The 72089-nt window shown below is 39.2% G+C and overlaps 1 protein-coding gene across 1 annotated transcript; it reads left to right on the top strand.

Moving 5' to 3' along the window:
• The first annotated feature begins 29738 nt into the window (after positions 1 to 29738).
• Positions 29739 to 41099, top strand: LOC149497579 (uncharacterized). Its single transcript, XM_089719216.1, has 3 exons — positions 29739 to 30006; positions 30112 to 30309; positions 41011 to 41099. Exons 1-3 carry the CDS (start codon positions 29739 to 29741, stop codon positions 41097 to 41099), a joined length of 555 nt encoding a protein of 184 aa, XP_089575342.1.
• Positions 41100 to 72089: the final 30990 nt, after the last annotated feature.

Raw genomic sequence — 72089 nt, 5'->3', positions numbered from 1 at the left:
CTTTCGCTACCTGTTTCTGTGAAGTACCCGTTTCGATTTTTCTTTTCTTGGTTTTCTCTTCTGCCTTTTTCTCCTTCAACTCCTTCTATTCATACTTCTTTGAGAGCTTCCTCAAAAGTTGAAGCTCTTGCTCGGTAAGTGAGTCAGATGAAGAATTTGAACTGGATTCGGCCATTGTTGCAGGTTTCGAAACTCACAAACAACTTAGGGTTTCAGTTAGCAAAGAGACAATAGAGAGAGTAATAAGCAGTTAATAGAGAATAGAGACGCTTAAGTGGCGGAAGAAAGAAATAAAGAGCAGTTTTTAAATGGAATTCAAAACGACGAATAAGACAAAAGAAACAAAATAAATAAAGGAAATAAAACAAAAAAAAATAAAACCCTAAAACCACCAAAGCACTAAAGACAAAAACATAATAAAACAAACACAATAAAATAACTGTTTTGGTCTAAAGTAAGATTCTCCTAATGACTTTAGAAAGTCATATCAGAAAAATGTGCGTTTTTAGACACAAATCAGTTTTCACACAGAATAAAAATTAGAACATAGCAAATCTTCTATTTTCAAAATTAGAAAGCAGTTTAGAACATACTTACAGAGTTCTAAAATTACGAGTTTAGAACTAACATACCAAGCTCTCTTCTAATTGAGCAGAATTGATTTTCATTCAAAGGTTTTGTAAAGATATTTGCCAATTGCTTTTCTATGGGAATGAACTCAATCACGATATCACCTTTTTGTACATGATCACGTATGAAGTGATGTCTGAGTTCTATATGCTTGGTTCTAGAATGCTGAATTGGATTCTTGGATAAATTGATGGCGCTTATGTTATCACATTTGATAGGCACTGTTTCTAATTTCAGTCCATAATCTGCCAATTGTTGTTTGATCCATAGAACTTGTGCAACGCAACTTCCAGCAGCAACATATTTTGCTTCTGCAGTAGAAAGAGCAACAGATGTCTGTTTCTTGCTAAACCATGATACAAGGGCGCTACCCAGAAATTGACAAGTCATAGACGTGCTTTTTCTATCTACTCTGCTACCTGCAAAATCAGAATCACTATACCCAACAAGATCAAATGTATCATCTTTAGAATACCACAGACCCAGATTAGAAGTTCCACAAAGATATCTTAGTATTCTTTTCACAGCAATTAAATGCGATTCTTTGGGATACGATTGAAATCTAGCACATAGACAAACACTAAAGTGTATGTCTGGCCTGCTTGCCGTTAGATATAGCAAAGAACCAATCATACTTCTAAACAGCTTGATATCCACGTCCTTGCCTTTTTCATCTTTTTCTAATTTTGACGATGGACTCATTGGTGTACTACATACCTTGGCGTTTTCCATTTTGAATCGTTTCAACAATTCTCTAGTATATTTTTCTTGATTAATGAAACTTCCATTCTCACATTGTTTGATTTGAAGTCCAAGGAAGAAGTTTAATTCTCCCATCATGCTCATTTCGAACTCACCCTGCATAATCTTAGAAAATTCCTTACAAAGAAGGTCGTTAGTAGAACCAAAGATTATGTCATCAATATAGATTTGTACAACTAGAATGTCATGTGCTTTGTTTTTAATAAATAGTGTTGTATCAACCTTTCCTCTTGAAAAACCATTTTCTAATAGAAACTTACTCAATCTTTCATACCAAGCTCTAGGAGCTTGCTTTAAACCATAAAGAGCTTTAGTAAGTTTGTAAACATGATTAGGTTTATCAAAAATCTCAAAGCCCGGAGGTTGTTCTACATACACCTCTTCATTTAGAAAACCGTTTAGAAAAGCACTTTTCACATCCATTTGATACAACATGAAGTTTTTAAAACATGCAAATGCACAAAGCATTCTAATGGCCTCAAGTCTAGCAACTGGAGCAAAGGTTTCATCAAAATCGATGCCCTCTTCTTGGTTGTACCCTTGAGCCACTAATCTTGCTTTATTTCTCACGACATTACCATGTTCATCAAGCTTATTTCTAAACACCCATTTTGTTCCAATAACAGAATGGCTTTTAGGTCTAGAAACAAGTTTCCAAACTTGGTTTATCTCAAATTGATTTAGCTCTTCTTGCATAGCAAGAATCCAACTTTCATCATTTTGAGCATCTTCTAAATTTTTAGGTTCTAATTGAGAAACGAAAGCAACATTACCAAAATATCTTCTAAGTTGAGCTCTAGTCATCATCCTTTCTGAGGGATTGTCCATAATGTCTTCTTAGGGATGATACTTATGAAATCGCCATTCTTTTGGTAATTGAGATCTTCATTTTCTGTTTCTGGCATTTGGCTTTCAACTATGTTCTGATCTTCATGTTCTAATTCTAGTTCAGCCTGATTATTGATGTTCTGATCGCTTTCTAGCTGTTCTAGTTGTTCTGATTGCTCATTCTGCTTCTCAGGATTAGAATCTACAACATCATCACTTTCTAATGTTCTAGAAGTAGAGTCAGTTTCATCAAACACAACATGAATAGATTCTTCTACAACTAGAGTCTTTTTATTAAATACTCTATATGCTTTACTATTATTAGAATATCCCAGAAAAATCCCTTCATAAGATTTTGCATCAAATTTAGCAAGATGATTTTTCTTGTTATCTAAAATAAAGCATTTGCACCCGAAGATATGAAAATAACCAATATTTGGTTTTCTACCTTTGTATAGCTCATATGGAGTCTTTTTAAGTTCAGATCTTACCAAAGCCCTGTTTAAAATATAACAGGCAGTGTTAACTGCTTCTGCCCATAAATACTTTGGTAGTTTAGAATCACTTAGCATAGTTCTGGCCATCTCTTGAAATGTTCTATTCTTGCGTTCCACCACTCCATTTTGTTGAGGTGTTCTAGGTGCTGAGAAGTTATGGAAGATTCCTGTCTCGTTGCAAAAAGCATTGAATTTCTGATTTTCAAGTTCTCCTCCATGATCACTTCTAATTGCCGTGATGTTGTATCCTTTCTCATTTTGTATTTTCTTGCATAGATGAACAAACATGTCATATGACTCATCCTTATTTCTAAGGAAGAGTGTCCAGGTGAATCTTGAGTAATCATCTACGATAACAAATGCATAGAATTTTCCTCCAAGACTAGAAGGAGTAATTGGACCAAATAAATTAAGGTGTAGTAATTCTAAAGGTCTAGAAGTAGAAACCATGCCCTTGGATTTAAAAGAAGTTCTGGTTTGTTTGCCCATTTAACAAGCATCAAAAATGTGATCTTTTTCAAATTTCAACTTTGGCAAACCACGAACCAAATCTTTCTTAGACAGTTTAGAAATAAGGTGCATGCTTGCATGTCCAAGTCTTCTATGCCATAACCAACTAGAATTATCAATAGAGACTAAACATATATCCTGGTTATGCATATCAGAGAGATCTACTAGGTATATATTTCCAAACCTTTTTCCAACGAATAAGGTTTTATTATCATGCATGTTCTGAACTTCACAATGAGAAGGTTCAAAGATCACTCTTCTATTTTTATCACAAATCTGACTCACACTTAACAAGTTATAATGTAATCCTTCTACTAAGCATACATCTTCTATTGAAGGATTAGAACCTACCACACCAATACCAACGATTTTACCTTTTGCTTTGTCTCCAAAGCTTACTGTACCTCCCTTTTTCTTTTCTAATCTGGTGAACTTCTTTTTGTCACCAGTCATATGCCTAGAGCAAGCGCTGTCCATGTACCACATCTCTGTTTTCAGCTCACTCCTTAGGCACACCTGAAAAGATCAAGCAGATTTAGGTACCCAACTCATATTGGGTCCTGGAGGGTTAGTGGTAACAGGTGCACTATGATTCTTCTTTTTGTTGAAACTTTGATATTCTAAAGTTACAACATTAGAAACAACATTTTTCTGATTAGAAACACGATTCAGTTTAGAAATGCTATTAGAACTTGTCTTCTCTTTAGAAAATGATTCTGAAATTGACTTTAGAATTCTAATCTCAGTTTTCAAAGATTCATTTTCAGAATTCAGATTTTTGCATTTTTCTTCAAGATGTGTCAGATTTTCAGAAAATCGATTATTGCAACTTTTAAGATCTTTGATTTCTATAATAAGATCTTTGCAAGTAACTTCTTGATAAAAAGCATCTTTTAAATGATTACTTTCAGATTTTAATTTTCTGAAATCTTTCTTTAGAACTTTATGCTTTCTAACAAGTTTCTCAAACTCATTGCAAAGATTATTGTAAGTATTTAGAAGATCACTTTCTGATTTGGGTTCAGAAATACTTACAGTGCTTTCATCATTCTCATGGATCGTTGCATTTGTTTCGTTGATTCCAGCTTTCTGTGTTGAAGTCAGAGTACTGATTTCTTTAGATTCAGAGTCGATAGTAGCCATCAGACAGATATTAGCAATTTCTTCTTGATCATCGTGGCTTTCAGGATTAGAATCATCTGAATCACTCCAGGCAGCTACGAAAGCCTGCTTCAGCTTCTCTTTCGTTGACTTCTTTTTCAGTTTAGGACAATTAGGCTTGATATGTCCAGGTTTGTTGCATTCATAACAAACCACTTCAGAAGGTTCTTTCTTAGGCAAGTTACTATTTTTGGATGGAAAGTTCTTTTTGTTAAACTTTTTCTGTGGCCTTCCACCCTTTCTATAGAACTTTTTAAATCTTTAAGCAACAAGTGCTAAATCATCACTATCAAGATCAGAAGAACTTTCTTCACTAGAATCTACCCTCAAAGCCAGTCCTTTCTTTTTCTTATCTTCCGTTGTCAAGGAAGATTTCATTGCTTCTGAAACAAGAGCTCCTATAAGATAATCATAAGTGACGGGAGTCTCTTTGTAATTCATGAAAGTTCCTATAGAATCCCATTTTCTAAGTAGAATTCTAAGGATTTTCTTAACAAGCTCATCTTCTGAAATTTCCTTTCCGAGAGTTCTCAAAGGATTAACTATATTGGTAAATCTAGAATTTAATTCTGCAATAGTTTCCCCTTCTTTCATACTAAACATTTCATATTCTCTCCAAAGGATATTTATTCTGGATTCTTTTACCCTATCTATACCCTCGTAGGTCACTTTAAGTTTTTCCCATACCTCTGTCGCAGATTTACGTCCAGACACTTTGTTGTATTCAGTTGCATCTAAAGCACAATGAAGAATATTAATGGCTTTTGCATTTACATCAATGTCATTCCAATCAGCATCGGTATATTCTTCTTCTGTCTTTCTAACTAGCTCATCTCCTACAGTTTTCATGGGAATACGAGGACCAGTGATAACATTTCTCCAGCAGTTTATATCAACTGATTTCATGAAATTCTCCATTCTAGTTTTCCAGTAAGAGTAATTAGAGCCATTGAACAAAGGAGGTCTAGAAACAGATTGTCCATCCAAAGAAGAAAGAGGAAGTGGGGTTGCTATGGGATCTTATCTCTTAAGCGGTTAAGCTTCGGTAAGTCAAGAGCCAAAGCTCTGATACCAGATTGTGGGTCCCGAATATATATGGCACTACCCAAGAGGGGGGGTGAATTGGGTTTTCTAAAAACTGAAATAAATTTTAGAAATTCTAAACAAGAATTAGAATTCTAAGAACGGCGGAAAACACACAGAACTTTGTGAGAATAGAATATGGATTAGAATATCCTCACAATGTTCTAATTATAAAAGATAGAAAGTCTGTGCGAAGTGCAGCTATTGATTAGAACAGCTTCTCACTGACTTATGCACTATCAGAACTTCTTTATGAAGGAAAGTTATAGAAATTGGAACTTCCTCATAAAGTTTGAGAAAACATATAAAGCTATGTGAAAGACAGTTATTAAATTCAGAACTTCTTCACAGAGCCTTAATCAAATATCAGAACAACTTTATGATGGAGAGCTATCAAGATTAGAACATCCTCATAAAGTTTAGAACATTAAATAGAAACCCAATCAGTGAAATATACTGTGAATAAAACAACAGTTAGAACATGGTATATTCACTTTTTTAGAATACCAGAGTTCTAATGTTCAGAACAGATAAGACTTATTACCATTTTAGAACATCTGAATTATTAACAATTTTAGCGTTTCTAAAAATTAAACAGTAGTGTTATAAAGACAGTATCAAGCAAACTTCAGAAATAAAGAGATCAACACCGAGAATTATAGTGGTTCGGCACTAACACGCCTACATCCACTCCCCAAGACGCATCTTGAGATCCTCAACTAAGTTATCTCTTTTAAAGGGTAAGAGACAAACCAACAGTACAAGACAATAGATCAAAAACCTAGATCTACCCTTTTGTCCCACTAGATTTTCCAAAGGTTCTAGTTAACCTCAACCCTTTCTGTTTTTGGTAGAGTACAGAAAACTCGATTCAAGACATTACTATCCCACACATGGAGAAGGTCGCTTGATAACCTCTATCTCAATAGCTTCTAACTAAGCTATTACACACAAAAGTTTAACAAATAAAGAGCCTGTCTACTATAGATTACACAATCTAAATAGACAGAAAGAAACACCCATATAAGCACAGGAAAAACAATTTTATCAGATTAGAAGATCGATTAGAACACAGAATTGTTTTTCAAAAGTAATTGTAAAAATTCTTTTCACTTTAAATAATGAAAACGTTAAGTGTAGAGATGAAAAGAAAATGGGGGTAGAGAGTAAGTTTTGAGAGATAAAGATTCGTTCAATGAGAGAGTGCTCTTGAAATAAAAACTCTTACTTCACCAATGTTTAAGACGTGAAAGCTTCTTTATATAGAGAGCTAAAAAGCTGTCGCCTTTGGAAAGAGATTTGAAATCAGAATATCTTCTTTCCTTATTTAGAAGATATGAAAATCTTTGTTACCAAAAATTTATTTGATCCTCTTTGGTAAGAGAATAAAACACGATTTTGCTTTCCTTTAAACAAGAGATTTTCGACAGCATTATTTAAAACAAATATTTACGGAAGGATGCTTCTTACTAAAACCGAAAGCGATTCTCCTTCGTTTTTAAGGTAAGAAAATAATTTTAACTATTTTTAGATCTTTCAAAAGATATTTTCGAAAAGAGTATGATTGTATTACCAAAAACATTTAGAGAAGAAATCTCTTTAGTTTTAGGAAAATAAATCTTTTCGATTTAAAGGAATATTTTCGAAAATAAATTATTTTGAAGAAAACTAATTTTCCGAAAAATATTTTTGAGAGAGAAATAGATTTTTGTGCTCATATCTGGATTTTCTCTCTATCCTACAAAAATATCCTAAATACCTAGCTACTAGGATCTTCGAAATCTTCACACTCAATGTAGGACTTGCCTTGTACGATTTCTTTCCAAAGAAATTCTGCATAAAATAAAATTAGCACAAATAACATAATTTAAATTTATTTGTTTTGTATTAATCATCAAAATCCGAGATTTGACCCTTGAGCCAACATTATAAAGTGACGATCAATCTCTATGTGTTTAGTTCGATCATGCTGGACTGGATTGTTCATAATACTGATTGTTGCTTTACTATCACAAAATAAGGATATATTTGTTGTTTCAACCAACTTTAACTCTTCCATTTATCTGTGCAACCATAGACGTTCACAGATTCCCTGTGCCATAGCTCTATATTGAGCTTCTGCACTAAACCTTGCAACAACAGCCTGCTTCTTGCTTCTCCATGTGACCAGGTTTCCTCCAACAAAAACACAATAACCTAAGGTTGATCTCCTGTCATCAAGGGAACCAGCCCAATCCGCATCTGTATAGCCTGTTATTGTTAAATGGCCATGTTTAGAAAATAAAAGTCCTCTACCTGGAGCTGATTTTAAATATCTTAGAATCCGATGCACTGCTTCTAAGTGAGACTCCCGAGGGTCATGCATGTACTGACTCACTAAACTTACAGCATATGCAATATCTGGTCTAGTGTGGGCAAGGTAAATCAACCTCCCGACCAATCTCTGATATCTGCCAACATCAACTGAACTTCCCACTCTAGCTTGAAGCTTATGATTAGCTTCAATAAGTGATTCTGCAGGTTTACATTCCAACATACCAGTTTCTTTAAGGAGATCAAGGATGTACTTTCTCTGAGAAATAAAAATCCTTTTTTCTGACATAGCAACTTCTATCCTAAGGAAATATTTCAACTTTCCCAAATCCTTAATCTCAAACTCCCTAGCTAACAAATTTCTCAAGTGAGTCATTTCTTCTTCATTATTTCCAGTCATCACTATATCATCAACATAAGCAATAAGCAATGTGATCTTACCTTCATGATGTTTAATGAACAAAGTATGATCAGCATCGCTCTGAATATACCCAAAAGAAAGCATAGGTTTACTAAACCTTTCGAACCATGCTCTTGGTGATTGTTTCAGACCATATAATGACTTCTTCAGCTTGCAAACTTTTCCTCTGGTTTTGTCATCATCAAATCCAGGAGGAATCTCCATATACACCTCTTCTTTCAAATCACCATGTAGAAAAGCATTTTTAACATCAAATTGATGTAACTCCCAGTCAAGATTGGCTGCACAAAAAAACAAAATTCTTATTGTGTTCATCTTGGCTACAGGGGCAAATGTTTCCTGATAATCAACTTCATAGGTCTGACTGAATCCTCTGACTAACAATCTAGCCTTGTACCTCTCAATTGAACCATCTGCCCTATGTTTAATTGTGAACACCCATTTACATCCAACTGGCTTCTTTCCTGGTGGAGTTACAATATCCCATGTCTCGTTTTTCGCCAAAGCTCTCATCTTCTCAACCATTACAACCTTCCATTTTGAGTCATGTAATGCGTCTTGCCAATCCTGCGGTATAGAAACAGAAGAAACAGACAAAACAAAGGCTCTATAGGAAGGGGACAAAGCATTATAGGAGATAAAATGGGAGATGGGATGTTTAGTGCATGTTCTAACTCCTTTTCTAAGAGCAATAGGAATATCAAGGTCATTGTCAAAAGGACTGGAATCAAGATTAGGATCAGAATCATCAGGAATTAAAGAGGACTCACCAAGTTCTTATTCTTCTGTATCTTCAGGGACTGAAATTGGAGAGGACGGTTGATCAGAGGTCTCATGCTCCATGGTTGTATCTGTATTAGTCCGCCGTGTGTAGGTTTTCAAATCAGGTCTATCCAATCTTCCTAGAGATTTGGGTGGTTGCTCTCTCTTACTATCTATGTCTATAGGAATCTCCCCCTAGAAATAAATATCATCCATCATCTCTTCCATCTAATATTTCTTGTGACATCTCGACCCGGTAAAGTGATCCTAAGAGCGCGGGTAGAGCCAAGCTCTTGGCTGGCTTCTAGGATGGCAGGCTAGCTAGGCTAGTGGAATGCGAGACACAGGAACGAATCGAATCATATATCGAAAAGGGGAAAACTAATCATTAGAGGCGCCTTTTGGTGGAATGGCTGGAGAGTTGGAAGAACTCCAGGGTTAAGCGTGCTTGCTTAACGGAAATCCTAGGATTGGTGACCTCCTGGGAAGTTTCCCATTTCACCTGCGGGACAAAACCGTGCGGGTCTTGCCAATCTTGTATGGGGGATTTGGCTTGATCCAAAGCGGACAATTCCTCTGGTGATTAGAGTCGGGCGTGACAGTTGGTATCAGAGCCGAACCCCCTCCAGTAGATGTATGGTTTGAGGATGAACCACGCGGAAGCTGGTGGGCCTGTGACATCCCGACCCAACAAAGCGATCCTAAGAGAGCGGGTAGAGCAAAGCTCCTGGCTAGCTTCTAGGATGGCGGGCTAGCTAGGGTAGTGGAATGCGGGACACAGGAATGAATCGAATCATATATTGAAAAGGGGAAAACTAATCATTAGAGGCGCCTTTTGGTGGAATGGCTAGAGAGTTGGAAGAACTCCAGGGTTAAGCGTGCTCGCTTAAAGGAAATCCTAGGATGGGTGACCTCCTGGGAAGTTTCCCATTTCACCTGCGGGACAAAACCGTGTGGGTCTTGCCAATCTTGTATAGGGGATTTGGCTTGATCCAAAGTGGACAATTCCTCTGGTGATTAGAGTTGGGCGTGACATTTCTCCCCCTAAAGAGGTGACTGGGAAGGAAAATAAGATTCAAACTCCTGAAAGGTAACATCCATACTCATAAAGAATTTTCTAGAAGAAGGATGATAACACTTGTATCCTTTTTGAGTAGTAGAGTAACCAACAAACACACACTTCAAGGCTCTAGGACCTAATTTACTTAGACCATTATGATGAACAAAGCAAACACAACCAAAGACTTTAGGAGGTACAATATAAGAGTTTTTTCTTTAAAGAACCTCTAACGGAGTTTTAAAATTTAAAGTACGAAGAGGCATACGATTGATAAGATAAGCAGCAGTCAAAATAGCATCCCCCCAATATGGTTTGGGAAGATTCATAGTGAACATAAGGGACCTAGCTACTTCCAGTAAATGTCTATTTTTCCTTTCCGCTACTCCATTTTGCGCACTAGTATTGACATAACTAGTCTGATGTATAATACCATTAGAATCTAAATAGGTACGAAAAATTACATTCATGTATTCAGTACCATTATCAATTCTTAGGATTTTAACATGCGCATCAAACTGAGTGCAAATCATTTTATGGAAGTTCTGAAAACACGAAAAAACTTCATTTTTTTGTTTTCATCAAATAAACCCAAGTCAATCTAGTGCAAGAATCAATAAAGGTCACAAACCATCTATAACCAGAAAGAGAGACAGTTTTAGTAGGACCCCAAACGTCAAAATGAATAGTAGCAAAAGGAATCAAATTCTTATTATTAATTGGAGAATAAGAATGCCTAGTGTGTTTAGCAAGTTCACAAGTATCACATACTAATGAATTAAAATCACATTTAGCAAACAAAGTGGGAAATAAACGTCCTAAAACAGAGAAAGAGGGATATCCTAATCTCCTGTGCCATTGAATAACTTCATGGGAAGGATTTCTGGAAGTTCCTAACAAAGCTTGACTGGTACCCGAATTTGAAAAATGACAAACGTCATCCAACAGATACAGTCCATCACGCAAGCTACCACTGCCAATTGTTCTCTCCGTGTTCAGTTCCTGAAATATACAATGAGTAGGGTAAAAATTTACTTTGCAATTAAGTGCTTTAGTGATTAAGCTAACAGATAACAGATTAATAGGAAATCTAGGAACATGAAGAACAGGGGAGAGTTTAATATTGGAGGTACAGTCAATAGAACCTGAGTTGGCAATTGGTACTAAGGAGCCATCCGCAATGTGAATTTTGTCTGTGCTTTAATACTTAGAATATGTGAGGAAATGTTTTTTAGAGCCTGTTGTATGTTTATTTGCTCCTGAATCTATAACCCAAGAGGGTTTTGCAATTTTTGCAAGAAAGGTAAGGAAAGCATTACCTGAATTAACAAAATTAGAGGCTGCAGTATGGGTTGAGGATGAATCAAGCTGTGACAACAATCGTTTTAGGGACTGAATCTCCTTATCAGAAAAGCTTCCAGCAGTAGATGGTTCCTCAGATAAAGATCCACTATCAGATATGTGTGCCTGTGGTCTAGAAGAACTGACCCGCTTTCCTCCACGACCCTTAGTTGGGCGTCTATGTAATTTCCAGCAGAACTCCTTAGTGTGCCTGTTCTTACCGCAATAGTCACAAAATAATTGATCTCTATCTGAAGAACTGCTCTTTTCTCTTGCAGAACTAGCAATCAACCCTGCTTTGTCAATGGTAGATCTGTGAACCATAGCATTCCTCCTAGTCTCCTCTTGCTGCACAAATGAGTATGCTTGTCGTAAGGTTGGAAAAGGATCTCGTCCAAGAACTTGGACTCGAATCTGATCATACTTGTTATTCAGGCCAGCCAGAAAATCATACACACGTTCTACTTCAATCAACTTCTGAACTTGAGTCGCATCATCAGTACATTTTGCTTGAAAGTCTTGATAATAATCCAGTTCCTGCCATAACCCACTAAGTTCAGCAAAATACTGAGCGATAATCAGATCTCCCTGCTTGGTTTCATGAACTTTCTGTCGCAATTCATACCTCTGAGCATAGTTTCCAGTTTGTGAATACGTCTGTGAAGCAGCATCCCATATCTTTTTAGTTGTATCAAGACTAAAATATCCTCGGGAAATAGTTGGCTGCATGGAATTTATTAACCAAGACATAATAAGAGAATTCTCGGATTTCCACTTATTAAAAGCCGGATCTGTCGAAACTGGTTTAGTTGCTCCACCATCAAGGTATCCCTACAAACCTTTAGCTTCAATGAGTAATAAACAAGACCGAGACCAAGCCAGGTAGTTTGTTCCATCTAACTTCACCGGACTAATCTGAAGTGAGGGGCTCTCTGAGTGAAAAACCATATCTACCTTCTTTCCGTCAACCATATCTTAAAAAAAATTTAAACGGCAGCAGTGGTAAAAGGCAGCAGCAGTGGTGGAAAGGGAAAAGACTCAAAAAAAGGAAAAAAACTGGTGCTGAAGAACCAGTAGGACTGAGTCGCCACATCGAGTCGAGGTCGCCGGAACAAGAATCGTCAACGGAGCTCGCCGAAAACAGCCGCTGGCGTCGGTCTCAGACCACTTTGTTAACTGAAACTGTTGCCGAAAAAATTCACGGCAATGGCTCTGATACCATGTAGAAATTAAAGGAAAGAATATGTTTTATTTCTTTCAATTGTTATATTTTTCAACCTCTACTTCACTATATATATACAAAAAATTGTTCCAATATAGGAAGCAATCTAAATAGGAATAAACCTAAACTATGAAACATAATCTTTACACTAATTAGGAATAAACCTAAACTAGGAATAAACCTAAACTTGGAAACACAATCTTTACACTAATTAGGAATAAACCTAAACTAGAAAACACAATAATTACTTTAATCACAAAGATTTCAACAAGGTCTGATGTGTAGTATGAAATTAATATTAATATTAATTTCATGTTATAGTTTTGAGAGGAGGGGATTGGAAGATAATTCAATATCTAGAGGAGAACGGCTAGGGGAGACTTCCAATTCAGGTTAGTGCATTACTTCTTTCTTACTTTATTAAAATCAATATATTTCATTTTACATTTAATTTCATAAAGAGGTTTATGAATAAAAAAAGGAAATATTAGAATAAGGTTTTTATGGATTTGAAAGGAAAGAAGCATAACTTGATACCTTGTGTTTTTAATGATTTTTAAAAAAAATTAGATTGAAAGTTGTTTATATGAGAAAGGAGGATGTTGGCCAATTATTATATGTAGTATGAGGGGTGGCCATAAATGAATGTTTTTAATAGTGTTTGTGGAAATTGGAACGTTGTCTAATATGTTTTCAATTATGCTTAATATATGAAAGATCTATAGTCTCACAGCAATTGATAGACATGGTTATTGCTGATATCACTTTATTTGTTGAAGTTGATATTGTGATTGATATTGCAAATGATATCATTCCGTCCTAAATGAGGTTGAGATTGTCCCTCTTTTGTTGATATTTATATCACAGATAGAGGTTGAGATAGCTTTGTCTTAATGAGCTCATGGGACACTGATAGCCCTTCGGATTGAGTCTATTTAGGCTGCTGAGACTAAACTGGATAATGTCAAATTTCTTCAACTAATGTTTTTCCTATAATTTTGATTCCCTATAATCATTTTCCCACAAAGATAGTTATTGATTTTTGAGCAAAGAATTTCTACCAATATTATTGATATACTTTCTTACTAAACTTTTTACTAAGTTGAAAGAAAGATTGATTTTCAAGAAAGATTTAATGAAAAGGATTTTCATATGAAGTTTTAATTACAATTATGGTTAACATAGGAAAGATTTACGCTTGATTTTATATATATATGCACCACTAAGCAATTTGCTTAGCGATAGTGTTTTCTATACTATCGCAGGGAAAGGAAAGGAGAAAGCTGGAGAGTGAGTCCTACTAGTTATGGGGATTCCTTTTTGTTTAATGTAGATAAAAGAACTGTAGCTATTGTGTATATTGTTTCTTTTTGGGATTTTGTATGATGTATAAAAACATTAACAGAATAGTCAAATTTGTTTGAGCAGAAATATGTAATTAAAGTTTATGTAAACTCTCAACGCTAGTATATAGTACAAGCTATATATATATGCCTTTATTATTACCTAAAGTAATTTACTCTTACTATTATTTATATATGAAAATTAGATTGACCCAGTATGTAACTGCATTTCAATTGGGCTTATGGGTTATGGAACCACTTGCGATGAATGGACAAGTATAATTGTAGAAAAAAAAATTGATATTATAATTATAGAAAAATTATGATACTATAATTTATATGTGAAAATTAGATCGACCCAATATGTAACTGCATTTCAATTGGGCTTATGGGTTATGGAACCACTTGCGATGAATGGATATGTATAATTGTAGGAAAAAAAATTATGATATTATAAATATCTTTCCTTATATATATAATGTACATTTTAAAAGTGGAAAGAGCTTTTGACCCTACTTCTAGGTAATGTTTTTGAAAATAATTAGTTAATAAAGAGTATTTTAACAAAAATGTTTTTTTTAAAATCGTTTGTAGTATGTTTACTGAGTTCTTAATTAGAATAAGTACTTAATAAGCATATTACGGGTGGCATGCCACGTCTTACAGCGGGGTAAGGTGGGACATATTTAGTTTGGTATCAAAGAACGATTTAGTTGCATACTAGATTGAGTTTTAAAATTAATAGTGTGTTTTATAAGTCTGCTTAGTTATAAATTGACTATTAATTGTTGGATATCTACATCATACACTATTTTAATAGACGAGTGTTTCCCCTTTGATAGGAGCTTTACAGGAGACATTCCTTAGAATGGTAGTATGGATAGTTTCGAACAGGAAGATCATGTTGATCTTTCTAAGGAGCAGTTAGTTGTGGGGCAAAGAGCTGGTAATGCTCCATGAGGTTCAGATCCATCTAGACCTCCAATTTCTCTGGTCCGAGCTATCGGCCCCACAGAACAGCAGATGGCTGCTTTACTGAGGCAGACGGTAGGTAACTTGCAACAAAAGCCTATAAGACAATACGATAAGCTGATCAAGTATGGAGCTACTGAGTTCTGAGATAGCACGGACCCTACGGTAGCAGAGCAGTGGTTAGAAAGGATGGAAAGGGTTTTCACTAAACTTCAGTGTGATGATGCACATAAGTATGATTATGCAGTCTCCTTACTCCAGGAGGATGCATATGAATGGTGGAAGATAGTCCCTAGGAGCAGAGTACAGCCGCCAGTTTTGACTTGGATTGATTTCCTGAGGGAGTTTAGGAAGAAATATGTCCCTTCTGTTTATGTTGATGCGAGGATAGAGGAGTTCCTATAGTTGAAACAAGAACATAGGACTATAGCTGTAACATCCTCCACCTAGTCCCGTGAGACCCGACGACGGATGCCACATTCGGTGCCGGAGACACCGTCTTAACTTAACATACAAATCATAAAATTAGATTATAAATTAGAAGTAATTGAGTATTCACAAGTTTAGCGAGTAATATGTTTTTTTTTTTTATATATAGATAAGCATTTCATTTCATTTTCATCTCTTTTTTTTTTTTTTGAAAAATAGATTGGGAAAAATCCTACAGAAATACTGTAAGAATTTCCCTTTAAAAACGGAGCTCGCCAAACATGTGAATACAAAACACTCCCAATTAAACTCCAAACTCCCAACATCTCCGAATAATCATCATAACACAACAACACTTCTATATTTTCATAACTATATAAATCCTCAATAGCATTTTAATATTCATCAATTAATTGCATTCAGTATATATATCAAGTCTTAATAAACTACTCATACCAACTCTCTAGAAATATTTTATATTCAATCATTTAATGAATCTTATGCTTATCTCCAAATATATACACCAACATAATTGCTAATTACATGCTTAAGTTATCATTCCAATAACACAATCTCCAAAAATATAATACTTATACATGCCATAATTCTTAATTACATAAATCTCAATCTACTACTACCACAATAGTCACTTCTGCTCTGATGCTACTCTTCTAGTCTTTAAGCAGTAACCACAGTCTTTAACCTGCGCGTGATAAAAATCAACGCGCTGAGTATAAAACTCAGTGGTGCTCATACATTTACATTTATAGCAAAAGAAATATCAAATAAACTATTAATTAATAACATAAAGAATTTAATTCTTTCAACTCATAAATTCATTACTTGCACATTTATTATACCAATACATATACTATTTATTTTTAAAACCATGTACCGGAATATCATGCTTTGAAAATTCATTTGATAACATAATCATTAATTTCCACAGTAAGTTTACTAAAATAATATGATCTCATTCGTTTAATTGCCTTACAAATATTTTCCAAGGGGCTCGCATATACTTAGGAGAAAGAGAATATAAGCAGATTTGATCGTGGCCTATGTTAGCGCCACCCCCATCACACAATCGTGGCCTAAGAAAGGGCCACCCCCATCACACAATCATCACACAATCGTGGCCTATGAAAGCGCCACCCCCATCACACAATCGTGGCCTATGAAAGCACCACCCCCATCACACAAATAAGCGCGTCCGCCTATTTATAAGGGCTGATAACCCTAGCAAATGATCATAGCTTCTTATCATAATGGCAGCAAATGCTGAGCATGCTCATCATACATAATAAAATCGAATCTCGCATCAAATTCACGCCAAGTATATTAGAGCCCAAAATCCTTATTTTAATTCTTAATTCATAATACTTCTCATAAAACTTATCTTATTCTTTAGTCTTCTTAAATTCATATGTAAGCTTACTTTAGAACATAAGTAACTCATGAAAATTTCTTAACATAGAAAATTTCTTATCATATGAAATCATACATGTAAGCTTACTTTTGAACTTAAGTGACTCATGAAAACTTTATACTTAAACATAATTACTTAATATAGGAAATTTCTCACAAATTCCTTTTTTTTTAAAACTTTCTTAAAGTCATAATGAAATTTATCATAAGAAACTTCTTATCATATAAAATCATACTTTCCTTATTCAAAATTCAAAGTACATACACCTTAAATACCCATTTTTTTTAAAATTCTAAACATATGAAAGTTATCAAAATAATCATACTTATGGCATATATATATATATATATATATATAGATAGATAGCATACCATACAAAAATAATAATTAAGTAAGCCTTACCACCCTAGAGTGGTTTGGCCTCTTAATGAAAACCAAGGGGAGGAATTTCCTTCTCCAACCAAGCATACTAACATAACTCTTATGTACCAAGGTATCCATTTCTATCCTCCTCATGCATTATCTAAACTAATTCCACACTTTATCCCAAAATTTCCAACAAATTTTCCCATTTATATCCATTTAAACATATCCACAATAACACTTTTCAAACTTATATCTTATTTTTGTCAAATCAATCCTCAAACATACAAATAATCAAGAGAACCTCATCACACATGATTCATACATACATTTATCCAAATAAACCTATAAGTCAAGGCATAGGAAATTTCCAGCATTAAAATAACCTCGACCTTTGCTATATTTCTAAGACACAAATTGAGTTATAGATCTCCAAATTGAATGAAATTAGATTCATTAGAAAGCTAAGACAAAATTCTAGAAATGTTATGAAGGGACCACAGCCCAGATCAATGTGTAAGATGGTAAAAAGAAGCTAGGAACACAGACCAACAGTCCAGACCCGATTCAGCAGAACTAAGTCCAATGTTTATTAAATTCCTACTTAACCAAACACTCAAATTAAACCAATCCAAAACCAGAGAAGTATTAAGACATAGGCCAAAAACTCTCATGAAGAACTCAGAATATAATCTTTTCATTATAGTGGTCAAAATTGGCACTCAATTCAGTGATGCATGTGGCCCGACATAACAGAGTCAGTTTGGGTGTTTCAGCCATAAGTTGAGCTATATATATCCAAATTGGACACAAGAGGATGGGTTCAAAAGCTAAGAAGTATACCTACAACTCTCATGAAGGACTCAGACACAAATGGGAAGTAGAAAGGATTGAAAAATAGTCCTTAATCTCACCCAATAACACCTTTTCCCAAATTCAGCTTACTTTAACCATGAAAAGAACATGAAAGACATAGATACAAAGTAGAGGTTTCTACCACATATTAAATACTCATCAAACATCACCCAAGAGCATGTTATTGCAACCAAAGTTCAACAAATCAATCATTTCATACAAAATCCCAAAATATACACATGATAGCATAAATGCACGAAATAAAAAATTAGAGTAAGGTAAGTGTGTTTGTGAACACTAACCTTAAAAACAAGCTCTAACAAGCTTAACTAAAACTCTTTAAGCCTTAGCTTGCCCTTCTCTTTGGTAGAAGATTCTCCACCCCTTGACCCAAGTAGGAAAATCTCCAAATTAGTCACCAAAAATCACTTCTCTAGCTTCACTCTCAAAGATTAATTACTTAACTCAAGTTGGATGAGGTGAATTTGGAGGATTTAGCAAGTAGAAGTTGAAGAAAAACAAAGAGAAGAAGGAGAGGAAGTTGGCGTTGAAGAGAAGAAGAAGAACAGAAAAAGTGGTTGCTCAATTATTGGAGTTGATCTTTATAAAGCAACTAAGGGTGTTTTTGTCTTTTCCCACAATTGGATGGCTAAGATCAAGTCAAAAGTAATCTCATCTAATGGCTAAAAAATATTCTCCAATTCAATTCCTTCAAAGTATTATTTATCTCCACAAATTTCTCAAATTACTCCATAAAAATAATTCATCAAATTTCCTTAATTAATAAAGCATCATAATTTACTATTCACTAATTATCTAAATTCTCCAAAAATATTCATTACTTACTTTCTACCCATAAAAATCATGCATACATACTCCAAAAATTTTAAAGAAAATATAAAACATATATAGTAATTTTTCCGGACCAAAATAATACCGATTCCCGGACAAGTATTACTATTCACAGACCGGTGGTACTCTTCACAGACCGGTAAATCACTATCCATTCATAGTTAATTATACTTAATATCTTCCTCGGATCTAAATAAAATATTATCCCCCTCTCTGTAACACTATTCATAACCCGATAAAATAATATCATTTTAAGATTCGAAAATTTTGGGGCGTTACAATAGCTGAGTATGAGAGAGAATTCACCATGCTAAGTTATTATGCTACAAATATGTTAGCTACTGGCAGAGATAAATGCAAGAGATTTGAGCAAGGACTGAAGCCTAGCATTAAGAGTCGTGTGTTTAGCTTTGAACATGAGAATTCTCTACATCAGTATCACATGCTCTGAATCAGGAAAAGGTTGATCAAGAACAGACTGCAGAGGGAGAAGCAGCAGCGAAAGAGAAGAATGCCAGGAGGACTTTTTCTGGAGTAAGTAGTTCAAGAGGTAAGAAGAGGAAATTTTTCGGCCCATTTCCTCCTAAATCAAGTAGTGTGAGGCCACAAAGTCAGAGGCAGTTTAGACCCCTACTGCCACCCTCACGAGCTCCTCCAATTAATAGTAGTTGTATTTATTATGGTGAAATCCATGGAGGGGTGTGTAAGATAGCCATAGGAGCATGTGTTAACCATGGCGAGGTTGGGCATTTTGTGAAGGATTGCCCCAGACCTAGGGTAGCTACACCCTACACAACCATAGAGAGGTCAGTATAGAGACCTACAGCCAGCTATGGATCTTCTCAAACTGTAAGAAGAGGTAGAGGTAGTGCATCTGGTAGTCAAGAAATGGTGAATCAACTAGATTTTATGATATGAGGCAAAAGCAAGATGTTGATTCAGCAGACGTAGCAGCTGGTATATTTTCTTTATTTGCTCATGATGCATATGTGCTATTTGATCCTGGATCATCTTATTCCTACATTAGTGTTATGATTTCATGTTATGCTTCTATTCCTTATGTGAAATTGGATTATCATGTGTTAGTATCGAGTCCTTTAGGATAGGAAATTGTTGTGAATAAGTTATACTAGGATTGTCCATTGGAGATCCAAGGTCATATATTTTTGTCTGATTTGATAGAGATGCCCTTTAAAGATTTTGATGTTATTTTGGGCATGGATTGGCTAAAGAAATATTAGGCAATAGCTGATTGTGACCTTAAGAAGATTGTATTTAAGTTACCAGAGTATGCAAATCTAGTAACGTGACATCCCGACCCGGCAAAACGATCCTAAGAGGGCGGGTAGAGCGAAGCTCCTGGCTAGCTTCTAGGATGGCAGGCTAGCTAGGGTAGTGCAATGTAGGAAACAGAAATGAATCGAATCATATATTGAAAAGGGGGAAACTAATCATTAGAGGCGCCTTTTGGTGGAATGGCTGGAGAGTTGGAAGAACTCCATTGTTAAGCGTGCTTGCTTAACAGAAATCCTAGGATGGGTGACGTCCTGGGAAGTTTCTCATTTCACCTGCAGGACAAAACCGTGTGGGTCTTGCCAATCTTGTATGGGGGATTTGGCTTGATCCAAAGCGAACAATTCCTCTGGTGCTTAGAGTCGAGGCGTGACAGATGGTATCAGAGCCGGACCCCCTCCAGTAGATGTATGTTCGAGGACGAACCATGCGGAAGCTGGTGGGCCTGTGACATCCCGACCCAGCAAAGCGATCCTAAGAGGGCGGGTAGAGTGAAGCTCCTGGCTAGCTCTAGGATGGCAGGCTAACTAGGGTAGTGGAATGCGGGACACAGGAATGAATCGAATCATATATTGAAAAGGGGGAAACTAATCATTAGAGGCACCTTTTGATGGAATGGCTGGAGAGTTGGAAGAACTACAGGGTTAAGCGTGCTCGCTTAACAGAAATCCTAGGATGGGTGACCTCCTAGGAACTTTCTCATTTCACCTGCGGGACAAAACCGTGCGGGTCTTATGGACAATTCCTCTGGTGATTAGAGTCGGGGCGTGACAAGTAATACAGGGCAAAGGACCACTATTTCCTTCATGATAATCACAGCTGCTTTAGCTCAAAAGCTAATTTGTCAGGGATGTGAGGCATAGAAGTAGAATTTGAGATTGAGGATTAATACTGGGCATAGGACCATTATTTCCTTCATCTATAGTCGATGCTCGAGTAGGTACTCCTAGTCTTAAGTATATCCTTACTCTGTGTGATTTTCTAGATTTTTTTTCCAGATGAATTACCAGGATTGCCTCCAGAGAAAGAAGAATTTTAGATTGAGGTTATGGCAAGTGTTGAACCAATTTCTATTACCCCTTATAGGACGGCTCCAACTGAACTAAAAGAATTGAAAGTTCAGTTACAGGAGTTACTTGATAAAAGGTTTATTCGCCTTAGTGTGTCACCATGGGGAGCTCCAGTGTTGTTTGTAAAGAAGAAAGATGGTAGTCTTCAATTATGTATAGATTACCGGCAATTGAATAAGGTTACAATTAAGAATAGATATCTTTTGCCAAGGATTGATGATCTATTTGATCAATTAAAGGGTGCTTCTATATTCTCAAAGATATATCTAAGATCGAGGTATCATCAATTGAGAGTTAGAGAGCAGAGTATTCCAAAGACAACATTTAGGACTCGTTATGGTCATTATGAATTTTTAGTTATGCCCTTCGAGTTAACTAATGCTCCAGTTGCATTTATGGATCTGATGAACATAATATTTAGACCTTATTTAGACCAGTTTGTCATGGTCTTCATTGACCACATTCTGGTGTACTCTAGGAATACAGAAGAGCGTGATAGATATTTGAGAATTGTTCTACAAACTTTACGAGAAAAGCAGTTATATGCTAAGTTTTCTAAATGTGAATTTTGGTTGGCACAAGTTGCTTTTCTTGGACACAGTATCTACAGAAGGTATTTCAATGGACCCAGTAAGATATAAGCTATTTTTGGTTGGAAGCCAACAAAGAATGTCTCTAAAGTTTACAGTTTTCTAGGATTAGCTAGATATTATCGCAGATTTTTAAGGGATTTTTCATAATTGCTTTGCCCTTAATAAAATTGTTGCGGAAGAATTTTAAATTTGAATGGACTGATAGGTGTCAGGAGAGCTTCGATAAGCTAAAAAAGTATCTAATGGAGGCCCCAGTTTTGACTCTACCTATTCCAGGTAAAGAATTCACATTGTATAGTGATGTTTCTTATAATGGATTAGGTTGTGTACTGATGTAGGATAGAAATGTCATTACTTATGCATCACGCCAACTTAACCCATATAAGAAGAATTATCCTACGCATGATTTGGAACTTGCAGCCATTGTATTTGCTTTGAAGATTTGGAGACATTATCTTTATAGAGAGAAGTGCTGCATCTTCACAGATCATAAGAGTTTGAACTATTTGGGAACTCTGAGGGAATTGAATTTAAGGTAGAGGATGGCTTGAGCTGATAAAAGATTATGATTGTGTTATAGACTATCACCCATGAAAAGTTAATATAGTGGCTGATGCATTGAATCGTAAGACCATGGCCAATTTGGGGACTATAGATATATCTTTAATTCATGATCTAATGTCTATTAGTGCAAAATTTGAGAAAATTTATGATGATTGGGTGTTGGCTAGTCTACAAGTAAAGCCTCTATTGATTGAACAAATTAGAACAGCAGCACGGAATGATAATGATTATCATAAGCTTCTTTCAGAAACACAAGATGATAAGAAGCCAGAATTTTCCATTAACAACAAGGGGCTACTATTATTTCAAGACCAATTGTGTGTCCCTTCTGATTTGGATTTAAGGCAACTTATCTTGAAGGAAGAACATGATTCTCCATTTACTATGCATCCAAGAGGAACTAAGATGTGCAGTGATTTAAAAAGAAATTATTGGTGGAATGGTATGAAGAAGGACATTGGTGAATTTGTATCGAAATGCCTAACTTGTCAACAGGTTAAGGCAGAGCATCAAGTACCTGTAGGACTACATCATCCACTTCAAATTCCAAAGTGGAAATGGGATAGAGTGACTATGGATTTTATGATGGAACTTCCACTCACTCAGAAAAAGCATGATGTAATTTGGGTGGTAATAGATAGATTGATAAAGAGTGCTCACTCCCTACCTGTTAGATCATATTATACTTTGTAGAAATTGGTAGAATTATATATTGATGAAATAGTCAAATTACATGGAGTACCAATATCCGTTGTTTTTTATAGGGATCCAAGATTCACATCTAGATTCTGGGGTAGTTTGCCAAGCCCTACGAACTAGATTAAATTTTAGTACTACATTCCATCTTCAGATAGATGGTCAGTCTAAGAGGATTGTTCAAATATTAGAGGATATGCTTCGAGCTTGTGTACTTAAATTTGAGGGTAGTTGGGATAGATATCTACCTTTAATAGAATTTTCTTATAACAATAACTACAGACAAGTATTGGAATGCCGGCCATATGAATCATTATATGGTAGAAAGTGTAGAACACACTTATGCTGGGATGAAGTAGGTGAAAGGTAATTACTAGGCCTTGAGATTATTCAGCAGACAAAAGAAAAGATCAAAGTAATTAAAAGAGAGACTGAAATTAGCTGCTGATAGACATGAATCCTATGTGGATTTGAAAAGAAGGGATATAGAGTATAATGTGGGTGTGTTGACGCGTGTCTTTATGCCCCCGCCTGATCCGATGAGGATACGAGGATGCAGAATGAAGGGTTAATGCTACCTAGAAGTCTTTTAATCCAAGGATTTGAATTAAACCGATTCTAAGTTTCTGGTTGGGTCAGAGTTGCGTCATGCAGCTAAGCAGGCGCATGACGGCACTGTCAACTGCGTCACGCAGCTCTAATCCAAATGAAATTCAGATTTGTATGACATCACCAAAAATGACAACATAACGGTTTTTTATTCTGTCTCACCGACACGTGGCTGTGGTCCAAAAAGGAAGCTGCATCACGCATCTAACAGATCCGTCACCTAGCCGTAAGCTGCGTGACACAGCTACCCTCTGCTGCCCTACATCTATAAATTGATCTTTTTCTCTCATTTGAAGGGGCTTTTGGAAACTTTCGGCTATATTTTTCTCCAGAGACTCTTCTGAGTTCATTTGAAGAAAAATTGCCATTAGATATCAATTTAGGTAAAAACAAAATCATAAAAAAGAAAAAAATCAAGAGAGAAAAGAATAAGTGTTTGAATCCTTGGTGATAAAGCTTCTGGGAGGCCTTAACTATCATTTGTTAAGGCATTTAAGCCACTTACAATCCTCAATCTGAGGATTAGGTAACTCCTTTACCCTTCTTTGTATTTTTATTTACTTTTGTGGTTTTAGTAGTTTAATCTTCTTTAAACTGTATTCTGTTCATCTTTGGTCATTTTAGGTTTTCTTAAAGCATATTTAGATAAAAAAATGATCTAAACAAATCATTTGAAAAATAAACTTGGGACAGAACAGTTGCGTCACGCAACTAACGGATCCGTAACGGATCTGTTCATATCCAAAATTTTATTTCTATACCCAGTGTTTTATTTTCCAGATTGTGGATTTAAAATAAGTTTCTAATGGATCTGGAGTTTTAGGGACAGTTCCGTGACGGAACCATTAGATCCGTCACGGAACTAGAAGATCCGTGACGCAGCTGTTCTAAGATTTCAGAAATAATTTTTGTTTTTTTTTAAAAAAAAAATAAATTTTGCACAAAATAAAGTTAATTTCTCCAATAAATCCAAAGATGTCCAATTATGAATAGATTGCAATTTAATTAAGTTTAGAGTACTAAAATGTAATTTTGCGTATTTACTTGTATGAATTTTACAATTTTAGGTTGAATGAAAAATGAAATTAAATTTATGGATTTGTTAGTAATTTGCATGATTAGGATTAAATTAAAAAATAAAATGTGATTTAGGTGCTAAATAATAATTATGCATGATTTTGGTTTTTAGTTTTTGGGTTTAATTTTGAATCGGGTAAGATGTATTTTAGGTTCGGTTTGTTGCCCGCCTTGAACCATAAGGCAAGAGCGGGTCTTTTATTTATTCGATTTAATCGTTTTGGTTTGAATGATTATAAATGCGATAATTGGATTTGATTGGGGCGATTAAGTAATTTTTCATATAACAACTCGGTCCGATTCATTTGGGTTAGGTTTAAGTAAATAAATAATTTGGCTTTTCTAACTAAAAAAAAATTAGAAATCATAGGTTAAAAGAGGCCGGTTTTTCCGGGCGTCGGCTTCCAACGGGCCGGCGTACCCAATTCCCTTACCCAGAATCGCATTGGTGCGCCTGACCAGTCTTTTTTTTTTAATAATTTGGCCTTAAATAAAATTGAGTTTAAAATGGAGTCAGTTTTTTTACAAAATAAAATTGAAAACGGTCTCATTGCCAAAATAATGGGTGGCGACTCAAAAACTGTTTATAATACCGATTTATCGGCATCGTATCCAATAAAATGTTTTATCACTACTTTTCATAATAAGATTACTTTCCACATCAAAATAAAATAAACAACATAAAAAATAATAAATAAAAAAGGATGTTTTCGAGCCACCCGGGGGGCGCGGTACGAAAACAGATTGGCGATTCCTCTGGGGAGTGCACCCGCTAATCCCCAGTTATTTTTAATAATTAGTCGGTTGTAATTAGGAATTAACTCTAAAAACCTACGTTTTCTAAAATTGGAAATAAATTTGGTTAGAAAGCCGTCGGAAAATTCTTTAATCGTCCTTATTTGTTTATTTGCTTTCCTTTATTTTTCTAAGTTCTTGCATCCACGCTGCATTCCTTTCTTCTCACCACTTTCTACCCGAAATTATCCCTCGGTATTGTTGTTAACTGCGGAGGTGGATCCAGCCTAAACCTTGCGTTTTAGGCACATCCACCCGAGAATAAGCAATTTTACCAACCGCAAGTCTAGTATCTTAAAAGGTGCGTCAAAAGGAGTAGGCCCACGTGAAAGCCCGAATCCTGTTTGCGAAACCCAGACCTTGTAAGCCCAATGGACCAAAGCCCATGCATGTAGTTGAAAGCCCTAGTCACTTCCCCATAAGGAAAACCTGAGTCTTTTTGCTGTTGTTCTGTCACATTCATTCCAAGAGTTTATATCGCCAATCTCAAAACCCCCTGCTGGTTGTCGAGATTAGACCAAATCCTAGGAAACAGATGTCGGAATTTTTACCAACAGAATTCGTGTGCGGGAGATATAAGGTTGGAAGGTATGCATTTCCCAACTCCCGTTCCTTGCATGTTATAAATTGTTCATATGTTGTGACATTCATGCATCACGTGATATTTTCGTTTCAGCCATGCTTTAATAAGAGCTAATTTTCGATATGGACGTTTGATCTTGATTTTGAGAGTGGACCTCTAATTCATTTTGAATAACATAATACAATCGTTTATAGTGAATTGATACCCAAAAGAAAAGGGAGTTATAAGGGGGTTGCGATTCCTTTGAATTTTCACATTTCTCACGTTATTTGAAAGTAAGCGTGAGATTGCAAAAATTTGTAATTAATCAAAATAAGATATCAGAGAAGGGTGAAGAGCAACTCAAAGAGAAGAAAAAGGAAGTTGAAGCGGATAAAGCACAGAAGAAGGTTACTGAAATAGGTGAAAGTAGCCAGAACAGAGTACCGAGCGGGGTGACAGCAAATTCAGTACTAAGTCAATTACAGAGGACTAAGGCTGACATCTCGTTATGGGATTTATTGGTAGCTTCGAAAGAACACAGAGAAGCTCTGTTGGAGGCTATGACGTTCGTCAGAGTTCCTGCAAGAATTCAGAGTGTGGATATGATTAATGTGCTGCAGCGTAGGATAGGTGAGGTAACTTTCTTCGATTCCGATCTTCCTCCCGAAGGTAGGAACCATTTTAAACCTCTATACATCCAAGTTGGTGTTAATGGAAGAGAGACCCGTAATGTAACGGTTGATAATGGTCACCATTGTGCATTTGTCCGTTAAAAATGTTATCCAAGTTCAAGATTGAAGAGTTGGAGCTCGAGCCATCTACCATGGTTGTAAAAGCTTATGATAACACCATGCGTAGTGCTAAGGGAATATCCAGAGAAAAGATTTCAACAGGAGTAGTAGAGAGTTGGGTGGAAGTGATAGTCTTGGACATCTTAGCTAATTATGCTTTGCTGTTGGGAAGCCCGTGGCTGCATCCTTTGGGTGCGATTCCATCCACATTGCATAGAAAGGTCAAGATACCTTGGGGCACTGATGTTGTAACGATTAATGCTCAGGAAGAACTGAATGTTGCTACTGTGGAAGGTTTAGAGGCAACTGTGCCCTTATCTGGATTTCAAGTGGCTGTAATTGATAATGTTATAATCACTAAAGAGAAAAGTGCAGTTAATAGGATGAACCCTTTCTCCCGAAAGATGATGAAGAAAATGCAGTGGAAGTATGGCAAGGGGTTAGGCCGAGATTTGCAAGGCAGGTTTGAACCAGTGCCATCTTCATGTTGTCAGAAGCACCGATACGGTTTGGGGTACTCAAAGAATAGGAAGAAAGAGAAGTGTGAAGTTCAGTCTCCGAAGAAAGAGCCGGGATTGAACAAGATTTTCTTTACCCCAGAGGCTTTTGGAGGGTTTCAGAGCAGAGGAAAGACGTATCCAGGCTTGGAGATTTTTATGATAGATTTTGAGGAACAGATCATCAAGTCTCCAGAGCCTTCCTTTGAGCAATTAGTGGATGGTACACAATTTATGATTGGCATGGTTCAAGCAGGAAGTGGCTCAGAATGGTCCCAGAAGATGCCAGAGTTTGAAGACTTCCTCGGGATTGGGGATGAAGCTTCAAAGATGATTCAAGAGCAGAAGTCCAAGGCGAGGATCCTCCAATCATTGCTAGCAGCAGAAGATGCAGAGGAAGCCGAGAGGAAGATGCTGGAGATGTCAAAGCGCATAGAAATGAAAGAAAAAGCTACCCCAGAGACCGAGGATCCTCCTGATGCTGATGAAGTAGTACAAACCATTAAAGATAGCTGTGATGAGTGTATTGAACAAGCTCTTAATCCTGTTTTTTGTTTTTCTGAATGTTGCTTTGAGAACGATCTGGATGGATTTCCTTTACTATTTCAATCACTGGAAGTGAATTTTGATTACTTGTTTTCTTGTTTTCCCGATTGTCGTGTTCATGGCATTGATTATACCACACGCATATTTGACATAAATGCATTGCATCATTTCGCATTTAACCTAAGCACCGCCGAAGATCCCAAAATAATCAAAATCGGATCAGACTTTAAGCTTGAGCTTAGAAAGGATCTCCAAGAATGTCTCAAGAGGAATTCAGAAGTCTTTGCTTGGAGTTATGTTGATATGCCGGAGATCGACAGGTCACTTGCAGAGCATTTCATCCCTACCGATCCGAATATCATGCCAGTAAAGCAGAAAAGAAGACGGTCCAGACCAAAGTGGCAAGACAAGATCAAGGCTGAGGTTCAGAAGCAGCTAGATGCAGGTTTCTTGGAGGTAGTGCATTACCTTGAGTGGTTAGCAAACATAGTCCCTGTGCTTAAGAAGGATGGGAGACTAAGAGTCTGTGTCGACTACAGAGATTTAAATAAAGCCTCGCCCAAAGATGACTTCCCACTTCCATATATAGATGTTCTGATCGATAGTGCTGCAGGAATGGGATGTTATTCCATTATGGACGGATTCTATGGGTACAACCAAATCCTGATGGCTTTAATTGACAAGCACAAGACCGCCTTCACTACCGATTTTGGGACCTTCTGTTATAGGGTGATGCCATTTGGGTTGAAGAATGCCGGAGCAACATATCAGAGAATGGATACAACCTTGTTTCATGATATGATCCATAAAGGATTGGAGGTATATGTGGATGATATGGTGATCATGACAAAAACACAAGAAGAACATACGGAGATGTTGGAAAAGTTCGCGCGGGTCAAACAATACAATTTAAGACTCAATCCCAAAAAGTGCATATTTGGAGTAATGAAGGGGAAGTTGTTAGGTTTTGTTGTGGGACCTAACGGGATTGAGATTGACCCAGATAAAATAAAAGCCATTCAAGACATGGAACCGCCGAGAACAGAGCATCAGGTGAGAAGCTTCTTGGGAAAGATCCAGTATATCAGCATGTTCATTTCTAGATTATCTATTACCTGTGCTCCGATCTTCAAGTTGCTTAGGAAGAACCAGCCGGTCAGATGGAATGAGGATTGTCAGAAGGCCTTTAACCATATAAAGGAGTACTTGATGAATCCACCAGTGTTAAGTTCTCCTAGACTGGGAGAACCTTTGATTCTGTACTTGTCTGTAGAGGATGCAGGAGTTGGAGCTATGTTGGCACAGCCAGATGCTGCTGGAGTAGAAAAGGCCATCTATTATATCAGTAAGAAATTACTGCCTATTGAGGAGAAGTATAATTTGATAGAGAAGACATGTATGGCAATGGTGTGGTCGATCAAGAAGTTGATGCCTTATTTTGATTCTTTCAGGATCACCTTTGTTTCTAAAATTGATCCTATGAAGTATCTTAAGAAAACACCTACTCTAGAAGGACGGTTGTCCAAATGGTTAATTCAGATGTCCAGTGTAGATGCGGCGTTTGTCACAAAGAAGACGGTCAAAGGTCGGGTTGTTGCAGAATTCCTGGCTGAGAATTCCATCGCAGATGATGAACCATGGGAACTAGAATTTCCAGACGAACATTTGTTATGTGTTGAAAAAGGGGTCTGGAAACTATACTTTGACGGATCAGCCAATAGGAATGGAGCTGGAGCTGGTATTGTGATAGAAGCGCCCAATGGCGAGGGGACAACAATGTGAAAAAGGTTGTTGTTCCCAGTCACCAACAATATGGCAGAATACGAAGCATGTATTATGGGAATCGAGTCTCTTCTTGCAACAGGCGCTAAGGAGGTTGAGGTGATAGGAGACTCATTGTTGGTTCTTGAACATGCCAGTGAAAGATGGAAAGTTGAGGAAGATAGGCTGAAGCCCTATGTTGAATACTTGTTAAAGAAAGCAGCACCCTTTGACAAGATCATTTTTACTCACATAGGTAGAACTCATAACAGAATCCCAAATGCTTTGGCAAACCTAGCCTCAGCGTGGCAGGATTTGAGTAAGATCCCAAAGAAGCCATTTATCATTACCGCAGCAAATATGCCATGCTATGAAGAACATTTTGTGAATCAAGTTGAGTCAGAGGAAGAACCTTGGTTTACAGATATTTTGCAGTACATGAAAGATGGAACCTTTTTTGATGATGCAACAAAAGAAGACCGATCGGTTATAAGGAAAATGGCTTTGAAGTATGTCCTAGCCAATGGTGAACTGTATAGGAAGGCCTGGAATGGAATGCTTCTAAGATGTGTAGGCAAGAAGGAAGGAGAAGAGATAATGAAGAAGATCTATGATGGAGTCTGTTTTCCCCCGGAGAAAAATCAAAAAGGGTTCTTTTTTGTTCTCATTTTTTATGTGTGTTTATTTTGGAAAAGTGGTGACAAAAATCTTTTTTTGGATATACGATGCCGATAAATCGGTCTTATAAATCATTTTAGTCGCCACCCATTATTTCGGCAATGGGACCGCTTCCAATTTTAATTTTATAAAAGTGACTCCATTTTAACCCATTTTATTCAAGGCCCTTTTATTTTGAAACAATGGTCAAATGAAACAAAGAGATTCTAAGTAAGGGAATTGGGTACGTCGGCTCGTTGGAAACCGACGCCCGAAAAACCGGCCTCTTTTAACCTACGATTTCTAATTGATTTTATTTTAGAAAAGCCAATTATTTAAACCCAACCCGAATAAATCGAACCGAGTTCCTATTTGGAAAATTAGTTAATCGTCCCAAATAAATTCATTCATTGCATTCATTCACAAATTAATCATCACACCCATCATTCATCCACAATATATATAGCAAGAATAATTAAAAGACCCGCTCTTGCCTTATGGTTAAAGGCGGGCCACAAACTGAGTTTAATAATATAATTAATGATAAACAATAAGAAATAAATCCTAAAAACCTCATAATCATCAATAATTAATTGACTTTGTCTGATTAAGACTCAGTTTGTCCATAATTGATCATTTTCCGGATTAGGATTAGAATCTGTTTAACGACATGAAATTAAAATGAAATAACAAAAATAAACTGGTAATGGGGGACAGTCGCGTCACGCGGGTGTCCTACAAAGAACAGTCGCGTGACGCAACTCTTGTCTTTTATTCTGGAACTTGTAACAGTTGCGTCACGCAGCTATTCTACGAAGAATAGTCGCGTGACGGAACTCTAGTTATGGCCCTGTAGACTAGAACAGTTGCGTCACGCAGCTGTTCTATGAAGAACAGTCGCGTGACGGAACTTCCAGCTGCGTGACGGAGCTGTTCATAGCTCATTTAAGACACTCAAACATATTGATTATTTATTTACAGTGAATCATTAAATAGAGTATAAAAACAAAATAAAACTGAGTACGCAAACAGTTGCGCCATGCAGGTGGTCTACCCCAAAATGAAGGCTTTTGGACGCGAGCAGTCGCGTCACGCAGGTAGTAGCTGCGTGACGCGGCTGCTCTGGTCTGCAACTACCTTTCAAACTACTTTTTTTCTACGTGTTCTTTTTATTAAAAGTGATTAAAACTAACCCAGGAATGTTCAACAATGGACAAACTTACGTTTTACCAATAACATTTCAACTAAATATTGTGAAAAATGAGATTTAAGGAATAAAATGCTATAAATGAAAGATAATGTTTAGACTAGTTACCTAGCCCTCAGATTCGAGGATTGCATGCGCTGAGATTAGCTTGAGGACGTTGTTTCACGATTCCAGGAATGTGATTACCAGATTTTCATAGAGCAAAATGTTTTCTTCTTTCTTTCCTTTCTCTCTTTTTCTCTTATTATATTTTTTATGCTTTTTGATTTCAAAAACTAAACTGTTAAGGACTTGATCTTCCTCAAGTTTACTCACTTGAGTTCTTGGGGAAGAAACCCTAGCCGTTTTTTTATCGAAAACTTAAGGTCTTAGAATTCTTAGAGAAAAATAAGAGAAAGTGTCAAAAGTCCTCCTTTTGCTGTGAAATGTTGTATTTATATGGTAGGGCAACAGGGCAGTCGCGTCACGCGGGTAGAAGCTGCGTGACGCACCCGTAAACCTGCGTGACGCGACTTACTTTTCGTACAGTTGCCGCGTATCCATACACACAGTGCAGGCTGTTGCACGGGCGCGCGCCAGAGGTGTCAGCCCTGTTAGAGCTGCGTGACGCAGCTAATAGTGCCGTCACGCAGGTAATAGCTGCGTGACGGAACCCTAACGCGGGTCAGGCTCCTTTGGGCGGTTTGATTCAATTTTTGGTTCAAACACTTCTGGTTTATCGTGATACCTTGTCCCTTGTCCTCATATCATCATTGGGTCAGGTGGAGGCATAAAATCACGAGTCAACAGTTTGCCCCCCCACTTTATCATTAATTGTATAAACGATTAATGTTGAAGTGGTCCGTTGACGAACCTTCTATCAGGCAATCCTCTCGAAGCTCGGTTTGATCGGCTTGGAAAGATGCTGAATCAATCAACTGGTCACCTCCTAAGCTCGGTTTGATCAGCTTGGAAGACACCTTCGGGGCTCGGTTTGATCGGCCTGAAGGGTTTTGAAGATTTGGTCACCTTCTCAGCTCGATTTGGTCGGCTTTGTCGGTTTCCCTGAGATCTGAAGAAGCATCCTCGAAGCTCGGTTTGATCGGCTCGAAAGATGTTGATTTGATAACAAAGTCTTCGAAGCTCGGTTTGATTAGCTTGAAGAGCTTTGATCTGGCCACCTCCTCAGCTCGGTTTGGTCGGCTTTGTCGGCTCCAGTCAGTTTTGAAAAGGTATCTTCGAAGCTCGGTTTGATCGGCCCGAAAGATGTGGATTTTACCCTGGTCAACTTCACAACTCAACATCATTGACTGGGGAAGAAATTTCAAACAGCTTCGCAATACATCATCACTGTTTTGCAATTGTTCTGACTAGCTTCGCAATGCACCATCACTAATCAGTAAGACCTATCGGCTTCGAAAAACCATCACCGGTTGGCCTGAAAAATTGTTCACAAGAAAAAGGACAATATCCGTGTACAAACAGACTTTGCCTTCCGTTAGAAAAATATTGGAACATCACATGTTCCCATGCATTAATTATGAAAGATGATTCGTATTAAGGCAAAAGGTTATACTTTTGCCCCCAGTCCGGAATTCCGGCCTAGGACCAAAAATATCCATTTTTGTAGGCATATCTTAATCATTTTGCAAAAATTTTAGCGAAAATTTCGGCATAAAATTTTAACAAAAATTTGTTATCTGCATTTTCAAGTATACCTTTTATGATACAGTGGTTAAAAGAAAGCTTACCTGAGGGTAATCTGGGCAATTTGATGTTTCTGCCCCCTGTGCGGTGAGTAGACAAAAATCGCTGAAGTGTACGGGCCGCACATCGACGTCAAATTGCCGAAGTGGACCGTTGTGGGCTTTTGATCGGGCCGCATGGGCTTATTGGGCGTTGAAAGAAGGTGATGGGCTCGTCACTCTCTCTGGGCTTTTAAAAAGTGGGCTTGGGTCCGGATATTTACTATAAGTAACTCTTTTCTTAATCGATTCATTTTCACTTATTCACAAACCCTAAGCAATAGAAAATTCTCTGAACTTTCAACTGAAAAAGATGTCTCAGCTTCCTGAAATCCCTGCTTCCGCCTACACTCGAGAGATGGAGACTCTCGGGGCCCTACCCGATATCCCTACGTTCCACGGTGAGCCGGAATCTGCTGACCCCCGGGACGCGGCCGTTGCAGCTTCTTCCGTTGCCGGGTACGGAGTTTCCAATCCGGTACGAGACGAGTCGGATGCGCGGCTTTCGATCCGAGGTAAATGAAAGTTTCCTCAATTTGTTATTTTTTAGTGCTTTTGATCCGTAGCTGTAGTAGATAGAACTGTTTCTTTGTGTTTGCGCCTGCGTCAACAGTCGCGTCACGCAGGTAGGAGTTGCGTGGCGCGGCTGTTCTTCCATGAACAGTTGCGTGACGCAGCTTGTGAACCCCTCCCCAAAATATCATTAGCATAGTGAATGCATGTGACTAAAGGAAGAAATGCACGTGAATGTATGAGTCGCCACCTTGTTTAATTGTTTTAGGGCAAACTAGGAAAAACCCTAAGTGACTCCAATTTTAATTAACCTAGTTACTAGATTAATTAGCCCAATGTCTAAGGCATGGTCTTCGAACCCGAGGTGGATCCCGAGACTATGTCATGCTGATGAAACTAACCTAAGAATGAATGTTTTTGCAAGGAAGATGAAATAATTTAGACCAATGAAAAAAGATGTTTATGTGATTCGACTTGCCGCCCGGGGTTAGATCCCGAACGTGCCTACGTACTTCCGTTTGAATGGAAGATCAAAGTCAACGTAGTTCGATAGGCCTCTTTTAGAGGGCTTTTGAAGGGGATGCTTAATGCATGAGTGTGTGTATGCTTTGTGCATTTTGTTTAGGCATTTTGCCAAAAAGGTTGAAGGATTTAGGCACTTGGTGCCAAAATGTTGATTTTGAGGCTTTTAGCCAAAAGAATTTAATTTGGGCTTATTCTTGCCAAAAGATTGATTTTTAAGGCATTTGTGCCAAAACGGATTGTTTTAAGGCTTTTAAAGCCAAAATATTGGTTTAGGCAATTAATTTGCCAAATGACGCTAATTGGGCGATTGTCGCCAAAGTTGATTGATTTAAGGCAGTTTATTTGCCAAAAAATTGTTTGAAGGCTTTTAGCCAAAGAAATTTAATTTAAGCGATTTGTCGCTACAACAAGGTCAATCTTCACCTATAGGCAATTTGTTTGCCTAAAGTGATTAATTAAAGGCTTTTAGCCAAATTTTTGATTTAAGCGATTTGTCGTTTTAAAAAGATTAATTTTCACTTATAGGCAATTTGTTTGCCTAAAGTGATTAATTAAATTGAATTATAGGCAATTTATTGCCATAATAAGAAAAAGTGTTTAATTAGGGCCCTTTAGTCACAATTATTGATTAATTAGACTTAAGCCAAAACTTGTTCGAAATAAAGGCAATTTCACCATAGTTATTGATTAACTAGGCTTCTAGCCAATATTGTCGAATTTAAGCTTTAATACCACGATCATTAATTAACCGGGCATTTAGCTTAAATTTATTTAATTGAGGCAATTTATTTGCCTAGTTAATGGTATGAATGCATTTATGCAGTTATAGAATTTAAGAGGAGTAGAAAAGAAGCATGCATGAAATGCTAAAATTAAAAAAGACAGAGTTTAGTTTTGTGTACCTGATTTAGTCGACGGCCACTTCTTAACTCCAGGTTAAGCTCCTCGTTAAGGGAAATTAATTAATTTAATTTTAATGACCACTTAACAAAGAAAAAAAGCAATAAAAGCTAAATTAAAATGCGAAAAAGCAGTAAAGAATCGCAAGGAGCGAGAGGGAGAAGGAGCGTCCGTCAACACAGACTGAGTGAGTCAAAAAAGGAGGCCCGAGGCCTGTATTTATAGGCACAAAATAACGGACTGTTTTCGGTGGCCGGGTCGCCGGCCCGGCGGCCATCCCGGCGGCCGGGCCGCCGGGTCTCGGCGGCCTTCCCGGCGGCCTGCCCGGCGGCTGGGCCGCCGACTTGGCGACCTTCCCGGCGGCCGAGCCGCCGGTCCTTCGGGTCGGCGGCCTGCCCGGCGGCTGGGCCGCCGGCTCGGCGGCTGGCTCCGGTGGCTGAGCCACCGGGGCAGGCAGGTTCACTCCGGGGGATTTTCCGGGAGTTCCAGACCTCCAAAAAATATTCCGGGACCAGTTCCGTGATCCTCGTAATTTTTCGGACGTTTCAAGTACCATATTGGCATACTTCCGGTGAATTTTCCGAAAGGCCTCCGGTCCGGCCGGACTGTTCGCAGTCCGAAAAAAATAGGCTTTTGAGCCTCAAAAAATTTGAGTATTCACAGGCGACTGCAGCCGCTGTCGCCGGCGGCACGGCCGCCGGCGATAGCGGCTACCGCCGCCTTTAAGGGCGGCCGCCACTGCCGCGGCCGGGAAAACCGGCTTTTTCGAGTCTCAAAATTTGAGTATTCACAGTTGCCCCCCACCGGCAACCATAAAAATGATTTATGGGCGTCGGTGGTTGTCTGAAGACCAAATTTTGAGGATAGGCAGAGGAGGAAACCCCGCCGTTGGGTTTTTCCTTGAAATGAAATGATCGAATGCAAGGATTTATGTTTGCAATTTAAAGATGTTTTTGCCTCTTTGAGGACTTAAAAAGAAATTTTGCCTCTTAGAGGACTTGAAAAGATGTTTTGCCTCTTAATGAGGGCTTGAAAAGAGATTTTGCCTCTTAATGAGGGCTTGAAAAGATGTTTTGCCTCTTAATGAGGGCTTGAAAAGATGTTTTGCCTCTTAATGAGGGCTAGAAAAGATGTTTGGCCTCTTAGAGGACTTGAAAAGATGTTTTGCCTCTTAATGAGGGCTTGAAAAGAGATTTGCTTTATTTTTACTTTTCTCATTGAGAACCAAAGGGTCCACCTAAAGTCGAAATGATCAAATGGCTTGGTTTTGGATGAAAAAGGGTTGGTTATTGGTTAGGGTTTCACCCTAGGTTTTATGTAAGAAAGTTAACCATTAACTGGGTTCTACCCTGGGTTTGAGTAAAAGAGATTGACGATGGTTGGGTTCCACCCTGGGTTGTGTATGTTTTTTTTTTTTATAACACTTGCCCCTGAATCCAACTTGGAGGATTTTGCCCCCGGCTTGAGAGAATTGATGCCCTTATTAGCTGAAATGGAATTTCTTCTTAATGAAAGACAAAATTCCGTGATTACTTCTGTGATGGGAGAATGGTGAAGGTTCTTATCACTTCTTGCCCCCAGAATGGTGCTGACCATGGAATACTTCAAAACATTGGGTTTGTACTTGTCCAATCGATTGAGGAATCAAAGAGAACAAAGCCACTTATATGACTCGAGGAAAATGGACAATGTGGATGACATCGCTCGTCTGAAAGGATCAAAGAAACGATGGTCCGAGTGGCGACAAGGTATTAAAGAATTACCTCTCAACGATTATGTTTGACATTTTTTTAGGGCTGTTTTGGAAACCCCGGGGAGTGAATTGACATTTTCCTCGCTCTCTTTTTTTTCGAGGAATGACTCAAAGAATGACGCTTTCAAAACGAACTTTTTTGAGAATGACTCGATCTTTGTGACCCATTGTGGAATGACCACTGGTGATGGAGACTTGATTTTAGAGACTCATTGGAGACTCGATTTAGAGACTCAAATTTTTCTTGTAATGAATTTTGACTCGAAGGAACTCAGTGATTCTTGGAAAAAATGATTTATATACTCCCAAGGAGACCTTTGAAGGCACTTTTGTTTTTCTTTTCGCCTTAACTTTTGCCTAGTAGCCGCCCTTTCGGGTTTTCGACTCTAGCAGGCTCTTTGCCCTAACTTTTGCCTAGACCGCCCTTTCGGGTTTTCAGTCTAGCGGGCTCAATTCTTGCCTGAAGCCGCCCTTTCGGGTTTTCAACTCCAGCTTTTATTTTTCTTTTCTTCTCTCTTTTTTTTTATTTATTCTTCTTTTTTTTTATTATATTGGCAAAGAGAAAATGCTTTTTATGATGCAAACTTATGTTTGTGACCGCGCCTTCGTGGCTGCCTACGTATCTCCCAGAACTCTTCGGGGGATGGAGAGAATCAGGTCTTTCGTAGTTCCTTCCAGGATGCGAACTTCGTGCTCGGCTGGTGCGGAATTCATCTCCGGCTTGATTTCTTCGCGGGATTTCTTCCCGGCTTGACGTCTTTGCGAGATTCCTTCCCGACTGGATGTCTTTGCGGGATTCCTTCCCAACTTGATGTTGATGCAGAATTCATTTCTGGCTTGATGTCTTCGCAGGATTCCTTCCCGGCTTGATGTCTTTGCGGGATTCCTTCCCGGCTGGATGCAGAATTCATTTCTTTTTTTTGATTTCTTTGCAGGATTCCTTCCCGGCTTGATGTCTTCGCGGGATTCCTTCTCGGCTGGATGTTGATGCAGAATTCATTTCTGTTTTGATTTCTTCGCAGGATTCCTTCCCGGCTTAATGTCTTCGCGGGATTCCTTCCCGGCTGGATGTTGATGCAGAATTCATTTCTGTTTTGATTTCTTCGCAGGATTCCTTCCCGGCTTAATGTCTTCGCGGGATTCCTTCCCGGCTGGATGTTGATGCAGAATTCATTTCTGTTTTGATTTCTTCGCAGGATTCCTTCCCGGCTTAATGTCTTCGCGGGATTCCTTCCCGGCTGGATGTCTTTGCGGGATTCCTTCCCGGCTGGATGCTGTTGAATCAACTTATTGACCCGGGCTCGTATGATAGTGATGACCCTAGGCGAATCTGACTTTGTTGTTGTAGTGGTTTTACCACTGGTTGACTGAAATATGACTTGCATTCATCACAAAGAGTTTTGAATACCCACATTGTGGTGGTAACTTGAGTGGCTTGAATGTTGAAGAAGCTTTTATGCTTTGAGTTTGTGGCTTCGCCATGTTTGAATTCTTGAGGTTAATTTGATTCCTTTTCTTGAACTTTATCTTCCTCTGAATTTGAAAATTATTTCCTCAATGGTTCTCCTCTCCATAAGGAATTTTGAGGAGACTCTTCCTTTTCTTTGTTTTGAGAAATGATCCTTGTTTATAAGGACACTCGTACTTGTGCCATGCTTGGCGCTCGATTTTCAAGGTGTTTGTTGTCATCCAATTTGTGGAAATGACTGCTTCTTTTAACTTGCTTTTTCAAAATGTGAGCAGCCGCTTGGTCTTTGTCCTTATGGCTGAAATGATTTGTCTTCTACCCTTGATGGGCCGGAGAGCTTGCAGTTGACCCATTTTTTGACAACTTGATTTCCTGTAGCTTTGTCCTTGATTTCTTTCTTTTGTGCAGAAGTTCCTTTTGACTCCTTTTGACCAAGGGTTCCTTTTGTCCCGTTTTTTTTTTCTCTTGCTCACTTAGAAGCAGCCTCTCCATAAAGAATTTCGAGGCAACTTGATTCTGAGATGACTTGAGTAGTGTATGGATAGCATTGCGACTTCGTGCAGACCCAATCCAATTCCAAACATAACTTCTTTATTCTGTCGCTTTTAAGCTCAAAATTCAGACACCTCTCTGTCAGAGCATCTTCCATTCCTGGGTTTTCGGAGAAACCATTCTGGCCCTAACCCCTTCAATCGGCTTTGCCTCGGTACTGTTTGAAGTCTTGCGTACCCTTTGCTGGATCCTTTCCATGATTACCCTTCAAAACTTCCCTTTTGATGGTGCTTCTTAGGATGCCCCAGCTTTGATTGATGCAGAGCAAATGAATGCATTTTCCTTTGCCAATTTTTATTATCTTTTTTTTTATCATCATTTTTTTTTAATTTCTTTTTTTATTATTTTTTCGATTTTTTTTTTTTTTGTGCTTTCACAGGAAAGGATAGGGAAAGAGTATAAACATGATTAGAACGTAAACTGATTCCTTTTTATTGATAAGACAAAATTTGTGTACAAAAGACACTTAGATTTACAAATTTGAATTGAATGAAAACTTGAATGGAAATGAAAATGAAAAGAAAAAGAACTAGACCCTAAAAGATAGACTCTAGGTGGACTGTGATGGACTAGGATTGAATTGACTGTAGTGACTTCGTTCTTCTCGATGCTTCAATCGATCAGACATGTGGTCGTTGGTCTTGAACAATTCCTTTGTTCTTTTGGAGGTTTGATATCAATCTTCTCAGATACAAACTTCATTCATTTCTAAGAAAAGTTCGAAAGGATCGAACGATTCTTGTTCAGCAAAATTTTTTTGCATTAATCCCCTGGTTAGGCAAGGGATTGGTTAATGTTCAGCTTGCTCTTGGGGATGATGGACCCATTGTCAACCAGGTCTTGTAGACGATTTTTCAAAGTCCAGCATGATTCGGTCTTATGCCCATGTCCTTGATGGTACTCACAGTATTCATTGGCTTTGAAATTCCGGAGCAGGGGGTTTGGTAATGGCCTTGCTTCTAAGGGCTTCAGTAAATTTGATTTCACTGCTTCTCGGAACACCAAAAGGATTGGCATGCCGAGATCAGTATATTGCCTCCTTGGCTGATTGTTTCCCAAATTCCCAACACGTAAAGGATTCGTGGGGATTATACTGGCTATTTCATTTGTCTCACTGGACCCAGCATGATTCTGCTTCTTGTATGAGTCTTCTTTGAGTTGACCCAACTGGATTAAGTCTTCCACCTTAGTTGCAGTCGCAATAAGCGATTGGAACGTAGGCAAGTACTGTGTTTGAAGCTGTGACTGGTAGACTGGCAGTAAATTCTTGATTATTATGTCAACTTGTTCCTGTTCAGAGGGTCGGTTGATCATTTGAGCGGCTTTGGCTCTCCACCTCGAAAGGAACGAGGAGAAAGGCTCATTGTTCTTTTGTTTAGTGGTTTCTAGCTCCCTCCGGGTAACATCCACTTCAATATTATAATGGTACTGCGTGTTGAAAGCATTGCATATGTCCTCCCAATTCTTCATTTTGGAACGATCCAAGCTAACAAACCATCTTAATGCAGCACCAGTCAAAGATTGCTGAAACAACTGAGCAAGGAGCTCGCTGTTCAGGCCAAACGGGTTTAGGGCACCTACATACATTTTCAGATGAGTTTTGGGACAAGTGGTTCCATCAAACTTGTCCATGTTAGGCATCTTGAATTTTGTAGGTAATCTTGCTTCGGGGAACAAGGACAAGGAGTCCATGTCCACCACTTCCTTGTGGGTTTTGAGAGCAGTGATAGATCTTCCCAAAAATTCTAGCTTCTCTCTCATTTTCTGAGCTTCCAGCTCAGAAGCAGTTCTGGAGGGCATGTCATCCAGGTTAAGGGCAGGGTTTGTCGGTTCATCAGCAGGACCCTGATTAGAGGTAGTAGGTCCACTTCCCCCGGCCGAAGCCCCATTTCCATTACCATTACCTAGTTCAGCTATCAGGGCAGTCCTTTGGGCAGCCAATGCCTCATTCATTCTGGTCTCCATCCTGGCCTCCAGTTGTTCAATGAGATTTTGGATGTCAGTGAGTGATGCCATTGGTGCAGGTAGGGTTGTAGGAGTTGTAGGTAAAACTGGTGCAGCTGGTGAAGCTGGTGAGGTCGGTGATAGTACTGTAGACGTGACTGGTACTTGAACGGGGGTTACCTGTGAAAGGACATAGTCAAAACGATTAGACTAATCCTATATAAGGTATTTTCATAGGGTATGTGAGATAGTGTGAGGTGGGGTAATGTATGGGTAAGGTATTTGGACTTGACCCTTATGATGTGGGGTGGTATGACCAAACAATGTTGGGTGGTGTTGATATAGGGAAGAATGACTTGACCCTGTGAGATGGGACGGTCTGACCCTATGTGGTAGGGTAATGTTGGTATGCTAGGACACCTCGACTTTTCGAATGGCCCTAAGTTCTCAAAGAAAATTTTTCTTGGGCCTTAGGGGCCAAAATGTGAACTTTTGGGCCTTTGTGGCCAAATTGGGCATTTTTGGGCCTTAGGGGCCAAATGGAGAATTTTTGGGCCTTAGGGGCCAAAATGTAATTTTTCAGGTCTCAGGGCCCAAAAATGTGATTTTCCAGCTTTTGAAATTAAATGTTCTTTTTTTTAATGAGATGATATGTCATGAATGCGCACAACATCACGTCATACTTTGTTTAATGATATGATTCGTATCATTGGGTGCATACAGTCCTAAAGGATAGGTTCTATAGGCTATGACACAAATAGAGAATTGGCTTATAAGGGGACCCTTAAACCTTGAGTAAGGATATACCTAACCACATGTGAAACAAAGAGTTTCGCGTGGGTCCAACGGTACGCATACTCATGGGCCACCCCCAAAAGGATTAGGGATGGTTTGTGGTAACAGGGAGGACGCTTTGGCTGTCCGTCGACATAATCAAAGAGACCTGCCGATCAGCGCTACTTGCTATCCAGACTCAGAAGTTTGAACAGAAAGAGAAGAAATTCATTTGAAATTCATTTTTTATGCAATGGAGAAAAGGATTCTCGATTGTGCAAATAAATCAACAAATTTAAATGTCTTAATCAAATTTGTCACTTAAGTTCAAATTTCCTCTCATCGAGTATGTCAAGGTACCCTGCAAAACAAAGCATAGTAAAGTAATGCCCTAAAGAAGGGCAGGTTAGTTTATTCAACAATTGTAGTCCACTATTATGCAAAAAGATTACATAGCATTCCCCAGCAGAGTCGCCAAACTGTGAACCCCTCCCCAAAATATCATTAGCATAGTGAATGCATGTGACTAAAGGAAGAAATGCACGTGAATGTATGAGTCGCCACCTTGTTTAATTGTTTTAGGGTAAACTAGGAAAAACCCTAAGTGACTCCAATTTTAATTAACCTAGTTACTAGATTAATTAGCCCAATGTCTAAGGCATGGTCTTCGAACCCGAGGTGGATCCCGAGACTATGTCATGCTGATGAAACTAACCTAAGAATGAATGTTTTTGCAAGGAAGATGAAATAATTTAGACCAATGAAAAAAGATGTTTATGTGATTCGACTTGCCGCCCGGGGTTAGATCCCGAACGTGCCTACGTACTTCCGTTTGAATGGAAGATCAAAGTCAACGTAGTTCGATAGGCCTCTTTTAGAGGGCTTTTGAAGGGGATGCTTAATGCATGAGTGTGTGTATGCTTTGTGCATTTTGTTTAGGCATTTTGCCAAAAAGGTTGAAGGATTTAGGCACTTGGTGCCAAAATGTTGATTTTGAGGCTTTTAGCCAAAAGAATTTAATTTGGGCTTATTCTTGCCAAAAGATTGATTTTTAAGGCATTTGTGCCAAAACGGATTGTTTTAAGGCTTTTAAAGCCAAAATATTGGTTTAGGCAATTAATTTGCCAAATGACGCTAATTGGGCGATTGTCGCCAAAGTTGATTGATTTAAGGCAGTTTATTTGCCAAAAAATTGTTTGAAGGCTTTTAGCCAAAGAAATTTAATTTAAGCGATTTGTCGCTACAACAAGGTCAATCTTCACCTATAGGCAATTTGTTTGCCTAAAGTGATTAATTAAAGGCTTTTAGCCAAATTTTTGATTTAAGCGATTTGTCGTTTTAAAAAGATTAATTTTCACTTATAGGCAATTTGTTTGCCTAAAGTGATTAATTAAATTGAATTATAGGCAATTTATTGCCATAATAAGAAAAAGTGTTTAATTAGGGCCCTTTAGTCACAATTATTGATTAATTAGACTTAAGCCAAAACTTGTTCGAAATAAAGGCAATTTCACCATAGTTATTGATTAACTAGGCTTCTAGCCAATATTGTCGAATTTAAGCTTTAATACCACGATCATTAATTAACCGGGCATTTAGCTTAAATTTATTTAATTGAGGCAATTTATTTGCCTAGTTAATGGTATGAATGCATTTATGCAGTTATAGAATTTAAGAGGAGTAGAAAAGAAGCATGCATGAAATGCTAAAATTAAAAAAGACAGAGTTTAGTTTTGTGTACCTGATTTAGTCGACGGCCACTTCTTAACTCCAGGTTAAGCTCCTCGTTAAGGGAAATTAATTAATTTAATTTTAATGACCACTTAACAAAGAAAGAAAGCAATAAAAGCTAAATTAAAATGCGAAAAAGCAGTAAAGAATCGCAAGGAGCGAGAGGGAGAAGGAGCGTCCGTCAACACAGACTGAGTGAGTCAAAAAAGGAGGCCCGAGGCCTGTATTTATAGGCACAAAATAACGGACTGTTTTCGGTGGCCGGGTCGCCGGCCCGGCGGCCGGGCCGCCGGGTCTCGGCGGCCTTCCCGGCGGCTGGGCCGCCGGGACGGGCCGCCGACTTGGCGACCTTCCCGGCGGCTGGGCCGCCGGGTCGGCGGCCTGCCCGGCGGCCTGCCCGGCGGCTGGGCCGCCGGGATGGGCCGCCGGCTCGGCGGCTGGCTCAGGTGGCTGAGCCACCGGGGCAGGCAGGTTCACTCCGGGGGATTTTCCGGGAGTTCCGGACCTCCAAAAAATATTCCGGAACCAGTTCCGTGATCCTCGTAATTTTCCGGACGTTTCAAGTACCATATTGGCATACTTCCGGTGAATTTTCCGAAAGGCCTCCGGTCCGGCCGGACTGTTCGCAGTCCGAAAAAAACAGGCTTTTGAGCCTCAAAAAATTTGAGTGATAAGAGCCTTTAAGGGCGGCCGCCACCGCCGCGGCCGGGAAAACCGGCTTTTTCGAGTCTCAAAATTTGAGTATTCACACAGCTGTTCTTGTGTGAACAGTTGCGTGACGCAACTGTTCGAGGCGCCAGAAACCCTAGCTTGCCTTGAACCTTAGAATTGACCCCTTTTAGTTGTGTTAGGCCTTGATTTGATGATACTTTCTTGTTAGTACTCGTAGGCGACTTGATTTTGCCCTGAAAATTGCATGAGAACAACACAAACGTAGTGAAATTAGGTCGAAATTGAAACACTGCGTACCTTCGACAGTCGCGTCACGCAGCTATTCTTTGGAAGAACAGTTGCGTGACGCTACTGTTCGCCAATGTGTAATAGTCTTAAACAGTTGCGTGACGCAGCTGGCGAGATGCGTGGCGCGGCTTTGTGGTTGCGGGACGCGTCCGTTCTTGGGGCCACTTATTTTGAACAGTTGCGTGGCGCAGCTGTGGGGTAGCGTGGCGCGAGTACTGAAGTGCCCTACGCAGCTGTGCTTCTGAATGCGCAACTGGTGTAAAGCTGCGTGGCGCGACTCTGTAGACGCGTGACGCGACTTTGGAGTTGCGTGACGCAGCTATGGTTCAAACCAAAACTTGGGTTTTTATTATTTTTTTTTTCCTGTCATAGAAGAAAATGAATAATTGTTAGTCATATACTTATTGAAATTGAAATTTTCTTATAGGTGAATCTGGGCAAGGCCCGTTCAGGTGGATCAGCCACTGATGCTTCTGCCTTCTGGGACTTATTGGACCCTCCTATGCGAGCCCGGGTAGTCGCTGCAGGCTTCGGGGATTACGCTGCAGGATTGCACCGCACACAGCCTCGTTTCCCGCCCGCTATGCGATACGCATTGATGAAGCGGTGGAACGATTGCACTCACACCTTCATTTTTGGGTTTGGAGAGATGACCCTCACGCCCATAGACTATGCTGCCATCACCGGCCTTCGCTTCACTGGCCCGGTTCCTCCACTAGACGCTCGGTATCAGACGGCTGCTATCGGAGCTCAACTAGTCCGTTCCCTACTCGGTGTTACGACACAGACCCGATACACTGTGCAGGGGTGCATGTCTTATGAGATGGTCTTCAGGTTCTGGGCCGAGAGGATCAGGACCCGCTTGGAGGCTTGGAGGGAGTTGCTGGAGGAGGCCCGACCTGCTGCTCCTGCATATACTAGGGAGGAGAGGGACCAGGCTGCTCGGTCCTTCCTACTCTACATTATCTCGTCCCAGCTGCTATGCACCTCCCAGAATAAGGGAGATCCGGCGGTGCTGGCATGTCTGCGAGACTTGAGCCAGGTCGGGTCCTTCGACTGGGCCACACTTGGTTTGGCTCATCTCTACCACGGTCTGGATGTCTGGACTCGTGGTAGCGGTGAGTCAAACTGGCTGTTCATCCGGCCTTTGGAGGTAACGTTCTTTCACTCTTTACCTTTTACTTCTCGTTCTGAACTGTTCAGCTTACTGATACCGTTACTTCTTCTGTTGCAGGTATGGTCCTACGAGTACTGCATCTACCCCGGGGGTCCGAGTGGCGACTCTCCTGTCGAGTCCAGGAGGATTTCTCGCTATCTGGCCCACTGCCATCACACTTATGCCAGTGGCGAGGATCCCGAGTACTGGCGGAGCTTCCTTAACGACCAGGAGCTGTCCGATGTAAGTACACAGATACTCTGAACATTTAGCTTATCTTCTTTCTCAATATACAACAAATACTGATTTCTTATTCTTTTGTAGTTGTCCCTGACTCCATGGGACTGCGAGGCCTGGAGGACCTACCCGGGCCGGGAGGTGGCTGAGTTGCATACCCGGTTGAGGCTGCTGATGCGAGGATCCTGGGCTGACCGCTATTTTCTTGGAGAGAGAGTCTTTGACACTCCGATAGCTCCATCACAGCGGTGGGTACCTCATGCCCCTCCTCGGCATATGTGTCTACTGGAGGGCTTGACCCGGAAGGACCTGGAGGTAGAGTACAGAGGCTTCTCGGCGAACGATTTCCTGTCCGCCGGCGACTTCCCCTCTTACTTTGCCTCTCGGATGCAGGCGCGGCTTCCCGAGGTCCTCGAGTACACCCAGGTAACTCATCTGATCTTCTGCCTTATTTACTGTTATTACTATTTTCACTGTTTCAAACCACTGATGTCATTATTTGTTCTGTAACCTAATGCAGGAGCGGAAGACGCACAAGACTGCGGCTCACTACCGGGCTGAGGCAACGGCTGAGGCCGGTGGTGCGGCGGCTCCGACTGGACCGGCCGGTGTAGTACTGGGCGACGTCCCGTTCCCGCCGGGCATGGAGGTGGTGTTGGATCCTGGCCTTGGCTTGGGATCTGGCATCGTTATTCCTACTGATCTTCGGCAGGCTCCTCCTCCGGTGCAGTTGGACCCTGAGCACACTACACATGTAAGTTATAAACCGAATTTACAAAGTTAAGAGCATTGTACCTGAGTAATCTTTTTTAATGGATTTTTATCATTTGCAGGTGCCGGCCCAGAGGTACCAGGAGATCTGCCAGCGATTCGGGTTTGCCCGATCCTACATCGGCCGGCTTTACTCCGAGCGGCATGAGCTGGTATGAATTTTACACATGTCTACCCCTTTTTTTTGCTTCTTATTATTTGGTGAACTTTCTTACAAATTTCTGCTTTTACAGGAGCTGGAGAATGGGAGGTTGCGGAGGCATCAGTCCCATCAGTCCAGTGCCGTGAGCCGGCTTCAGGCAGAGGTGGAGCGGCTTCGGACGAGATTGGAAGTGGAGGGGATCCCTCTAGATTCTTCTGATGAGGATGAGGATGGTTCTTCTTCCGATGGCGCGCCACCGTCTCCACCCCATCCGACTGTTGCTGGTCCGAGCCGCAGGCGACGGTAGTCCTACTCCACGTCTCCTCCATTTTTGGATATCTTTTGAACATTTTGAACATTTAGCTGTGTTTTATTATTTATTTATTTTTGAACAGTTGTACAGTTATATCATTATTTTTATGATATTATTTATATTTTCACAACTTTTATTTTTATTACTTTATCACAAGTGTTTATGTTTTACAACTGTGAAGTCTTATTCCTGCAAAAACAAAACAACACAAAATAATGGTGCCCCATTTATTCTCAAAACGGTTCACCTTGTTAGCAGCCAGCAGACTAATTTATTGTGAATGAATAAATAAAATAAAATGGAATAAATAAATAGATAAAGAATAAAATAATGAACCCAAAATGACAAAATCAATTCATAAACAGGAGTGGATCGTAGTACTTACCTGATAGGGCGGTTAATGCGGTCATAAAGATCAACTTCTTTATTGTACAAACCGTCCTTATTTATCAATGCGAGTTTAAATGTTTACCAACCCGAGCGGTCCATACTTAACTGTTCTTCCAACTACCTCTGACGGTGGTTATTATGTCGGACATTGACAATGGTTCGTTCATTGGTCGCTTTATCCTTCTACAAATGGGGTTTCTTTCCACCTTTCTTTCACATCCAGGATTCAAAGCAAACCCGTTTCTTAAATAACCTTTTTCATGGCTTTCCGACACCAAGTCTCAACTTTCGTCCAGTCCATTCCTGATGATCTATGGGGAGTTTCTCCTATGAACCAACTCGCCTGGTTGAAATACTTCAAAGATTTGAAGCCTGATTATGGTTTCCTTTCTTGGCTCGTTGCTCATTTTAATCCTAGCACCATGGTTTTCCGGTTTGAAGACTCTGAAGTAACTCCGACTTATGAGGAAATGTGTGCTGTAATGGACCATCATCCTGAACACAATGAAACTCCTGCCTTGCCCCCAGGTCCTAGGTATAATCTAACTGAGATCATGGCCCTGTGTCCGGTTTACCTTCCTGATGGCATAAACGTGGATCAAGGTCTTCCCTTGGAACCTTTCTTGAACAAGGTTTCGTCCACTAATCTAGATCTTCCTTGGATTCGAGCTTGCTGCTTCTTGCTACTGAATGTGTATGCCATGAAGAACCGTCAACCCGGAGTTGGAGATTTTCGACTTCTGACCGTTGTTCGTGACATGCAATTGTACCATCGTACTGTCTATATGATGATCATGGGAGAGACAATGTGTTGGGCTAGAGATATTGCCCTTCACATTACCAGCTTCAATGTTCATCACCGCGGTTGTCCATTGCTATTGCAAGCCTGGGCTCTGCACAAATTAAGCCTGATTCCTCCTGTTCCAGCTCGCTTGATTCCGACCTACGGGGCTGCCATTTTTCAATCTCGGTCTCGGAGACGCTTCGATTTTGGTGGTAACCCTACCATTCGGTGGACTTGTCCTTGGTGGAGGATTAGACTAGTCATGACTGGGAGTATGAATCTCAACTATGTGTTGTATGCCAGTCTAGACCGTTCCATGGCCTATTTCCCTGATAGGATCAGCCGTCAGTATGGGATGATACAGCGTGTTCCTAGAGTCCATAACTTCGAGAGCGGTTTGATAACACCACATCTGTTGACCAATGTGGCTGATCGTTGGCGATATCGAAACATTGTATATCTAGATGAAGGAACGATGCAGGACACCGTGACACCCGCATATGCCAACTGGTTCTTTGCCCCATGATGATACCATGCCCTGTGAAAATTGGCCTTTGCTGATAGGCCTCATTAGAATAAATTGTTATTTGTTGTTTTTTTTTTCTTTTGTACTTAAGCCATGAGCTTTTATCTAAATGTATCTGCTCTCCTTTTAATCAATGGTCTTGACGATTCTGTCCTTATTAATTCCTGCTTTCTGCATATGTAAATCAATAACAGACAACAAACTTTTTCTTTCGAAATTATTTGTTGTGTTAGTCATTTGGGCCTCCTGCCCTTGGGTTAATAAATGAAAGCTCATAAAGAAAAGATTATTCTACAATGACAAAAAGCTTGCGCTTGAAAACAACAAAGAATGGAGTGATTGCTCTATTACCTGTACAAATCAGACAAAAATAACAAATGTAACTCCTTTTATGTATGCATGAACTTATGCAAGTGTAAAGGTTTATTCATGGTTTTATTGATCCTTCCAGGGAAATCACTGAGAAAATGGTGTTCGTCCCTCTGATCAACGTCTTAAAAGAGTTCATTGTTTAGGCGGGGCCAACAGCCAGGACATTTCAAATCAAATGAGTCGATCTTTAATCAAATAAGCAGAGAGGAAGGTCTTGCATTCTTTGACCATAACCCCGGAACAAAAAGAAAAATTTTGAAGTTCAAATCTTTTATTAACCTTACCCTTTTTTTTTAACATTATACAAAAGTAGAGAAAATTTATTCTAATACAATGGTCATTTGCTCTAACTGCTTGATTTCCTATTCCCCTTCGAGTCAGGTTGATGGCGTTGAGCAACCAATCACTAATCTGTCACGAACGCATGGCATGAATTCTGCATTTAAGCTAAGCACCACGCGTTAATCCCGAGATTTTATTTTATTATTTTGCATTTTGCATTTTTTTTTATGCTCTAACTTTTGCCTAGGCCGCCCTTTCGGGTTTTCAACCTAGCGAGCTCATTTTTTGCCTAAGCCGCCCTTTCGGGTTTTCAACTTAGCTCACTCTTCTTCTTTTTTTTTTTTTTTTTTGAAATCATCATTTCAGACGTAGAACTTTTTCATTTGATCCTGATTGACGATTCGGCTGATGGGCTCTCCTTCCATAGTGACTAATTCGGCGGCGCCCTTAGGTAGCAGCTTCTGAATTCTGAACGGCCCATGCCAGTTGGGCTTGAACTTCCCCCCAGGATGATGTTGGGCTTCATGATCTAATAACCTGATCAACACTAAATCTCCATTTTTTAAAGACCTTGGATGCACTCGCTTGTTGTAGAAACGAGCAATCCTCCTTTTTCTCATCTGATCCTGGAATCGAGCGTTCAGTCTTCTTCCGTCTAAGAGTGCCAAATCTTCATATCTTTTCTTGACCCATTCTTCTTCGGTCAGACCATCTTCCACTAACACTCTGAGAGACTTCTTTTCGAGCTCTACCGGCAACACTGCCTCCATCCCGTATACCAACTCAAAGGGAGAAGCTCCATTTACTGACTTGAAAGTAGTGCGATGCCCCCAGAGCGCGAAAGGAAGTTTCTCAGCCCAGCTTCTGTACCTTTCACACATCTTTGACAGGATTCTTTTGACCTCCTTGTTCGCTGCTTCTACTGCACCATTAGCCTGAGGGCGATAAGGAGAAGAATGGTGATGTTCAACCTTATATCTATAAAGCAATTGGCCAACTTCTGCTTGAAAATGAGAACCATTATCTGTAACTATGTGATGGGGAACACCATAGCGACAGAAAATATTCTGTTCAATAAATCTTGCTACATGCTTGGCGGTTAGGATTTTATAAGATTGAGCTTCGATCCATCTAGAGAAGTAGTCAACTGCAACCAATATATACTGATGGCCGTTGGATGCTGCAGGTGAGATTTTGCCGATGACGTCTATGCCCCATGCAGAAAAAGGCCACGAAGGAGTTGTCGGATGGAGTTCAACAGCAGGTAAGTGGTTTTTATTATCATGGTATTGGCAATTGCAACGACGCACATACTGAACACAGTCGCCTTCCATCTGCATCCAAAAATGACCTTGCCTCATGATTTTTCTTGCTAAGCTCATGCCGCTTAGGTGAGTACCGCAAACTCCTTCATGAACTTTTCTCATAATGTCCTCTCCTTCTTTCTTACTCACACATCGTAGCTGTAACACCCCTTCCCAGTTCACCCGTTAACCCGAATGAACCGAGCCGAGACGCTACAATCTGGTTGAACTTTTGTCTTGTCATGCTGATACCATTCTGTATGCTAAATATGATCACAAAACACTCCCAATTAAACTTCAGACTTCCAACATCTCCAAATAATTATTATAACGCAATAACACTTTCTATATCTTTTCATAATTGTATAAATCCTCAATAACATTTAATATCTAGCAATTAATTTCATTCAGAATCTATATCAAGTTTTTCATGTCCTAATCATACCAACTATAGTAAATTATTTCATCTTAAATCATTTCATAAATATTATTCTTATCTCCAACTACTTACACCAAAATAATTACATGTTTCACTTATATTTACAATCACATAAGCTCTACAACAAAAGAATTATACATGCCATAAATCTTAATTATACATCTCTCAATCTACTATGACCAAATTAAGCACTTCTGCTTTGATAATACTCCTCAAGTCTTCAAGTAGCAACCACGATCTTCAACCTGCGCGTGATGAAAATCGACGCGCTGAGTATAAAAGTCAGTGGTGCTCATAATGCACATACTAAACAAAGTGCAATGGCAACTAACTTAAAATACCAATTTCATAAAGCATTGATACTCATAGAATCAGTAAATTTCAACATAAATGTCTCTTTATAGCAACGAATAAATTGCTAATTCATAAACCTCAATAATTTAGTTCTAATTATCTCATGACTCCTTTACATGAACCTTAACTCACACCTTATGATACTATCGTGATCTTACCTGCTATTACCTACTATTCATTATGCTGTGTGAATGAAATCAATAAACATGTATGAATACATAACATTATATTTCCATTGTCTTACTTGCTGTTCATTCTGTTGTACGACTGATGCACTTTAGTCACAGCATATAAGGTATGATTAACAACATTTCATAACTGTATGGCTCATTAAGAATTAAATAAATAAACTTGTAATCATATATAGCATGATACTTTCATAATCTTACCTGATGTTCTTTATGTTGTATGAACTCTGCAACTTTGATTAAACTCAGTGAATATCACAATGAATGAAGAAACATATAAGCACATACATATGTAGAACTAAACATTTACTCACATATGGAATGTAAGCACACATATCATGATACTTTCATTTTCCCTTAATGATCTTTCTTGTTGTTTAGTATACTGTATGATTATGCAATTTGTAGTCGATATAACTGTATAGCTCCATAAGGTTATAGTGAAACCGAAGTGATAAGAAAAACTGTATGAAACTGTATGCTTGGCTGCTATGGCCTGTATAATCATATCCACTCAACGGCCTGTAGCCGGAGTTCCAAACTGTATGGGGCGCAGATCTGCTATTCTATGTCGCGACATAGCCTTATCTACATGGTTTCTACCCAACCTCAATGGAGCTTAATATTAACATGTCAACAATGTAACACAATAACATATAAATGGTTGCATAACTGCATAATTCATCATGTTGATTTGATTTCACATCATCTAAATGCTTACATGTTGTTTTAATCCATGTTCTTATGTTATATTTTTGTTGTAGAATGATTGGATGCATATATGTTGAGCAAAGAAATGTAATTACATAGAAAAAGAAGTCAAAAAGAGTGTCAAAGCATCAGTCGCGAGCGCGACATGCCAAGTCGCGAGCGCGAGTTACACTGAAGAGGTAAGTCGCGAGCGCGTCTTCAAACCTCGCGAGCGCGAGAGGTGCAACCTGAGAGTCAGAGAGGTTTCTGGCTCAAATCGCGACCGCGCAACCTTAGTTGCGAGCGCGAGACCAAGTCGCGATCGCGCATATGGAAGTCGCGAGCGCGAGATGTGCCATTTGAGAGGCAGTGACTTTCTGGCCAAAGTCGCGAGTGCGCAGTGCAAAGTCGCGATCGCGTAGAATGAAAAATGGGAGTCAGAGAGGTTTAGGTGAAAGTCGCGAGCGCGCAGATGAAAGTCGCGACCGCGTAGAGTGCAAAATGAGAGTCAGTGACAAGTCGCGACCTCATTCATGCAATTCGCGCGCGCGGTTTCCAGCCTGCACAGTCTGTACTCTTTTGGCCATATCTCACAATATACAACTCCAAATTGAGTGATTCAAAAGCCCACGTAAAGCTAACACATAGACAAACAAGTAACTCTTCTATGACACTTCCTAATTCCATCATTTACTAAGGTCAAAATCAAGATGAAGTTGCTGGTAAAATTTCTAGCAAACTCTGTTTCCACTTCATATATTCATCCCCTGTTTTCACATCCTTCCCACTTCTTTCATTCAACAATAATCAACACATGATCTCATGAACAACACTCCATACAATTTTTCATGCAAAGAACATGGGAAATAACAAGAGATATAAAGCCTTGTTTTCAAAAAGCTGGGACTCTGTTTTAGCTTCTCTTTTTCTGCTGTCTTTGAACTTTCTGCTCCTATACACAAGAATTCTCATAACTCATCTCCAATATAACTAGATTAAAGAGTGAATAACATATAACCTCAAGGAATTATACTTACTTGGAGTGGACTTGATGCGTAACGTGCATGAAAAGTGCAAGGAAATGGAAGGGAAACGTAAGAAGAAAATGAAAAACGTGAAAATGGGAAAGTGAAAATGATAGAAACGGGTAGACTCTAGAAGAAGTGATTTGGCTGTGTAAACTCTCTAATTGGTACCTCAAGTGTACAAAGGCTACAACTTCATACCCAAGCTGTATGTTTTGATGCAAGCAAGTCCAAACTTTACATTCACATAAGTCCAAGTATACTCTCATTCTACCCCAACAAGGTTTGATTCAACCCAACTCAACTTACCTCTATGAAATGACTCAACTCAACTCACTAGGATGTTACAGTTCTACCCCCCTTAAAGAATTTCGTCCGCGAAATTCGTTTACATTAAACACTTACAACGCTCATAATAGTTTCCAACTCAGATTCTTCGTTAATCGGCTAGCACTCACTGGCCTTATGTTCTCCACATGATTCTCCCAAATGACCATCCAGACTAGCTAATCTATCCATTCCATATCAGCACTCAATCCAAAGACCTATATCTCGCCCATTCCAAACATATTAGCATACCATAAACATATCAGATCATATATATATCATATCATCATCTCATATACATATCAAGGCATTGCATTGCAGTAGCCTATTCACAGATTTGCATACAATAAATTCTCATAAAGCATGATGAGATTATAGAAACATATCCTGCGATCGTATAATTTATGTTCATAACTGTATGAATAATTTTATGTTGTCATGGTACTTAATTTCATCATGGTACTTCTTCTCATCCACTGTCATGCATATATACATATAGTCATACATGCATACTTGCAAATTCCAGTCAAGAAGAAAACAAAATGAAACCAAAGTTTCAAATGTCAATACATGAGAGTAATTGTACACAATCACAAAGTTATGCAAATCATGCAATGTGCCATATAGATTATCTCAACATGCCCATTTATCCATAATGATTAGGTAGCTGCATCCAAATAGAATTCACTAAGTGATAGCAATTCCACCTTTCTCTTTTTTTTTTTTTTTTTTTTTGAATCATAGATAGCTCACATAAATCCATAAATCATCTGTGACTTAGAAATACTTCTATTAATGATTAACCAATCATTTCTGTCTGAAGAATGATCACTCATAAAATCTTGAGCATTTTGGCTCAGAATTTATTCTTATGTGCACATAGTGAGATCAACACGAACCACAATTTGTACCTATTCATGAACTCTCAAAGGATAGTAAGTCCGATATTGTATATATATCTTCTGATGCATCTTTACTTCTATTTCCATCAAATCTTAATAACCATGATTCCTAATTTGTCACAAAACTCTGAATGACTATCGTCTCATTTTAATCATCCGACCTCATACTCCTTCACCTCTGTAATTGATGCTTTTCTAAATCTTAATCTATTCTCACTTACCTAATTTTCTTGGTATAACATCAATTCAATGGTTGGCCAACTATCTCTCCATGGCCAATGTCATTCATCATTTCACTTAATCAGTATGATCCAATATTTATATAACATCATTATCTTCATTTGGTGTTTAGGAGTTGTTTACCTTTTTCCTCGGATCATAGACTCTCTCAATAAACACAACTCCTTATGTATCACTTACATAACATCTAACATTCAACAAATATTTTAAACCTCAAAATTTAAATCTTGTTCAATATAATTCACACTTATACCATATTAACCCTCAAGGTGCTACAACTCATATAGTTTCAATACTAGGCTCATCAAGAGTTAAATAATTGATGTCATCCTAGAAATCACCATACTTTTCTTATAACCATAGTACATTATATGATTCCTGATAGTCATACATTTGCAAAATAGCTGTTGAACACCACAATCTACTTGATTCTACCAAATCGTAAGTAGTTCTCATACATATAAATCACTTCTCATAAATGACTTGAAATAATGACAGTAGTTCTTATGAAAAATACTCATCACCCATTCTAGCCAACAAATCATAACTACACCAATGAATATATGTATATGTGTATTCTAGCCAACAAAAGGCTTATCTCAATAGTCATAATAGATTCCATTAACCACAATCAGGTAAATTTCATCAAATATATATATTAAAATCCATACTCTACTTAAATAGATTCTAATGTCCTTAAATCCGAATCAGTTTGTTTTCTTATACTAGCAACTCATCCTCAACGTACTCCTTCCATAGGCACATGTACACACATTCATGCATTTTATGCATGCATTTCACATTCACATCATTTCACCTTTATACTCGTAATCATGCATAACTTAATATAGCTTTGTGCATACACAACCATACAAGGTTACACTACATCTTGCATCTGTATATACATATATGTTATTTTCATGTTTAAGTCATAAACCAATATACTTCATAGCTCATGAACAAACATTTTTACAAATCATTCATGCTATCACAATCATGGATAAAAATCAGTTTCAAAATACATCTCATAATACTGATAACATGTAGAACTCATACCAACTCACGAAAGTACACAAACCCCTAATGCCTCAATAATATTTACATCGACTTCCCTGTCTACTATTTTCTAAGCATATCCTCCATGAACAGTGATCTAAAGGATATAACCAGTAATCACCAATAGGAACCTCAATTTATACTCCGCTTACCACGACACTATTCTCTAATGGCTGGTTGTTTCCAATCAAACCAATATGGCATGTCTTTAACTTAAATTACTCATACTCTCACTGTATGTCTTTAACCTACATAGATACACCTATCGTCCGAGAACCGCCTAAACCTAGGCTCTGATACCAAAAATTGTAACACCCCTTCCCGGTTCACCCGTTAACCCGAATGAACCGAGCCGAGACGCTACAATCTGGTTGAACTTTTGTCTTGTCATGCTGATACCATTCTGTATGCTAAATATGATTACAAAACACTCCCAATTAAACTTCAGACTTCCAACATCTCTAAATAATTATTATAACGCAATAACACTTTCTATATCTTTTCATAATTGTATAAATCCTCAATAGCATTTAATATCTAGCAATTAATTTCATTCAGAATCTATATCAAGTTTTTCATGTCCTAATCATACCAAATATAGTAAATTATTTCATCTTAAATCATTTCATAAATATTATTCTTATCTCCAACTACTTACACCAAAATAATTACATGTTTCACTTATATTTACAATCACATAAGCTCTACAACAAAAGAATTATACATGCCATAAATCTTAATTATACATCTCTCAATCTACTATGACCAAATTAAGCACTTCTGCTTTGATAATACTCCTCAAGTCTTCAAGTAGCAACCACGATCTTCAACCTGCGCGTGATGAAAATCGACGCGCTGAGTATAAAAGTCAGTGGTGCTCATAATGCACATACTAAACAAAGTGCAATGGCAACTAACTTAAAATACCAATTTCATAAAGCATTGATACTCATAGAATCAGTAAATTTCAACATAAATGTCTCTTTATAGCAACGAATAAATTGCTAATTCATAAACCTCAATAATTTAGTTCTAATTATCTCATGACTCCTTTACATGAACCTTAACTCACACCTTATGATACTATCATGATCTTACCTGCTATTACCTACTATTCATTATGCTGTGTGAATGAAATCAATAAACATGTATGAATACATAACATTATATTTCCATTGTCTTACTTGTTGTTCATTCTGTTGTACGACTGATGCACTTTAGTCACAGCATATAAGGTATGATTAACAACATTTCATAACTGTATGGCTCATTAAGAATTAAATAAATAAACTTGTAATCATATATAGCATGATACTTTCATAATCTTACCTGATGTTCTTTATGTTGTATGAACTCTGCAACTTTGATTAAACTCAGTGAATATCACAATGAATGAAGAAACATATAAGCACATACATATGTAGAACTAAACATTTACTCACATATGGAATGTAAGCACACATATCATGATACTTTCATTTTCCCTTAATGATCTTTCTTGTTGTTTAGTATACTGTATGATTATGCAATTTGTAGTCGATATAACTGTATAGCTCCATAAGGTTATAGTGAAACCGAAGTGATAAGAAAAACTGTATGAAACTGTATGCTTGGCTGCTATGGCCTGTATAATCATATCCACTCAACGGCCTGTAGCCGGAGTTCCAAACTGTATGGGGCGCAGATCTGCTATTCTATGTCGCGACATAGCCTTATCTACATGGTTTCTACCCAACCTCAATGGAGCTTAATATTAACATGTCAACAATGTAACACAATAACATATAAATGGTTGCATAACTGCATAATTCATCATGTTGATTTGATTTCACATCATCTAAATGCTTACATGTTGTTTTAATCCATGTTCTTATGTTATATTTTTGTTGTAGAATGATTGGATGCATATATGTTGAGCAAAGAAATGTAATTACATAGAAAAAGAAGTCAAAAAGAGTGTCAAAGCATCAGTCGCGAGCGCGACATGCCAAGTCGCGAGCGCGAGTTACACTGAAGAGGTAAGTCGCGAGCGCGTCTTCAAACCTCGCGAGCGCGAGAGGTGCAACCTGAGAGTCAGAGAGGTTTCTGGCTCAAATCGCGACCGCGCAACCTTAGTTGCGAGCGCGAGACCAAGTCGCGATCGCGCATATGGAAGTCGCGAGCGCGAGATGTGCCATTTGAGAGGCAGTGACTTTCTGGCCAAAGTCGCGAGCGCGCAGTGCAAAGTCGCGATCGCGTAGAATGAAAAATGGGAGTCAGAGAGGTTTAGGTGAAAGTCGCGAGCGCGCAGATGAAAGTCGCGACCGCGTAGAGTGCAAAATGAGAGTCAGTGACAAGTCGCGACCTCATTCATGCAATTCGCGCGCGCGGTTTCCAGCCTGCACAGTCTGTACTCTTTTGGCCATATCTCACAATATACAACTCCAAATTGAGTGATTCAAAAGCCCACATAAAGCTAACACATAGAAGAACAAGTAACTCTTCTATGACACTTCCTAATTCCATCATTTACTAAGGTCAAAATCAAGATGAAGTTGCTGGTAAAATTTCCAGCAAACTCTGTTTCCACTTCATATATTCATCCCCTGTTTTCACATCCTTCCCACTTCTTTCATTCAACAATAGTCAACACATGATCTCATGAACAACACTCCATAAAATTTTTCATGCAAAGAACATGGGAAATAACAAGAGATATCAAACCTTGTTTTCAAAAAGCTGGGACTCTGTTTTAGCTTCTCTTTTTTTGCTGTCTTTGAACTTTCTGCTCCTATACACAAGAATTCTCATAACTCATCTCCAATATAACTAGATTAAAGAGTGAATAACATATAACCTCAAGTAATTCTACTTACTTGGAGTGGACTTGATGCGTAACGTGCATGAAAAGTGCAAGGAAATGGAAGGGAAACGTAAGAAGAAAATGAAAAACGTGAAAATGGGAAAGTGAAAATGATAGAAACGGGTAGACTCTAGAAGAAGTGATTTGGCTGTGTAAACTCTCTAATTGGTACCTCAAGTGTACAAAGGCTACAACTTCATACCCAAGCTGTATGTTTTGATGCAAGCAAGTCCAAACTTTACATTCACATAAGTCCACGTATACTCTCATTCTACCCCAACAAGGTTTGATTCAACCCAACTCAACTTACCTCTATGAAATGACTCAACTCAACTCACTAGGATGTTACAGTAGCAACACCCCATCCCAAGCTCTCCTGTAAAGTTCATCGTTGACTATAACATAATTCAGAGCCATTTTCCTGAGGACTGCACGGTCTTCCTTCGTAGCATCTTCAGAAAAAGTACCATCTTTCATGTACCTCAGAATATCCGTGAACCATGGTTCTTCCTCTGGTTCTATCTGGTTCACAAAATGATCTTTATAACACGGGATATTGGCTGCAGTAATGATAAATGGCTTCTTCGGAACTTTAGTCAAATCCTACCAAGCCGATGCTAAGTTTGCCAAGGCATCTGGAATTCTGTTATAGGTTCTTCCTATGTGAGTGAAAGTGATCTTGTCAAATAGTGCTGCTTTCTTCAACAAGTACTCGACATAAGGCTTCAATCGGTCTTCTTCTACCTTCCATCTCTCATTGGCATGCTCAATAACCAGTAAAGAATCTCCTATCACTTCGACCTCCTTGGTGCCGGATGCGAGGAGAGCTTCCATCCCCATGATGCACGCTTCATATTCTGCCATGTTGTTAGTGACTGGGAACAGTAGTCTCTTGCACATGGTTGTGACTTCGCCGTTAGGCGCTTCTATAACAATACCAGCCCCAGCTCCGTTTCTATTAGCTGATCCGTCAAAGTACAACTTCCAAGCTCCTGTTTCAACGCATAGTAAGTGTTCATCAGGAAATTCCAATTCCCATGATTCATCATCTGTTACAGGGTTTTTTGCTAGGAACTCCGCCACGGCTCGACCTTTGACCGTCTTCTTCGTTACGAACTTCGCATCCACACTAGACATCTGAATCAACCACTTAGACAACCGTCCCTCTAGAGTAGGTGTTTTCTGCAAATACTTCAACGGATCAATTTTGGAGACGAAAGTGACCTTGAAGGAATCAAAATACGGCCTCAACTTCTTTATCGACCATACTACCGCCATGCATGTTTTCTCTATCAGATTGTATTTCTCTTCAATGGGTAGTAGTTTCTTGCTGATGTAGTAGATGGCTTTCTCTACTCCAGTTGTGTCCGGTTGTACCAATATTGCGCCAACTCCTGCATCTTCTATAGATAGGTACAAAACTAGAGGTTCTCCTGGTCTTGGCGAACTGAGCACCGGTGGATTCATCAAGTATTTCTTTATATGGTCAAAGGCCTTCTGGCAGTCCTGATTCCACTTAACTGGCTGATTCTTCTTCAGTAGCTTAAAAATTGGAGCACAGGTGATGGATAACCTTGAAATAAATCTACTGATGTACTGAATCTTACCCAGGAAGCTTCTCACCTGACGTTCTGTTCTTGGCGGTTCCATATCTTGAATGGCTTTTATTTTGTCTGGGTCAACCTCAATCCCGTTAGGTCTTACCACAAAACCTAACAATTTTCCTTTCGTCACTCCAAATACACACTTCTTGGGATTGAGTCTCAAATTGTACTGTTTGACCCGTGTGAAGAACTTCTCCAGCATCTCTGCATGTTCTTCGTGCGTTTTTGTCATGATCACCATATCATCTACATACACTTCCAATCCTTTATGGATCATATCATGAAATAACGTAGTAGCCATCCTCTGATATGTTGCTCCGGCATTCTTCAGTCCGAACGACATCACTCTATAGCAAAATGTTTCGAAGTCCGTGGTGAAGGCGGTCTTATGCTTATCCACTAAGGCCATCAATATCTGATTATACCCTGAGAATCCATCCATGATAGAATAACATCCCATTCCAGCAGCACTGTCTATCAAAACATCTATGTGTGGAAGTGGAAAGTCATCCTTAGGCGAGGCTTTGTTCAGGTCCCTGTAGTCGACACAGACCCTTATCCTTCCATCCTTTTTGAGCACCGGGACTATATTCGCCAACCATTCCGGATAATGTACTACTTCTAAGAATCCTGCATCCAACTGCTTCTGGACTTCAGCTTTGATCTTGTCCTGCGATTCTGGTCTGACCCTTCTCCTTTTCTGTTTTACTGGCTTAATACTCGGATCAGTAGGAATGAAGTGCTCTGCTATTGATCTGTCAATCCCTGGCATGTCCGCGTAGCTCCAGGCAAATACCTCTGAATTTCTTTTGATACATTCTTGAAGGTCCTGTCTGAGCTCAGGTTTGAAGTCTGATCCGATTTCAATTATTTTAGGATCTTCAGTGGTGCTTAAATTAAATGCAAAATGATGCAATGCATTTATGTCAAATATGCGCGTGGTATAATCAATGCCATGAACGTGACAATCAGGAAAACAAGAAAACAAATAGTCAAAGTTCACTTCCATTGATTGAAATAAAAGAGGAAAACCGTCCATATCGTTCTCAAAACAAGCATCAGAAAAACAAAACATAGGATTGATTGCCTGTTCAATACATTCATTACAAGTATCTTTTATTGCCAGGATTACTTCATCTAGATCTGCACCTCCTTCATCTTCCGGGATAGCTTCTTTCTCGGCCTCTCCATGCTATATCATCTTCTCCGCCTTCCTCTCCACCTCTTCAGCATCTCCAGCAGCTAGAATAGACTGGAGGATCCTCGCCTTGGCCTTTTGCTCTTGCACTAACTTGGAAGCTTCATCCCCAATCCCCAAAAAGTCTTCAAACTCAGATATCCGCTTTGACTGCTCAGATTCGGTGCTTGCTTTTGTCATGCACACCATGAATTCAGTCCCATCTAGCAGCTGTTCCAAGGAAGGTTCGGGCGACTTGATTAGCTTCTCCTCATAATCAGTCATAAATATCTCCAAACCGGGATAGGTCTTCCCCCTACTTTGAAATTCTCCCTCAGCTTGTGGAATAAAGAAGAGATGATTCAAATTTGACCCTCTAACTGGAGACCGAACCTCATACTTCTCCTTCTTTCTATTTTCGGAATAGCCCAATCCGCGCTTGTCTTGTTGTCCAGATGCCGATGAGAGAGGTTCAAACCTTCCTTGTAGCTCTCGGCCCAAACCTTTGCCGTACTGCCAATTCATCTTCTTCATCATCTTCCTAGAGAAAGGACTCATTCTATTCACTGCACTTTTGTTCTTGGTGGGGGACGCATCAATTACTGCCACCTGAAAACCTGATAACGGTACTGCCAGCTCTAAGCCCTCTACTGTTGCTACACTCAGATCTTCTTGCGCGTTGACTGTGACCACATCTGTACCCCACGGGATTTTCACTTTTCTGTGCAAAGTGGACGGAACTGCGCCTAAGGGATGGAGCCATGGTCTTCCCAACAACAGAGCATAGTTGGCTAAGATGTCTAGCACAACTACGTCTACCCAGCTTTCCACGGCTCCCATGGATATCTTTGCTTTGAAAGTCCCTTTTGCATTCCGCATAGTGTTATCATAAGCTTTAACCACCATGTTTGATGGCTCAAGTTCTGATTCCTCGATTTTAAACTTGGACAGCATCTTTAGCGGACATACACACAGTGCCGATCCGTTATCAACCATTACATTCCGGGTATCTCTTCCATTGACGGTGATCTGAATGTACAATGGCTTACAGTGGTTCCTTCCTTCCGGTGGGAGCTCTGAGTCAAAGAAAGTGACTTCATCGATTCTACGCTGTAGCACGTTGATCATATCAACACTCTAAATCCGAGCCGACACTCTGACAAAGGTCATGGCTTCAAGCAAGGCTTCTCTATGTTCCTTAGATGCTATCAGCAAATCCCATATTGAAATGTCTGCTCTAGTTCTTTGCAATTGACTCAGTACCGAACTGGCGGTCACCCCACTAGGTGTCTTGTTCTGACTGCTTTCTCCAATCTCAACAGTCTTCTTCTGTCCTTTTACTACCTCTTCCTCTTTCTTCTTTTCTTCCGGCTCCTCTCCGCCTTTCTCTGTCATTTTCTTCTTTGTTCCATCATCGGCAATCTCTTTTCCCTTAGCCTGCATACTGTTCTCGGGATTGTATACTCGCCCACTCCGGGTCAAACTCTGAACACCTACCTCGTTCACTTCCTCCTCACTGCTATAGTACCATTGTTCCTCTTGGTCGGCTAAGCTCTTTTGAATAGCTAGCTGGAGCTGCTCATCCTCATCTTCCGGCACATCACCCACTTTCACTGTGATGCTTTTCTCGATTTCAATCTTCACTGGCACCTTTTCTTCTTCATCACTACTGCAATCGTCCCATATGTTCAACATGGCGCACATCCGCTCTTCCCATTCCGCTTCCGCCAACACCACTTCTTCTGGCAATCCGCTCCCAATCGCGTTGACCGATCCACCCGATTGTGACTTACGGGATGGATAATTATACTGATATTGGGGAAGCGGGTTGTTCTTGGTGCTTGGCTTGCTCTTGTCTGAAGGCTTAGTAATCTTTCCACTGTCAATCAAATCTTGAATATCGTGCCTCAATTTGAAACATTCATCAGTTGAATGCCCTTTGCACTGATGATAATCACAGTTTCGGTCCATATACCTCCCTCGAACTGGTTTAGTCGGGTCAACTGGCAGCTTCGACAGTACTCCATTCTTAATACAAGATCTTAGCACTGTGCTCAAGGGTCTCCCCAAATCAGTGAACTCTCTCCTAGTTCTCTCATTAACTGCCCCAACTATGGCATTACTATTTCCTGACTGGTTCTAATTACTGCCCCCGGCACCTCTGTCACCATAAGAAGTCCGGTAGTTGCCAAACCCTCTTTCTTCCTTATATAACTCCTCAATGTTCAATCCAGCACTTTGAACTAAAGAGAAGTCTGTGAGAGGTTGGGTCAACATCCTTTCCTTGAAGAAGGGCAGTAGGCTCCTACTGAAAATTCGGATCAACTCCTTATCCTTTGGCCTTGTCTGAACTCTATACAACTTAGTTCTCCATCTCTTGTAGTAATCAGAAAAGCTCTCGTCCTTTCCCTATCTTAAACTCTCCAGATCGCGCAAGCTGAATTCATCACTCTCGTCGGTCTTGAAGTGCTTAAGAAAAGCGGTCTGCAGCTTGATCCAATTCTTCTGAACCTCCTCATCTAGACCATCATACCACCTCCGATAGTCTTTATGCAGTGTTTGCGGAAATGCACGCAAGACATCTTCCTCGTTATACCGGTTCATCTGTGATACTCGGAGGAATTCAGATAGGTGAGAACGAGGATCATTGTCTCCTTCAAATATAGAATGCTTGAATGTTTTAAATGAGGCCGAGCTGGTCGGGTGCAACACATACTCAGTGATGTGAAAGTTGGTGACTGGGTCTTTCTCCTTTACTGCCGCCATTTTGTCGAATCTTTCTTTCAGATCGGCAAGTTGTTTGAGCACATCATTCTCGACAGGGATAGTGTTTCCCACAGAAGCCTGATTATCTGATACAGGTTCTGGAATTGGCCTCTCTTCCACCACAGGCTGGCTGCTAGAAGGGGGAGTAGTTTGGTTTTGGGCCCTATCTTGGGCAAGAGCAGCGGCCACAATCTGAGCAATGGTCCTTATCTAAGCTTGCGAAAATCCGGTCTCATTTTCCGTGTTATCCGCCATTTCTACTGGATCTGAATCGGGCTCTGAATCTGATGAACTTGAATAACTTGCTGAACTGACCGGAACAAACTCGGGGATTGGGGATGTTCTGATTAGACGCTGACCAGGATGTCGATTCCAAACTCTCGAAGTAGTTTCCCGGGAAGGATCAATTCTGACAAAAAATTTCTGAGTTAAAGAGGGTCCTGCATGTATGCATGCGAAAATGAAAACACATAGGATGAGAAATGCGTTTCTAATGTGCTAAAACCAACATGGAAATAAGATCTCGATTTCGACGACTGGACCAAAAATTCGGTATGAATAATACATCAATAACTTATTTTGTATTTAAACATTTCAGGCGTTATCTGTCGTCGATCGTTCCTTTTGGATTTACGATCGACTATTTTCTCTCAAATCCCTAACTTTTGCCCCGGAATGAAAGAATTTCCGAGCGGGATTTTATTATTTTTGTTATTGCGTATTTTTTGTATCCTTACTTTTTGCCTTGGAACATATGGCCCCAAGCAGGATTTTGTTACAAATTTTCTAATCTCTCACTTATTTTCAGATAATGCGAGAAATGTAAAAAATACAAAGGAATCACAACCCCCTTATACCTCCCTCTTCTTTCGGGTATTGATTCACAATAAGTGATTGCATAGTATTATTCAAAACGAATTTGAAATCCAGTCTCAAAATCAAGATCAAATGTCCATACCGAACATTAGCTCTTATTAATGCATGGCTGAAAAGAAAAATGTTACATGATGCATGAATGTCACAACATATGTACAGTTTATATCAGACAGGGGAACGGGAGTTGGGAAATGCATGCCTTCCAACCTTATTTCTCCCACACACGAATTCCGTTGGTATAAAATTCCGACATCTGTTTCCTAGGAATTGATCTAATCTCGACAACCAACAGGGGGTTTTGAGATTGACGAAATAAACTCTCGGAAATGAATGCGGCATAACAACAGCAAATAGATCCGGGTGAACCTTAGGGGAGGTAACTAAGGTTTTTTAACTATGTGCATTGGCTTTGGTCTTATTGAGCTTAACAAAGTCTGGGTTTCGCAAACAGGATTCGGACTTTGTTGGGCCTACTCCTTTTGACGCACCTTTGAGGTACTAGGCTTGTGGTTGGTAGTAATGTTAATTCTCGGATGGATGCACCTAAATCGCATGGTTTAGGCTAGATCCACCGTCAAACTTAACACCAGTACCGAAGGGTGATACGGGTAGAATGAGGTGAGAAGAGAGAAATGCGAATGAATGCCAAAATCCTAGAAAGAAAATGAAAGCAATTAAACATATACGGACGATTAATAATTTTCCATCGGCTTTTCTATTCAATTTTATTTTAGAAAAGTAGGCTTTTTAGAGTCAACTCCTAAGTGCAATCACTAAATTATTTATTAAAAACAACCGGGGATTAGTGGGTGCAAAATCCCCAGCGGAGTCACCAAACTGTTTTCCCCCGGAGAAAAATCAAAAAGGGTTCTTTTTTGTTCTCATTTTTTATGTGTGTTTATTTTGGAAAAGTGGTGACAAAAATCTTTTTTTGGATATACAATGCCGATAAATCGGTCTTATAAATCATTTTAGTCGCCATCCATTATTTCGGCAATGGGACCGCTTCCAATTTTAATTTTATAAAAGTGACTCCATTTTAACCCATTTTATTCAAGGCCCTTTTATTTTGAAACACTGGTCAAATGAACCAAAGAGATTCTAAGTAAGGGAATTGGGTACGTCGGCTCGTTGGAAACCGACGCCCGAAAAACCGGCCTCTTTTAACCTACGATTTCTAATTGATTTTATTTTAGAAAAGCCAATTATTTAAACCCAACCCGAATAAATCGAACCGAGTTCATATTTGGAAAATTAGTTAACCGTCCCAAATAAATTCATTCATTGCATTCATTCACAAATTAATCATCACACCCATCATTCATCCACAATATATATAGCAAGAATAATTAAAAGACCCGCTCTTGCCTTATGGTTAAAGGCGGGCCACAAACCGAGTTTAATAATATAATTAATGATAAACAATAAGAAATAAATCCTAAAAACCTCATAATCATCAATAATTAATTGACTTTGTCTGATTAAGACTCAGTTTGTCCATAATTGATCATTTTCCGGATTAGGAATAGAATCTGTTTAACGACATGAAATTAAAATGAAATAACAAAAATAAACTGGTAATGGGGGACAGTCGCGTCACGCGGGTGTCCTACAAAGAACAGTCGCGTGACGCAACTCTTGTCTTTTATTCTGGAACTTGTAACAGTTGCGTCACGCAGCTATTCTATGAAGAATAGTCGCGTGACGGAACTCTAGTTATGGCCCTGTAGACTAGAACAGTTGCGTCACGTAGCTGTTCTATGAAGAACAGTCGCGTGACGAAACTTCCAGCTGCGTGATGGAGCTGTTCATAGCTCATTTAAGACACTCAAACATATTGATTATTTATTTACAGTGAATCATTAAATAGAGTATAAAAACAAAATAAAACTGAGTACGCGAACAGCTGCGCCACGCAGGTGGTCTACCCCAAAATGAAGGCTTTTGGACGCGAGCAGTCGCGTCACGCAGGTAGTAGCTGCGTGACGCGGCTGCTCTGGTCCGTAACTACCTTTCAAACTACTTTTTTCTACGTGTTCTTTTTATTAAAAGCGATTAAAACTAACCCAGGAATGTTCAACAACGGACAAACTTACGTTTTACCAATAACAGGTCAACTAAATATTGTGAAAAATGAGATTTAAGGAATAAAATGCTATAAATGAAAGATAATGTTTAGACTAGTTACCTAGCCCTCAGATTCGAGGATTGCATGCGCTGAGATTAGCTTGAGGACGTTGTTCCACGATTCCAGGAATGTGATTACCAGATTTTCATAGAGCAAAATGTTTTCTTCTTTCTTTCCTTTCTCTCTTTTTCTCTTATTATATTTTTTATGCTTTTTGATTTCAAAAACTAAACTGTTAAGGGCTTGATCTTCCTCAAGTTTACTCACTTGAGTTCTTGGGGAAGAAACCCTAGCCGTTTTTTTATCGAAAACTTAAGGTCTTAGAATTCTTAGAGAAAAATAAGAGAAAGTGTCAAAAGTCCTCCTTTTGCTGTGAAATGTTGTATTTATATGGTAGGGCAACAGGGCAGTCGCGTCACGCGGGTAGAAGCTGCGTGACCCACCCGTAAACCTGCGTGACGCGACTTACTTTTCGTACAGTTGCCGCGTATCCATACACACAGTGCAGGCCGTTGCACGGGCGCACGCCAGAGGTGTCAGCCCTGTTAGAGCTGCGTGACGCAGCTAATAGTGCCGTCACGCAGGTAATAGCTGCGTGACGCAGCTAATAGTGCCGTCACGCAGGTAATAGCTGCGTGACGCAACCCTAACGCGGGTCAGGCTCCTTTGGGCGGTTTGATTCAATTTTTGGTTCAAACACTTCTGATTTATCGTGATACCTTGTCCCTTGTCCTCATATCATCATTGGGTCAGGTGGAGGCATAAAATCACGCATCAACAGAGTCTGTGGTACTCATTTGAGTGGCATAAGTTTGGCCAGAAAGATTATGAGGCAAGGCTACTTTTAGGTGCAGATGGAAGTGTGAACCCCTCCCCCAAAAATATAGGCATATAATGAATATGACTAAGGGCAGAAATGCACGTGAATATGTGAGTCGCCACCTTGTTTAATTATTTTAGGGTAAACTAGGAAAAAACCCTAAGTTGACTCCAATTTTAATTAACCTAATTACTAGATTAATTATCCCAATGTTTAAGGCATAGTTTGCGAACCCGAGGTGGATCCCGAGACCATGTCATGTTGATGAACTAACCAAAGAATGAATGCTTTGCAAGGTAAATGATGTAATCGGACCAATGAAAATGTTTAAGTGATTTCGACTTGCTGCTCGAGGTTAAATCCCAAACGTGCCTACGTATTTCCGTTTGAATGGAAGATGAAAGTCGACGTAGTTCGATAGGCCTTTTTAAAAGGGCTTTGAATGGGTATGCTTAATGCATGAGTGTGTGTATGCTTTGTGCATTTTGTTTAGGCATTTTGCCGAAGAATTGATTGATTTGATTAGGCGTTTGTTGCCAAAAGTGTTGATTTAAGGCTTTTAGCCAAAAAGATTGATTTAGGCAATTTGTTGCCAAAAGTTGATATGATTTAGGTGATTGTCGCCAAAATTGATTGATTTAAGGCTTTTAGCCAAAATGGGTTGATTTAGGCAATTTGTTTGCCAAAAAGTGTTGATTGGGCGATTGTCGCCAAAATTGATTGATTTAAGGCTTTTAGCCAAAAAGATTGATTAATTCAAGGCATTTTGCCAAAAATTGATGTGTAATTTAGGCAATTTGTTGTCAAAATGTGATTGCTTAAACTGTAGGCAATTTGTTGCCAAAAAAACGTGATTGATTAAGGCTTTTTAGCCACAATTATTGATTAATTGGACTTTTAGCCGAACTTGTTCGAAATAAAGGCGATTGTACCATAGTTATTAATTAACTAGGCTTTTTAGCCAGTATGTTCGGAGTTTGGCATGAATACCACGATTATTGATTAACCGGGCATCTAAGCTTAATCATATTTAATTGAGGCAGTTTATTTGCCAAATTGATGACGTGAATGCATTTATGCAGTAGTTTAATTCTGAATTGGAGTAGAAGAGAAATTATGCAAAATGCTGAAATTAAATAGACAGGGTTTCATTATTACGTGAGTTAATCGGCGGCTGCTTCTTAGCTTCAGCTTGAAAATTCCAAATTAAGCTCCTCATTTGGGGAATATTAATTAGAATTAATTTAATTAAGTGACCAAGTATCACCATAGCAAAATAATAAAAGCCTACGCTAAATGCAGAAAAACAGTAAAAGAACTGCAAGGAGCGTAGGGGAGAAGAGAGCGTCCGTCAACATAGACTGAGTCAGTAAAAAAGTCGCATCGGGGCTGATTTTATAGGAAAAAATAGGCTGGAAGGCGGGCGCTGTGAACCCTTACCCCGAATATCATGGCATATGAATGCATGTGACTAAGGGCAGAAATGCACGTGAATGTGTGAGTCGCCACCTTGTTTGATTATTTTAGGGTAAACTAGGAAAAAACCCTAAGTTGACTCCGATTTTAATTAACCTAATTACTAGATTAATTATCCCAATGGTTAAGGCATGATTTACGAACCCGAGGTGGATCCCGAGACCATGTCATGTTGATGAACTAACCAATGAATGAATGCTTTGCAGGGTGAATGATGTAATTGGACCAAATGAAATGTCTAAGTGATTTCGACTTGCCGCTCGGGGTTAAATCCCTAACGTGCCTACGTACTTCCGTTTGAATGGAAGATCAAAGTCGACGTAGTTCGATAGGCTTTTTTGAAAGGGCTTTGAATGGGTATGCTTAATGCATGAGTGTGTGTATGCTTTGTGCATTTTGTTTAGGCATTTTGCCAAAGAATTGATTGATTTTTAGGCATCTGTTGCCAAAAGTGTTGATTTAAGGCTTTTAGCCAAAAAGAATAATTTAGGCAATTGTTGCCAAAAATTGATGTGATTTAGGCGATTGTCGCCAAAATAATTGATTTTAAAGGCTTTTAGCCAAAAGAGATTGATTCAAGCAATTTATTTGCCAAAAATTGATTAATTGGGCGATTGTCGCCAAAATTGATTGATTTAAGGCTTTTAGCCAAAAGATTGATTAATTGAAAGGCTTTTTAGCCAAAATTTCGATTTAAGCGATTTGTCGCTTAAAAAAAGATTAATCTACTTATAGGCAATTTGTTTGCCAAAAGAGATCAATTGAATTGCAATGTAGGCAATTTATTGCCAAGAAAACGTGTTTTAATTAAGGCCTTTTAGCCACAATTATTGATTAATTGGACTTAAGCCGAATTGTTCGAAATAAAGGCGATCACCATAGCTATTGATTAACTAGGCTTTAGCCAATATTGTCGGATTTAGGCTTTAATACCACGATTATTAATTAACCGGGCATTTAGCCTAAAATTATTTGATTGAGGCAGCTTATTTGCCATATTGATGATATGAATGCATTTATGCAGTTGTAGAATTAGGAGTAGAAGAGAAGCATGCATGAAGTGCTAAAATTAAATAGATAAAGTTTAGTTTATGTACCTGATTTAATCGACGGCCACTTCTTAACTCCAGGTTAAGCTCCTCGTTAAGGGAATATTAATTAATTTAAATTTAGTGACCAATTAACAAAGCAATAAAGCAATAAAGCTAAACTAAAATGCAGAAAAGCAGTAAAGAATCGCAAGGAGCGTAGGGGAGAAGGAGCGTCCGCCAACACAGACTGAGTGAGTTGAAACGGAGGCGTCGGGGCCAATTTATAGGCAAAAATCGGACTGTTGGGCGGCTTGAGCCGCCGGTCTCGGCGGCCTGGGCCGCCGGCGCCGGCGGTCGGAGCCGCCGTGGACGGCGGCCCGAGTTGCTGGGGCAGGGGGCCAGAGCCGCCGTGTCCGGCGGCCTGAGCCACCGAGGCCGGCAGGTTTGCTAATTTTTCATTCCGGAGGTTTTTCCGGGAGTTCTGGACCTCCAAAAAATATTCCGGGACCAGTTCCGTGATCCTCGTAATTTTCCGGACGTTTCAAGTACCATATTGGCATACTTCCGGTGAACTTTCCGAATGGCCTCCGGCCCGGCCGGGCTGTTTGCAGTCCAGGAAAACTGGCTCTTTGAGCCTCAAAATTTGGGTATTCATAGTTGCCCCCCACCGGCAACCATAAAAAAAGATTTATGGGAGTTGGTGGTTGTCTGAAACGCAAATTTTGAAGGCGAAAATCGGACGCGTCCGGAAGACCCACCTTTTAGCTATTTGCTTATAAATAGCTTGAAATTCTAACTTTTCATTCATTCTTAACTTTCAAACTCAAAGACGTCTCTCAAATCCTCTCAACTTCCTCAATGGTTTCCCCGAGCCACAGCAGCGACGAGGATTTTCTGGCGTCTCGGGGGGTTTCCCTCGAGGATGCCAATGTTACGGCGGATGCTGACACTCACGCCTCCGTAACCGGCATCTATGCCTGGGTAAGTTCCCTTTCACCTTTGCTTGTTTTAATTATTTCTTGGGCCTTAGAGGCCAAATTGTAGATCTTTGGGTCTCTGTGGCCAAACTGTGTATTTTTGGGCCTTAGGGGCCAAAATGCGAATCTTTGGGCCTCTGTGGCCAAAATGTGGATTTTTGGGCCTCTGTGGCCAACTGTGAATTTTTTGGGCCTCTGTGGCCAAAGTGTGAATTTCTTTTTTGGCCTCTGTGGCCAAAAATGTGAATTTCTGGGCCTCTGTGGCCAACTGTGAATTTTTGGGCCTCTGTGGCCAAAATGTGAATTTTTTCTGTGCTTATTAATATGCATGTTAGGGTAGAACTAAGATATTATCCTTAATAAGGAACCGAGGAATAACTCTTAGATTGCTTTACCTTTTAGGACTCCCGTATTAAATTGGATGTGGGTGAGAGTTTTGTGGCTGAAATTCCGATCGAGATACTCGATCACCATAACCCAGTTGGAGCGATTATCGGTC

The sequence above is a fragment of the Jatropha curcas genome, chromosome 3 (genome assembly GCF_041381405.1).
Source record: "Jatropha curcas cultivar XTBG-Jc1 chromosome 3, XTBG_Jcur_1.0, whole genome shotgun sequence".
NCBI classification, from domain to species: Eukaryota; Viridiplantae; Streptophyta; class Magnoliopsida; order Malpighiales; family Euphorbiaceae; genus Jatropha; species Jatropha curcas.
Note: the sequence above shows the minus strand (reverse complement) of the source record. Positions and strands in the feature narration are given on the sequence as shown.

Bases quoted from the DNA above. Each gene is read 5' to 3' on its own strand.
- LOC149497579 (XM_089719216.1), top strand. From the start codon at position 29,739: ATGGCAGAATACGAAGCATGTATTATGGGAATCGAGTCTCTTCTTGCA. The intron at 30,007-30,111 runs GTAAGATCCCAA...CTTGGTTTACAG, and splicing joins CTCAGCGTGGCAGGATTTGA to ATATTTTGCAGTACATGAAA. The intron at 30,310-41,010 runs GTTTTCCCCCGG...CCATTGGTGCAG, and splicing joins GAAGATCTATGATGGAGTCT to GTAGGGTTGTAGGAGTTGTA.